We start from the raw sequence: 70,924 nt of genomic DNA on the forward strand, positions 1-70,924 counted from the left end.
CCCACTTGCGATGCTCATCTTGCGATATTCGTGTATAAACAATCGTTGGTGGAACTAGCTATCGCTATTGTAGCGTGTAGCTTTGTAAGGACCTTACTGAAATGGCATATTAACTCTATACTGGGGATGAATAAACCTATAGGTTTAAAATCCCATAAAAAAAAATCAAAAAAATTAACTCTATTCCACTATTCCATGCGATGAATTTTTCGTTTAAACATGTCGGCAATCCTTTGCAGCATTATGAGGGTTTTGTCCAGTGGGATGCCGTCAATCCTGTAGAGAGCCACTCTACTCCGCGGGTATTCCGCGCCAATTGAACAGGTACCCTTTCTTATCAACCTCCACTGAAAAGAAGGTTTTGTCTTACCCCACAGCTTCGATCGTTGTAAAAGGCTCTAGTCAAATACTTCTCCCGATGGTAAAGTTCTCGTCAAAGCTTCGACATCTACTAAGCAGAAGATAGTATCTTATCCTTGTAGCTTCAATCGTTAGATCGGACGCAAACTACTCGACAGTACCCGCTCAATGGGGTCAGTCCACGCAGTGTAAATTAGAAACTATAGTTGCCTTGGATTGGATTGGATGGATTCTGATTGCTATTTAGATAACAACAATTCCTGAAAACCTTCACATTACACTGTGAAATTCTATCATGATAAATAAGAACCGTATTGAAAAGTCATTAGCAACTTTTAAAACTAGTTTGCTCAAAAATGGGTGTCTGCATGCAAGCAAAAGTTTGTTTATATGCAATAAATTGGTTCGGATTAGTTTTTCCATCTTCGTAATGGTTAATTTTGATCTTGAAACTGGAAAGAAAATTCTGCATACTTGGTGCACTGAAAAGGGTGTTAATTTATTTATTTATTATAAAATCAACAGATCATCTAATGATCCAAATGATATTTTAAAATAAAGAGACTAACTACAAATACAAATCTACACTGAACTTAGAATTCTAAGAATTCTTCTTCGGAATACATCACCTGGAACGACAAAATTAAAAATCTCTGAGAAGCAGTTGAAAGTCTTAATGACGCCAATTATTGTAGAGTTGGACCCATAAGTGTTCAGTCTAAGAGGAACGAAGAGCTGAAGATCCCGATTCCTCAAACCTCGAGGTCGGACGCTAAGTGGAAGAACTTCCAAAAGTGCGGGAGAGTCGATGAAAGCAAATCAGCGACGAAAGACGCATGTTGATGTCGATCAGTCGACAGAGACTTTCGTAGCTGGGAAGTCGAAAACGGTCTTGCCAGTTTAAGTGTCAAAGGGCATACCTCAAAAAACGTCGTTGGATGGCTTCGATGCGATCAGAACCGTTTTAATAATATGGGCACCAAACCGCAGAAGCATATTAAAGCATCGATCGAACCAAAATACAGTAAAGACTCTTCAGACAGTAGATGTCCTTAAAGTCCTTCGTCATGCGGAAAGAAGACCCAGGCTTCTGGAGGCCTTGTCAACGATATAGTTGGTATGAGTCTTAAAACCCAGCTACACTTCAAGAATCACACCAAGATCTTTCACGTGTTGAGCTCGAGAGATTGCATCGTTTCGAATGAAATGAACGGCTGAGAACGGGAGTCGATTGCGGGAAAATGATATTACTGCGTATTTAATATGGTTTAAAGTTAGGCGATGGGTATCACACCAGAAGGCAAAGAGGTTAAACTGGTTCTGCAGGAAGTTCACATCTTCGGGGCCATTGATAGAGAGAACAGTTTCAAGTCATCGGCATACGCTAATTTTGGTCCATCGAGAAGTTACAGCGCGTCATTGAAGTAGATCAGAAACACTATTGGCCCTAGATGACTTCCCTGAGGCACGCCTGATGAAGCTGAGAACTGCCTGGAAAAACTGTTACTCATACGAACTGTCAATTTACGTCCAGTTAAGTAACTGCGGAACCAGCCAAGAAGAGATCCACAAAATCCTAAACGTTCGAGCTTTTCGATGGCAATGTCATGGTTCACCTTGTCGAATGCGGCAGACAGATCGGTATAGATGGCATCAGTTTGAGATTTCTATGCAAAACTTTCATGCACAAACGAGATAAATGACAGTAAGTTAGTTGTAGTTGAGCGTTGAGGCATAAATCCATGCTGGTCGTTGGACAAGTTATGCTTGCAGAACAGGAAAATGAGATCTAAAACCACCAATTCGAAATGTTTGGCTATAGCACACAAAGCTGAAATTCCATGGTAATTATTGACATCTTTCCTATCTCCCTTTTTATGTACCGGGAACATGTAAGCTTCTTTCCACAGTAAAGGGAAGGTGGCCTGGTTAAGCGAAGCTTGGAAGATAGGCCTGACAGGAGTCAGCAAAAAAGTCATAAAACGCTTCAGGATGGTAGCTGGTATCTGGGGCATGTGATATAGCTCAGTTGGCAAGTCAATTGCTTTCTGAGCCGATGTCCGTGAGTTCGAGCCCAAGAGAAAACAAAGATCACAGTAGTACCGGATAAGTTTTTCTGTCCGCCAACTAAAACTTTCTATAAAGTCGCGAATGTCATGGTAAGGATGGTAAGATTTTGATCCAAACTTGTCCGTCAACTTCATCGTTGATATAAGTCGCGAATGACATAAAGATGTTGAAACGACTATAATTGAAACAAAAAAAAAACGGATTGTGTTCCAGGTTCATTCCGCTGATTCTTGACGTGATTCCGGAAGGATTTTGGGTTAGTCTTGAGGTTTTGCTGAATCCGGCAAAGATGGTTTTGATAGCAACGTTGACTTAATTTTTGGGGATCATTTTTGAATTTCCCAAACCCTGGGGTCTGAAAAGCTTCGTTTTGGTTCAAACTTATTGATGATTTTTGCAGAGTTTTTAAATAACGTTTGGATGAGTAAATTTGAACTTTTAAATTTGTATGGAAAAATTAAATATTTTCTACTGAAAAATCATCATCATTTTTGTTTCTTCTGTGGAACCGAGCCTGCCTCTGATTTTTGTGCCAATTTATAAATTTTCTTAAGGAAATTTTCCGCTGACATCACTGCTTGTGCCCCGCGAAGTATTGCATGAAAAGTAGTCATCCAATACCTCGCTAGGCACCCAGCAGTAGTGTCATATGAATTTATTATTTTTCTATGCTAAAAGACATACCCCTGTTCAACAGCTAATAACATTTTTGTTTAATACGATACAAAGTTACGGCCTTCGACAAAGTTGTTCAGCGGAAAATTTTCTTTAGAGAATTTATAAATTGGCACATAAATCAGTGGCAGGCTCGGTTCCGCAGAAGAAACAAAAATGATGAGGATTTTTCAGTACAAAATATTCAATTTTCCCAAACAAACCTAAAAGTTCAAATTTACTCATGTAAACGTTACTTAAAAATTCTGAAAAAAAATCATGAATGAGTTTTGAACCTAAACGAAGCTTTTTAGACCCCAGAGTTTGAGAGATTTAAAAATGACCTCAAATCGGCTCAGTCTAATCTGCAGATTACGCTAAGCCTGTACCCTGTACTGCAGTGGCTTCCAGACAATAACATCCAATTCGTCGAGAAAAACATCAATTCACCAAATCGGGACAGTTTCTCAAAGCATGGAAGAATTCGGAAAAAAATTGGAAGGCAGCATCCAGGAAATGCACAAAAGCTACCCTGCAGAACCTGATGGAAGGCATTTCATCTAAAGTGCGATCATTCTTTAGAACATATTTTTTTAACTTATGTTAACCATGATCTCGTTTCTTCTGATCTTCAATAAACCGAATAGCAAAAATTAAAACAGCAAACTTATTTCATTTTTATTCACAGAAAGACGTTGCTAAAGAGTTTTCGATACAGTCCTCATAGCCAAATAGAGCATGAATTGAACATTGAACATTGATAAATCGACAGTTATGCACTATAAAGTATATTGCAACTGAAGCGAAAGAAAGTGTCATCCAAGAAGGATGTATTAATCTTCTTAAAGAAATTCTTTGTAACAATTGTGTCGCTGCAACGCAACTTTGAACTGCAACAAATCATTTCGATTTCCTGCCAGTCATTATAAGTAAGTAATTTTTAAGAGCACCCATAAATAATACTTTCCCAGATAGATCTCTTTCTCTGTCGCCGCTGCTGCAATGCATATTTAGTGGTTTTTCCTATGCCACCCCAACATAAACAGGGCCCTTGCCGCCATTCGTTTGTAACAGTTTTTGCTGCTGCAGTTATCTCTTCAGTTTCTGTTTCTGTTTATATGTGTGTCTGACTTCTGCTTCCCTTCACGGCCTATATTTCTTCATGGGATGGGAAACGAATGGTTGCGTTTCCAATGTCAGGCCACTTCATGGGAACGCGTGAGGACTCTCATGCAGCACTTTTTCAAATCGAGAGCAGAACATAAAATCATGCACAGCACAACCAAGGCTGGGTGAGTGTTCAATGGAATGGCGGGCTGCTGGCTGCTGGCTGAGGGTCGCCCGGTTGTGTCGAATTGTGGGTGCCCCGTTCACAACAATAATATCGGCAAGGGCACTACAACACAACTACGGCTCGAGTGAAGAGCCACCATCTTTGCTGCTGCTATCCCACCACTTGGGAGCGTTTTTTTTTTTAACTTCACTTCACTCTTCTCACACAAAACCGATCGAACCAGCCTTGCGTGGAATTATTGTCGGGAAAGTTCTGGCCCGGTTTTTACGATGGGTACGATTGCAGCTCAGACGTTTTTCAACCATTCGAAAGGGTCATCACTACTTACATCCTGCAACAGCGGCGCTCTTTGTATGCAGCTACAATTTGACATTGGCTGAAGTTAGGGGTGTTTCTCAGAAAATATTTCAGATATTTATGATTGATTTATGTCCCCTCTTGGTGTTTAATGTTAACCAAGTGCTGGGAACCAATTTGGAATGAAAAAAATGGCATGTGTTTCTTAAAAAGCAATGTTCTTAAAAAGTTCAAATAAAAATGTCATTTGTTATAAAGGAACTTATTCTTATAATATGATGATTCAATTTTCTACATTTTTTTGTAAATTCTTTATTTGAAACGGCTCATACCTTTAGGGAAGATCAGAGAGATAAATGATTTGAGCTGTTGACCTTTTTTTTTAAATCAACACAACACACAAAGGTAAGGAGCCAAATTCTAACGACAAGATGGACCTCGCACGACCAAAAAATATGCTCGATGTCGTGGTAAACTTGTTTTCTGCAATTTCTGAAGCTTTGAATTTTACAAGTTCAAATTATACCAAAGTCTACTACAAACTTGGGTCTGGTAAAGGTAGGCCACTAATTTCCACGGATTTGCTGGGTTCAGATACCCTAAGTAAGCAACTAAATATTTTTTTAGAAAATAAAGTCGCATCTCTTGGCAAAGACTTTGCCGAGTTTTTTTCAGTCTTATTATCTAACAAGAATTGCAAGAGGCGTTTTAAATTTGAGCAGAGGTCTAGCATGTTGAGGGTTTATATCTGAAAATTTTTCTATGCATACCAACTCACGAACATTTTTTCAATAGCAAACGCGGCAGAAAACATAGAATAGGTACGTTACTCGTCTTGCCAAAGCTTGTCTTAAATCCAGAATAATTAATAACCCACCGCAAAAGATTTTCTATTGCAAAGTTCAACAGCTTAATGAAATTATCTTTTTAATCTTTTTTTTTACAGTTGTTCCCAGTGTCGTATTTGAAAAATTTCGCTCAATGTAACGAAAAGCGTAAAGCAAAAATCGACATACCTCAAATTTGGCTCTCAATATGTAGAAATTTAGTACTTAAGTTGGTAACTCTATCAGTCCCTATATAAAGTTGCATAACCTTCCTGAAATCATAGTTATAAAATCATGGTCAAAAACTGTTTCAAAGTATACAAACTACCAACTGTGGTCTGTTAAACCAAAAAAAAAAGTTTGTTCTAATAAAAACGGCCGTTAATCTTTGTCTACTGCAAATGTGAGGCGGATGTGCAGAAAAGAAGTCCCGTGAAAGAGAAGAAAATCGCTCGACGAAAGACCGTCCAGTCACTACACCAATATGAGCTCCTAATCCATCTGAATTCAAATCAATCAAAAGTTTTCCAATAATACTTCTGCAAAATGAGTTGAAGTTGTTGCAAAACACACACTGTTTATAGAAATGTTGGCTTCGAAGGTTCGATTTCCGAAGACCATAAAAATCATAAGGGGTTTTTTATTATCTGGCAATTTGCAATTTATATATTCCCCAAAAATGAAAATTTGGTAAATTTTTACGGCTTAAAAACACATATTTTTATTCAGATTTCAAAAAAGTTTAATTTTTGTGTTTGATTCGGATAGATTTTTTGTACATAAAATTAAACCATGTTTCAAAGTTAAATAACTCTGTTGTTTTTCGTCAGATATCATAAAATAGCACATCAAAACGTATTGAAATTTTATTAAAACTGTTTTTCAATAAAAAAAAAACAAAATATTAAGGACCTTTTTTGACATTCCAACAATAAATAAAAAATTAAATAATGACCTTTAACATGAAATATTGCAAATTAGCTTTAAATGGTGTCAAAAACTACAGTCTGCATGACCGAATATTAGGCAAATACCATTGGACAGCCCAATTTATGTTGCAACATTCATCTAAAGACACCAAAGTGGGCCAACAACTTCTTTAAGAGTTATGATAGATTTTTTTTTTTTGTTTCGATTATAGTCGTTTTACCATCTTTATGGCATTCGCGACTTTATCAACGTTACAGTTGGCGGATCGTTATTGAAAAACTTATCCGGTACAACTGTGTTCGATGTTTACTCTTGGGCTCGAACTCGCGGACATCGGCTCAGGAGACAACAGACTTGCCAACTGAGCTATATCACAAGCCCAAGTTATGAAAGATATAACGACAATAACTTATGGAAACTCATGGAAAACAAACAATAGTCGAACAACTGCACTCACATATACATGTAGGGCGCGCTTTTAAGAACGTGGAACAAAAGTACTTATCAAAGCATGTAAAAAAAATACTATACTTCCGTGCTTTGTAGAGTGTTTGCAGCAAAACTGACTGAAGTTGTAAAACTAAATAAAATTTTTAATTTTGGGGAAGACTTGAAGACCCCTCGGCGAAAACCCGTCAGATGATAAAAAAAATAACCCTAACCAACATTTTTAAGAACCATATAGCAGACATTTGACCAATTTGAAAATGGTATAGTTTATGAAAATCGCTACAGTACCCCCCCCCATACAACCCTATCCGGTTAATAGTCCTTTGTTGAGTAACTCTGATTGCCCTATTCAGAAATTTTATAGCTTCTCATTTTAGAAGAAGGCAGAAAAATTTCTAGTAGCTTCAACCATCCCTCAGAAATCGCATCGAGGAGTAACAGTTCGGAGCATATAGACCCAAACCGGGAAGGAAAGCAAATTCACCTTGAGAAGTTCTGCTTAAAATGGAAATAAATTAAATTTTAAAAAAACATCACACTGAGTATTTCAGTTTCTATTGATATTATTAAGATAACCAATAAGGTTAAAATATTTAAAACATGATATTCATGAACCAAGTGTTTGCAGCCAAAGGTGAAGAGTACGAAAATCAACTATTCCGAAATAATCTTGCCAATGCCAAATTATTCTTCATATCTCTATATGATTTGTAAGTAGGTACCCAATTTATTTAAATTTCAATGGCTTTTCATCCGAGAGATTGAAATATGTTTTGCCTAGTGGACTTTTTCAAGTTAACATTGTATTTTTTTCGGTTATAGTCGCTTTATAACTTTATGGCATTCTCGACATTACATATATCAACGTTGCAGTTGGCGGACAGTTAATGCAAAACTTATCCGGTACAACTGTGTTCGATGTTTACCCTTCGGCTTGAACTCGCGGACATAGGCTAAGAGGAGACAATTAACTAGCCAAATAAGCTATGTCACAACCCCAGAAAAAGTTAACAATTTCACATAATTAATTCGCCTGTGGGTTGTTTATATACATTGAAAAAAAAAATGTTTTAATACTTCCGGCGGTCCTAAACTTTTAAAAATCATGTGGTGGCTTCATTTTAAATTCACTTTTTCTCTAGTTATGAAACATCTTAAAATTGATATGACAACCATAACGTATAACGCCCAGTAGTGAAAAAATGTTGAGGAGCTCTGAAAATCAAGTTATAGCCAGGTTAATTACAAAAACTATCTATAAGTTCACAGAGTTATGTGATTTTGCCTCTGCAGGTCTCAGCACAGAGTTTGTATACATGATTTGGATACTAATTTGGTTTTTTAAACTTTGATCTTCAATTTAATTTATTAAAGAATGAATTTTTTCAAGTTTTCATGATTAAACATCAAAGGTGAGGATTGATGCAATTTCTTTGGATGGAGTTTTGAGTTTTGTTTTGCTACAGTTGGTAGGTTATATAACTTACATAAGTGTTGGCTTTTTGGTCTTCTGTTAAGTTAATTATAACACTATTTATATGTGTTTCATTAGATCTTTTCAAATTATACTACAGTAAAATATCAAAAACTTATGGATTTTCAACGATCCCAATAAGCATTTTTTCTAAAGGTTTTTAAAAATTTTGCCCAGAGGGGCGTTGAGCTCGAAGGTTAAGCAAAAGGGGGCGGTGAGGAAAAAAAAATTGAAAACCACTGCTATAGAGAGTCATCTGATTCGATACAAAATTATATTACAGTCAATTGTAGGCCCGTGATCGAATTTTTTATCGAGGACGGCTCATTACCCGATCAGAAGATAAGAACAAAATTGTATCATGATGAGATATTTTGATATTCAATTTTTTCCTATCAAAAGGAGATATAAAAGGATGTTAAAATATCTCAAATTATAACAAAAAGTCCATGCAAGCATAACTAAATTATATCTCCCGTTGAAAGCGTTATATCAAAATTAGTATTCAATCAGATAAGATTTAGACCACCAAAATGCAAAAATATTGGCCTTGACAGGGCTGGTAGCGGTTTGACTATGAAAAAGTAGTGACTTTAGTGACCAAAACTTGAAAAAAAGTGACCAAATAGTGACTTTGTAGAACGAAAAACGTAACTTTGAAGTACAAAAAATGTGACCAAATCAGGCCCGAGCAAAGGATCCGTCCATGGGAGGGTGGGTTTCGAAATTCAAATTTAGATAAAAATAATAACAATACTAAAAATAAAAAATTGAAAAGGAAAGGGTTTTCTTACACCGTTTGTCACTCATGTTCAACACACAAACTAAAAAAATGACTGATAAACCAAATTTTGGAAACATATTACAATGAATGTTTCAAATTTTCGATAAGTCAAGAAAGTAAGAAATAAATTAGTTTCAAAAGAATTTCTTAGCAAATTTAAAATTTAAAAAATCTGAATTCTAAAATAAATGTCCATTCTTGTACAAAACTTACCATGAATAGATGTTAGGAAAATGATAATAATTGTTAATTTTTATTCATCTAAATTTGAAATTCTTTTCTTCATTTTCAACTGGAAGTTTAGAGAGGAATTCCGCTGTAATTTTTTAATTTGAACAAAAAATATTTAATCACGATTTAAAATGTGAATTACCGATTACTGAATAAAAAATGAATTTTGAACAGAATTTATTCAATGTTCGATGTTAAATTTAATTTGATAAAAAGAAGAATATATTTATAATTATTTTAAAAGTGCCAGTTATATAAGCCAGACATAGAACCTTTAATAAAGTAAAATCCTCCAGTTATCAAAATTTCATTTTTGAAGCTTAAATAATAACTTCATGTTCAACTACACTGACAAAGAAATGTTAGAAAATGAGTAATAACGTGAATGATAAAAAATGATGAAAAATTGTAAATAATGAGTTCAAAACTTTTGTTATTAATATTGAAAGCACAAATCAAATACAAAGTTTGTTAACACTGCTTATTAAAATTTATTTTTAAAGTTGCTACTTAGAATAATTTTTCAAACTATTTAGATTAATTTAAAAATCATGATCGATCCAAAATATATGATTTCATATAAAAAATATTAATAAAAAGTTTTTAAATTTTCAATCGCAGGTTTTTAAGCTTTAAATTACAATCTCTGAGTTTTTTGTCCTTTTGATTAAAATATTGGGTCCTAGAAAAAGAACAGAGGGTTGAAATTATGTTTTATTATTAAAAATTTGGAGTTAAAGGCTTATGGTTGAAGAACACGAAAATTCAGAATTTAAAAACAAGGAAACAATTTTAAAAAATATGTCTTAAAAATTTAAAAAGTTTGATTAAAAAAATCCGGCAAGTTGATAAGAAAATTGAAAAAAAAACTGTACAATAAAATTCGGTAAATTTATTTGAAAATTGAAAAAACAATATGGAAACAAAAAATATTAGTTTTTAAAAACATTTCAGGAAGAGTTTTTTCAATAAACATGTTTCACCATAACCATTTTAGTGCTTATTTTTTTTAAACTATTGATTTGGTAAATAGTGTCCTAAACAAGAAATTTTGTCAAATTCGGCTGAACACATTTAGTTTTGGTGATAAAGAGTTTATTACAAGTAAAATCAAGCATTGATAGATAACTGATTATGGAAAAATATCATTACAAGTATTTTTGACATCACAGCAGAAAGTGTAAAAAAACTTGATTCTATTTAAAGCTCATAAATTCATATAAAACTTTTATTTTTAAATAATATGTTTTTGATTTGAGTTTTTGTAAAAAAAAGTGCAGAAACTTCTCTAAAGATTTTCAATTATTTTCAAAAGTCATTTCAATAACAAAAGCTGATAGAAATATAAATATTGCATACATATTTAGATTCGGGGAACCCAAATTAGTTGAAATTACCGTTTAAATTCATTGCACCTAAGAAAAATGTAAATTTTGTGGCCTTGTATGAATTTTTAAAACCCTTTTTTTAAGTATTTAGAAGAACAAAAAACACGAAATAAAATTGAGTCTGAAATTGTTTTTTTAAGAATATTTCATATCAACATAACATTTGTTATGAAATAAAAGATTTTTTTAATAAAAAAAAATGGTTCGTTTCAATCTCAATCTTAGTTACACTTCTTAATAAAAACCCATTCTAAAGGCGAGATAGGGTTTTTGTATCATGCTTTGAGTTCCAATACAAAAGGTTGATTGAACTAAAAATTAAAATCTACAATCAAAGTTAGTTTCAATTCATGAACGTCAAATAATGTGGTAGATCGAAATGTCTCAAGCCAAGGGTGATTCTTGTCGAAATTCCGCCGGAGGCGAAAAAAATTTCTAACTTACTGATCAAGTAATTTACCGTTACTACCGTCAATATTAACATGCGCAATTCAAATTACTCTTTCATTGGTTTATTGTTGGTGAAAAAAGTGACTTTTGGTGATAAAAGTGACCATTTTTCAGAAAATAGTGACTTTAGTGACCAAATGATGAAAAAAGTGACTTTTTAGTGACTGACCCAAAAAAAGTGACCAAGTCACTAAAAAGTGACTCGCTACCAGCCCTGCCTTGAATACAAGCTTGTATGCAATATTCGTCATATACTCAGTCACTCGCATGAAATGTTGAACTCCCTCTTATCTTGAACTCTAATTTTCATGCATTGTTTCCAACTTGGACAATTCGAACCAAGACCTGCAAGTTGGGAGGCGCGGACGCTACCACAGAACCATGCCTGGTGCACTGGAATGACAGCTTCAAACTTCTAATAAAAGCTTTCGAAACAGGCAAATTGAGGCAAAGAAAATAACTGTTTTTATCAAAGATGATAGAATAATTTATTTTTGATACGTCCGAAAGGAAGATTTTTACATCAAAGCGATATCTGAATAAGATAATAATATCTCTTTGAGATGGGTTTGAGTAACACTTTTGATATGCTCTTCTGATCGGGTAGCTCCGGCACAGACTGATTTGCAATGATTTTGGCCACTTTTTCCAGCCTTTTGCGAAGTTTTCGATAGAATCTGCACAATTTGGTAAGGGTTTAAGAAGTTTTAATTAGTCTCGCTTGAGAACAATTTGGCGGATTAATCTTCTTCGGTATGATCTGGGACTTGTTGGATTTGTATTAAGCTATCGTGACTTTTGAGTAACGAACTGATGTCAAATCCGGCCGAAACATTACTGGGTGATCATGCTTGCGGAACATGGGGAGCAGGCGACTGTTCAGGCACTCTCGGACGTAAACAGCTGTATTCATTGTGTCAGTGGTCACGATCGGCTTGGAATGCATGCCATACTCACATATGACTTGCCAAACCATTGTCTTTTTACAGAATTTTTCAGAAAAAAATGATGTTTCCTTCTCGTCAATACTTTGGCCACCCCAAACAGTGTAATACTGGTCACCCGAAAGCATTTTGTGATCAAACTTGCCATAGATTTCGTCGTCGATGATAACGCACACCGATTTTCAACACAGAATATGATCATATACTTTACGAGCTCTTGGTTTGACGGGGGCAGACTTTGGCACGATGGACGGTGCTACGAGAAGATTCCACTTATTGGCCACATCCAGGACTGAGGCATTTTTCTTACTGGCGTAAGCACGCATGACTCTTCGGTCCAAAGTTTTGTCTACCGCACCCGTTTTTGGTCCAGATTTTTTTTTTGTCCACGAAGCTGATTTCCTTTCCATACATCCGAATCGCATTTCAGACCGCTTCAATGCTTATTTCGCCATTTTGGCCAACTGACTCAGCGAAATTTTTGCGTTTTTTTTTTCGGGGAAATGCTTTTCATTTTTACAATAATCATGCGATACACAGAGTTTTCAGTTGAACTGTAAACAACAACAAAACCCTAACAAGCTGAAATCAGCTTTTTGAACATCATCCGGAATGAGCAAGGTTGTATCGAAATTGTACTTAGACATAATGGGACACCCTATAAAGTACAATTATTTCTACTAAATGTTGTGTCTTATTAAAATGTTCGAAAACGAGTTTCTTATAGAACTTGAATTGTTACTTGGTTTTGTCTTTTAAAATATTGGAAATCAACATTTAAGCTGCGGAGGAAAAACATTCACACATATAGTATCTTTGTGAACTTTGTGTTCCCACGAAACGGTTTATTTACTCGAAATTAAGGCTTCAGGCCTTCCAAACATGCTCATTGCATGCAACAGATCAGTAAATTTTGATCAATACTTCTCCAATCCAAACAAATCCAATATTCAAGTTGAAAAGAAGATCACCTAGTTTCGAATTTAAAAATTAGATTCTGGGAATCAGGTTTCGAATTTTCGATGCACAGGATTTAACATTGTACTCAACGTTCCTTTGTCCGTTCTGAATGCAACAGTTCTACCCGAGCATAAATACAACCCTGCCCCTGGTCTTGGGTGGATGAGCAAAGGGAGATCTCCGAAGGTCACCAAAGTTATGGGTGCATGACGAAAATTTTTGCAATCACCACGGCTACAAAACGCTTTTCGCTCAGGCATCTCCCGTGTTCTCCTTCATCTTTTCGCTCGGATCGAACCATCCGAGCAAAGCAAATCCCATCGTTTGTGCTGATGCGATTCGAAAGTCCGCTCAGCCCTACTAAATGTACCTATAGTTTTTGCATTATTATGGTATAGGGCAGAGCATTCATATGCGGGAGGTTCAATTGCAGCGCTAATAGGAGGGCTCGATAGCTCTGGCCAGTTGTTCAGCACCCTGGGGAAGTGAAATGCACCTCTAGCCTTTCGGAAATCAACCGGTTCGGTCGGAATACAAAACGTTTCGAAGAGGGTCGTTGTTGTTGTTTTCTTTGCTCTTGGTGCTGGCAGTTTTTCACCAAGCGGGTCACACTTTTCCGCTACGGCTGAGCCATCTGGCTTTTGGGAAGGGCTAATTTCCATTCGGTATCCGCTATTTACTATCCGCTAGAGCCAGAGTTTAGCGTTTACGGACAAACGATGGATGGCTCAGAGATCGAAGATTCGGAACGGATGCCTCCAACAACTTGTAGAATCGACCGATTGCCTCCTCTGGTCAGTCTGGTCATCTTTTGTTGGTGGAGACGTTTTGATGGAAGAATATTGCTATGGGTTGCGAGGTTTAAGCCTATCGGGATCGAATGCTCCACCACATCACAGCTGCCATTCAAAAAAAGAACTCTCTGCGGTGTCTTATACTCGTCCCACATGTAGGTACCTATACGTACTGTATCGCGACTGTCTATCTGTTTGTCTGTTATTTTCGTTCATTTCATGCTGCTGCCTCACCACACCGCACCAGTTATATTTGGCTCGGTACTTTGACGGTAAATACCATATGTGCACCGATGGTGGCTTGAGCTTGTATAAATAATGAGTAAATAAAAAGCTGAGATAAATATCAAATGTTGATTTCCTTTTGCACCCATCGTCATTAACCAACAAACGACTGTGCCATGCCAGCCCGGGAGGAGAGATAACCTCTTCCATTCAGTCCTCCTTCAAATCGTTGGTGTTTTTTTTCCTTCTTTAGACAGGAAGGCCCCGACACTGCCTGCCTGAGTGGAATCGGCAACAACGTTTCATGAGTCAACATAAAACTAGGCAACATTTAACCTGAGTCGATGGATCGCCACCAGAAAGACTTCGGGCCATGTTGTCAAATTGTCCATCTACGATCGTAAAAACGTATTGCCTGACCTTACTTAGGAACATAAAATATACGATAATTGTTCTCGGAATCAAAATGTTCCTTATTTCTGAGAAATAGATCCGATAGAAGATAGTTGAACCACCCAAAACTATACATTGAATGTTATCTTCAATAGTTATTCTTTGCGATCAGTCATAGTTTTCAGTTTTGCAATTAAAGTTTTGCGTTATCTTAACTTGATTTTAATCCAAATCTCAACACATATCGGCGATATCCTGTAGAAGTGCACTAATATAGAAAAGTGCTTTTGTGTTCGAGACTTGTCAAATAATTATTTTAAAATCAAGTATGCATTTCAAATAAGGATTTGTCATATGGTTCGATTTATTCACGCTAACTTTGTGATTCCGCTTTAAAAATCAAATGAAACTATCGATAGAGGAAGCTCAACTGGAATCAATTACTCACTGCTGATCAGGATAGGGTAATCCAAAAAGCAACGATTTGACCCTAAAAACATTGATGGCTTAAACTGTAGATCATGCAAATTTTAAGCAGAATACTGTTCGCTCAGTTTTATATGAGATGCTACTCACATTTTTCATTGAAATTCTATGAATAATGAAAAAAAAGGACAGGTCCGGAATAAGCCTTCTGGGGGACCTGAGGCATTTTTTCTCTGGAGCCCCTATGATTCGATATTTCTGCCATCCCAGAGAATACTTAAAATTTTAAACGATTAAAGGAACTGGAGATGACTTCAGTATGCTGCTTTCAAGTAACCATTATGTCTACGTAGAAAATAGTTTCTGGTCCTATCTACAAATAAAAAAAAATTATTCATCAAGCTCAAACATTGCGAAAGAGTTTAGAAATTTATTAAAAATAAAAACTTTGATTTGAGCTGCTAAATGCCAAATTCAATTCTCAATTTTTTTCAATAGCTATATCACCAACTTAAATTCTCTCACTTACTTAATGTTCCCTCGCCGATCCTCATAGTGGATAGGACCGTGGTAAAAGATCTCCACTGTTGACGATCCGGAGCCAGCGTCTTCACTTGGTCCCAGTCAAGATTCTCGTCGGCAGTTCGGATTCCGGCGGCTGGGCTTCGCCGCTACGAATTTCTGGGTCTGCCTCTTCTCCGATGTCTTTCTGGATTCAATTCAAGCGCCTCTCTGCAAATCTCATTCTCATTTTTTCGCAACGTGTGCCCAATCCATCTCCACTTACGTTCCCGAATCTCGATTTCTAGCGGCCTTTGATGACACCGGCGATGTAGTTCCTCATTTGAGTTTCCTCAGTTGCCAGGCCACCAAGCGCGGATGATATTCCGAAGGCAGCGGTTTACAAATACTTTTCGCGTCGTTACCGCATATGTGCACCAAGTTTCGCACCCGTACAGCAATACAGATTTGAAGTTTAAGTTAAAGAGTCGAATTTTTGTCCGTAGAGATATCTGACGTGAGTGCCTGATGTTCCGGAGTCCGGAGACTCGCAAATGCAAATCGGGCTTTTTTGATCCGGGTTTCGATGTCTTTCTTGGTACCACCAACAGGCGTTATCTGGCTACCAAGATACTGGAAGCACTCCACTTTCTCAACCTGTTGCCCAGCTACCATGAAACTGGAGGGATTTCCTGTGTTGATCTCCATCGTCTTGATCTTTCCGACATTGATTTTGAGACCTGCTGCCTCGGAGCTTTCGGTTAGGTCGTTGAGTTTGCTCTGCATATCCGGTTGTTTTTGGGCGAACCAATCAATATCGTCTGCCAGGCCAAGGTCGTTCAGTTGCTCCATTGTTGAAGGATTCCACGGCTAACCTCGATTCGGTGCATAGTCTATCGAACCAATCAGAATCTTATCCATTACGATTAGAAAAAGTAGCGGTTATAAGATACATCCCTGTATCACTCCAACAATTACTGGGATTGGATCAGACACCGACACCAGACACCATCGTGCAAGACCTTGCACGAAAATGCCTCGTACTGTGCTTTGATGAGATGGACTAGTTTATCTGGGACTTCTCGTCATCTTAGAGCAGCCTAGATGTTTTCATGGTTAAGTCGGTCGAATGCTTTTTCGAAATCAATGAACACTAGCAGAAGAGAGTCCAAGAATTCGTTGATTTGTTCCAGTACGATTCGTAGCGTTGTGATGTGGTCCACACATGATCGTCCGGATCGGAATCCAGCTTGTAGCCGTCGGAGTGTAGCGTCAATTTTCTCCTGGATCCTGTTCAGGATCACTTTGCAAAGTACTTTGAGCGATGTACAGATCAACGTTATGCCTCCCAGTTAAAGCACTCTGTCAGGTCTCCTTTCTTCGGAACCTTTACGAGGATACCCTGCATCCAGTCGGCCGGAAATGTTGCAGTGTACCAAATGTCAGCGAAAAGACGATACAACATTTGTGCTGACAAGGCAGAGTCGGCTTTCAGCATTTCAGCAGGGATGCAATCGATTCCAGGTGGACTTCATGTCTTTGATTGCCGCTTCTATTTCAGCCAGCGAGGGGTGCTTCCGAGTTGAAGCCATTTATGCGACTTACTGTTGGTGCTTCGAGCTGCGGGTTCTGTTGGCCATCGCTATTCGTGACTCGGAAGAGTTGTTCGAAGTGCTCAGTCCATCGTTTGAGCTGAACTGTTTGATCGTTCAATAACTGACCTGTTCGGTCTTTTAGTGGCATTCTAGCATTAGTCCTTGCACCACTAAGGCGGCGAGAAATGTCATAAAGTAATCGGATATTTTTTTATGAAGGATTAATCACCGTAATTTATATTTGTAGATGTAATTTAACGGCCTAGCGGTGAAAAGTGATGTCCTTTTTAGTAGGGACATCTAAAGATTATGAAGTTTTTATATAGGTGGATAGAAGGTTAGATGAAAATGAAAGATGTTGAAAATGAGCGGGTAGAATTTATTTAGAAGCATATCATCACATATCAAATTTTTGTTCCTCACGGGCCTACTACTATGAAGCGGTAGATACAGATGGAGTTGCATCTACCAGTACCATAGTAGTAGGCCCGTGAGGAACAAAAAATTGATATGTGATGATATGCTTCTAAATAAATTCTACCCGCTCATTTTCAACATCTTTCATTTTCATCTAACCTTCTATCCACCTATATAAAAACTTCATAATCTTTAGATGTCCCTACTAAAAAGGACATCACTTTTCACCGCTAGGCCGTTAAATTACATCTACAAGTAATCGGATATTTCCATTGGCTGCATCTCTTACTCCCTCTTCGGCTAGGGAGTTTGTCCAGGCTCTCTTGTCTCGTCTACAAGCTCGTTTATCTGCCTTTTCCAGCTCCGCATATCGTAAGCGGGCGGCTGCTTTGGCTGACCCAGTACATGCCTGCTCAATTCCAACTTTCGCCTTTCTCCGATCATCGATCATCCTCCAAGTTTCATCCGACATCCATTCACTTCTTCTTCCACAAACTTTACCGAGAGTACCATGGCTCGTCGTGATAAAGGCATTCTTGATTCCACACCACTGTTCTTCGACTGTTCTGTCTGTCGGCAGCTCCGAGGCTCGGGATTCTAGTTGTTCAACGTATGCCCTTTTCACCTCTGGATTCTTCAACTGGCGGACGTCTCACCAAGGACGAGGTGATGGTCAGATGCAATGTCTGCACTTCGTTTGTTGCGGACATCAAGAAGACTCCTTCTCCATTTTCGGCTGATGCACCATGTTGATTAAATATGATCATTGACACGTGCGGCGAGATGAAATGCTAGGTAGAAGAATTTGTAATGGAATGAAGAACAGGCGGATAGGCAAGCATCAAATGAGCTTCGTAGGATAAAGTTTTGGATGTGTTGAAAACTGTAAGTCTAGGGCATAAAGCTTTCAACACATTCAACACACGACTTCCGCTGATAATTCGCCGCCGGATCTCACGGCTGGTGTCATTGTCGGTGGTCACCAGCATGGTTGGTCCGCACTTCTCAAATCCGACAGTGCGCTGTGTAAATCGCACCGTTATCTTCTACGATTTGTAGAGCACCACACTTCATTCCGAAATGCTCTACACTCGTTTCCGAGTACAGCCGAAGCCAAGTGCCGAGCAAAACCGGTGCCCCAATAGCAACACTACTGTGTGAGCAGGAGAAATCCCGAAACACACAACTGAAGTGCATTTTTTTTCCTTCTCTTCCTACCACAGAAGGCAAACAAACAGCACGAAACGATATTGCTTCTTCTTCTTCCTTTTCTTGTTGGGAAAGAACCAAGCCTACTGAGTTGCTTTAGCGCTGCTCCCCTACACTTAATGTGATGATTATTTTCTCTTGCTCTCACTCTGGCGAAGCGTTCTCTGCACTTTGATTCGGTGTACGCCCGGCGCCTAAACAGAGCGGGGCAAGTGTTTCAGAACGAAAAGTTCACTGAGTTGCATTTTTCAAGCCGCTCGGGGAGAAATTGACAACCATGGTCACCAGTGAGCCGGGATAGACAAAGTAGTCGACTATCTCCAGCTCGTCGCTGTCGATCGTAACCTTGTTATTACTGGACAAGCGGGTTCGGTCGATCTCGGATCCGCAGGCCAGCATTTACTTCCTCTTAGGCATATTTATCATCAACCCAATCCTTCCTGCTACGCGATATGCCGACTATATCAATGTAATCGGCAAAGCAGATAAGCTAACTGGATCTGTTGGAAATCGTGCCCCGCATTTCGCCCACAGCTCGTCGAATAACACCTTCTAGCGCCACGTTGAACATCATGCAGGATAGACCATCGCCTTGTCGAAGCCCCCAGCGCGATTCGAATGAACTCGGCAATTCACCCGAAATCCGCACACAGCACTGCGTTCCATCCACCGTCGCCTTGACCAGTCTGATCAGCTTCCCGGAAAAGCCGTTCTCGTCCATGATTTTCCATAGCTCGTTACGGTCGATCGTGTCGTATGCGGCTTTGAAGTCGATGAATAGATGGTGCGTAGGGACTTGGTGTTCCCGGCATTTTTAGAGGATTTGCCGTAATGTGAAGCTCCCTTCATGAAGCCGGCTTGATGACTTCCCACGAATATGATTGCTTGTGGCGTAAGGCAGCGGAACAGGATCTGGGACAACATTTTGTAGGCGGCATTGCTTTCGAGCCTCTTGATCCCGATTCCAGTACGGATCTTTATAATGATATAAATCCTGGTTCCAATTATGATCTCGATTCTTATACTGGTTCGGATCCAGATCCTGATCATGAATACCGATCCTCTGATACGGATCTTGGTTCCTGATTGTGAAATAGATCTAGATCTTGATCCATTATTCTGAATCCTGGATTCAGATTCTGAATTTGATCCGAATCTTGATCTGAATGCTGTATTCTGACCTTAGATCCTGGATCCAGAACTTTATTGAATCCGGATTCTGTTATTAGATTCTACTCTGACTCTATAATGAATGCTGGTGCCTGATCGCAGATCCTGATGTTTGTTCCTGCTCCTATTCATCGATATGATCACTTGAATGCTTGATAACAGGCTAGGCAATTCCGTAATATGTCATTCAATTAGGATGGATTTTGTAGTGGCACAATTTCATGAAGTCGAATGAAAATTTATTTTGGGTGACTATCACAAATAAAAGAAATAAGTCATCGAGTGACATGTCATGAATAAAAGATTACTGGGCATGTCATGTTAGATGCAAATTTTCTTTGATGGATTTGGGAACAATCCTGCATGTTTACTTGATCCGATTAAAACATCCTAGAATTTTAAAGAGCTTTTATGTATGGCTAATGTTTCTTTTCAGGTTAATTCTTTTGACTTCACTATTCTGTTGGGGAAATACCTTTCCAGGTCATTGGGTCAAAGATATTTTTACATAAAAACAATATTGAATTTAACAAGAAATGAATTTATGTTCTGTCATAATATATCAATTGCTGCGATTAATAAGCTTTTGCACCTAGTTAACTCTAGGTAAATAATAAATTTCTTGTCGTACGTTTCGTTAGATACCTGCTAGGGATTCATAGAAATGATCTGATTCATGGGCATTATCCTGAACCTGAGTATTTTTACAAATTATGATGAAATACTGCTCAACAGAGATATGATATGACTAGAAATCAAGTGAATTTCTTCGCCTTACGAAATCTCAAAACCCTCCCAGAATGAATCACTTCTGCAAGCCAACATTCGATTTCAAACGATTAGAGTTGCGTTCGCGCAGTTTGTTCCTAAATTGGACATTTGAAATTTACCCTGTTCGGTAGCCACCAAATTAAAGTAGAAAAAAAACCCTACCGCACATGGAGCCAATTTAAAGTGATTTAATTTCCCAATAAATGTAAGTTCCTAAGACATGTGTGTTGTTGAAGCTCTGAACATAAAGCTGACCTGGGCTGGTTTTAATTCAGTCATATGTACCTACAGTGTAGCAAAGCAAGTTCAGTTAGTTTCGATATGTTGTCATTCATTTGCGGTGTTGTCTGTGCGGCCGTTAGAATAAGTTAAGTTTGTCAGCCTTCCATCGTCGTCCGTTTGGTTTGGTTTGTTGTTGTCTTGGGTTTAGCCGTGTGATGTTTATATCGAATTTTGGGACCGACCGAAAGAGAACCCTACCTCGTATTTTGTTTTTGTTTTTTTTTCTGTTTGTCAGTTTCACACGGTGTCACCCGGTAGCCAAACGTGGCAACGTGGCCCTTCCTAATTGAAGGGTTTAATTGAATGTTTTTACGAAGAAATATGCAGTTTAGAAGAACGAACATAGATTCTAGGAGAATTTAAAGTTACTTAGAAAATAAACTGAACTCCTAGGAAACTGCTTTAAAAGATTAATTCAGCATCACAAAATCAAATTGTTGGACACTAAAGTTTGTTTTAAAGGTTTATCTAAATAGAATTAACAAACAAAATTGCGGAAAACCGTGTAAATAACGTGCTGATTCCGAAATCCGTTAAAAATTCTGAAAATTTGGACTGGGATCAGCTTGAAACTTGAGCCAATGAGATCTGAAACCTCAGACCTGATCCCGGAGTCTTAAAACCTGCAACCTGAAACCCGGGACATGGGACATTAGAACTTAGGCATGAGATCTGAGACATGAGACGTGGAATATTGACCATGAGAAATTTGACTGAAGATCTGAGATATGATACATGAGACGTGACATTAGAGAAGAGACGTGAGAAGTGTGACATGAGGCGTGAAAAATGAGACGAGAAACGTAAGAAGTGGTATGTGAGACCCGCATCGTGACACGTGAGAAGTTAGGTGTGAGAAGTGAGACACGAGACGTGAGAAGTAAGACAGGTTCGAAACAAGATGTAAGAAATGTGAGGAATGACACGTGAGAGGGGAGAAATGAAATGCGATGAGCTTCAAAGTGTTATTTTTGAAAAAGATACATTTGCTCTCAGATACTGTGAACAAAAATTTGGCAAAAAAACCGTTTGAAAATGGCCTAGATGTATATAGATTATAGAACCATGTATGGGTTTATTATGGTACCTAGTTAAAAAATTCTAAAAATTCGCATCCATAGCTGAAACTTCACTAAAATTTCTAGCAATAAAAACTTTAGCAATATATTTCATTACTGCGCTTGTTTGGTTTTTTATTGCGAATCCATTCTATCTCGAGTGACTCTCTCTCATTGTATATTCATTTGCTGGTGGATTTAAAAAAATAAACATTATCATACCTTATTAAGGTGTGAAATTCCATCGGAACCGATCGGTTAACGCAAAGCAGTGAAAATTCATTACCAACCTATATTTTCTCACCCCCATCTTTTAGAAGTGAGTTTTTGTTAGAATGTAGTTAACTTATGGTGTTTGTTAATTTCAAACAAGACTCGAATGATGGGTAGCCGCTCTTCATTTCGCGTTATTCATGTAGATATGTATGTAGGTATTTTCAGTTAGAACCTTGTCTATTTCTGGCACATACAAACTTGTAAATTCTTCAACTGCTAAAGACGGTTTTCGCTGAACCAAACACACACATATGCACGCACAAGTTTTATGACCATTTATATCTTTCCACTAGGTGGAAGTGTTTTGAGGGTTAAAAACAGCGAAACGTTTATCGCTTCATTAACATAAATTTACTCTCCCCGCGCGCAAGTTGCGAAACGAAACGAGAACTCGTTTGGCGTTTCCAGATCTGCTACTATTAGACGGTTGAAAAGTTGGGGGGACTTCTGAGAAACTTTCGATATAGTTTTGTGTAGGTACCACAATAATTATCCGCTGCCACCGTATTCCTCCTACTTTCTGCTATCGCGTATGAACCGAAGGAAAACAGAAAATGCGAAACAGGATGCCACAAATGGAGGGATGCAGGCAGGTGTTTTTCGCATCAGTTTCGGAATGCGAAAGAGGCAATGGAATTGTTTTTTTTTGCGAAGAAAATTAAACTACGAGTTTAACCACGTGACAGATGAAGTAGGTTTATTTTTTTGATATAATTCCACAAGTGTGATAATGTTTGCTCAAGTGTGATAATGTTTGCTCAATACTTTTCAAAAATAACAATCGAATTCAAAATTTACGTTTGAAAATCGATCCATACTCTAATAATACTTTATCTTCTACACCGTCGGCCTAAAGTTTGGGATCACCCCTTCAAAAACATGAAAATTTTGATCGGCCACATCCCAGCCATTTTATGACATATTGCAATTCTTTGATCTCATTCAAAAGATCGTGAGCAAAAACTTCTTTGTATGTTTTTGACAAAAAGTATATGTTAAGTATGTATATATAACCTAAACTTAGCTTAAACTTGGGACATTTTCCAAAATTTGCTGTTAAAATTTAAACCCGAATATGTCAGGGTGGGATGGACCAAATTTCAAAATTCGAGTTACATTCGAATCCATTTTTTTCATATTTATCAAAACAAATTTGTTAAATTTTGTGCAAAAAATTTGCAATGTACTTAAAATAAATCAAACAAGACTTCGATACCAAATTCATAAAAATATGACACAATTCAAAACATTTTGGGAAACTACTGATCCGATCAACGTGAAATATGGTGTGTATACTTATAAATCTCCCTGAATCCAAAAAAAAAGGGGCTCCCATACAAAACTGACAAAAATTTTACAAAATTCGAAAAATTTCCGGAAACTTATGAACCGATCAACATGAAATTTTGTATGTAACCGTTTTCAAGATCGGGAAAAGTTTTTATAATACTTACAAACCCATCCGAATCCAAAAAGCAAGGGGCGAGGGGGGGGCTCCCACACAAAATTTAAAAATTTTACACAATTCGAACAATTTTCGGAAACTACTAAACCGATCAATGCGAAATTTGGTGTGTAGCCGTTTCCAAGACCAGTAATGGTTTCTATAATATTTTTAAACCTCTTCAAATCCTAAAAGTGGGCTCCCATACAAAATAAACAAACATTTGACACATTCCGAACAATTTTCGGAAACTACTGAACCGAACAACGTAAAATTTGGTGTGTTGACGTTTTTAAAAACTGGGAATGGTTTCTATAATACTTTCGAACTTCTCCAAATCCCAAAAGGGGAGAGGGGCTCTCATAAAAAAGTGACAAATTTTTTACACAATTCAACGTGAAATTTTATACGTAGCCGTTTTCAATATCGAGAATAGATTCTATAATGCTCCGATCTTATAAAGGTGGGGGGGCTCTCATACAAAATTAACAATTTTTTTGCACAATTCGAACCATTTTCGGAAACTACTGAAGCAATCAACGTTAAATTTAGTGTGTTGATGTTTTCAAAATCGGAAATTGATTTTATAATACTTTCAAACCTCTCCGAATCCAAAAAGGGGGGAGGAACGCTCATACAAAATTGACAAAAATTTTACACAATTCAAACAATTTTCGGAAACTGCTGAACCGATCAACGTGAAATATGGTGTGTAGCCGTTTTTAAGACCGGGAATGATTTCTATAATACTTCAAACTTCTCCGAATCCAAAAAGGGGGAGCTCTCACACAAAATTGACAAAATTTTAACACAGTTCAAACAATTTTCGGAAATTACTGAACCGATCAACGTGACATTTGGTGTGTAGCCGTTTTCAAAACCGGGAATGGTTTCTATAATACTTTGAAACCCTTCTTAATACAAAAAGGGGGGCTCCCTTACAAAATAACAAAAATTGACCCAATTTTAAACAATCCTTGAAGGATCCTTGAAAGATTTTTGTTAAAATTTGATAAACGTAAGCATTTTGACATAATTAGATGATCTATTGGTTTGACAAACAAGTTTTAACAAAATTTGATGATATATTCTGTTGATAGACGCCTCCCATTTTCATGAATGAGACTCTTATATTCAATAAATGTAACATATATAACATTAACTTAACCAATGTCTTAGTGTTTTCATGATGTTGTGCAAATTTTTGATTATGTATAATTTGACATGAATTTGAATACCCCTCTCACTTCAAAAAGGAGATATTTTTGTTTTTAATTCAAATTTGTATTGAAGGTCCCTCCTTTGTGGCTCCTTCAACCTTCAAGCATTCAAGTTTCGTTTTTAATCGAGACAATTTGGCTCAGATGCCATGAAAAATAGTTCGCTTTTGAATAATGTTGAAATTTAATTTAATTAAAATATAACCTTGAAGACATCCGCTCTGTTTTGCCCGATTCAGAATTTTATCACAACGGAAAAAAAAACATAAAGTTGTAGGCTGCAAACAGCGTCCAGGGGTATGATTCCTCAATTTTAATTTTGTTCTAAATTTTGTATCTAAAAATTCACATAAATGTCACTTCAAAGTTCTCTGTTTACGGTATTGAGCCAATTTAAACACTCAAGATAATTCGTTAACAACTACTTTTGATATTCTTTGATCATTTGGAACTATTTAATCCTTGGTTTGAGAATGTTTACGTTAATGTTTACAGTTTAACTTAAAACTCTGTAAATCGAGAGCTCCAGTTTTCATAATTTTCTTGAAATTGAGTCTATTTCCCCGAAAAACTCCAAACATATCGTGCACGAATGGAATACTATCCACACTATTTCGCTGAGTCAGTTGGCAATAATGGAACAATTAGGCATTGGAGCGATCTGCAATTTGACTCAGAAATATATGGAGGGAAGTAGCTTCGCGGACTAAAAATCGAGACAGAAACCTTGTCCGGTGGACAAAACTTTAGACCGGAAAGTTACGCGTGCTTACGCCGGTAAGAAAACTGCCTCAGTTCAGGATATGGCCAAACGTGAATCCCTCTCAGCATAAGGTTCCCGAAATCACAGAAAAATCTATAATTTCATGGAATTTTGATCATATTTTCATCACAGAATCTGTGCCACAGAACTCAAAACTATGAAAATATTCACAGATTTCACAGACTTTTAGACATTCATGCGTAAAGCCAAAGCCTAGTCAAAAACAAGCTGCTGAATTATATGTATTAACATCTACTGTCGCATCATCGCAAATCAGTGTATGCTGAAGCTAATGAGCAGTCTTCGATCGAAAATTCGATTACTGACCTACGATTGATTGTGATCCAGTGCGGATTAAAATCAGTGATTTGTAAAAAAAAACGAAAAAATCGAATTTTTTTATTTGAATCAGATATTTTTTTATTTGAATAGGATTTGTTCTATAAATTACATTTAAGGAAAATATTTTAGCATCCGAAGGTTCTTTCATTATGTGATAAAGCTGAGTTGTTTAACATAGCTTTATAAAGGCTGTATAACTGTAACATTCATGATTCATGATTTTTAACATTCGTCAAACCACTTGAAATATTATAGTTTAAGTTTTTTTTAATTAAATTGGTTAATTTGTATTTGTATTTGTGACACTTTTTATAGACGAACTACGAGTTGGTATTTAGTTGTCAATCAGCTTTCTTCTTCTCTTGGTTCAGAGAAAAAAAATTAATCCATTACTTTTTAAAACGTTGTGCGTCGAAATTAAAGCAAAAACATGAAAAATCAGATGATTTTAGAAAACCAAAAAAAAATAAAAGAAAATTGACTTCAGTTTGCTTGACAGAAAAGAACAAAAATTATTTTGAGGAGACTTGAGCGGATATTGTTTGGGTAATGCCGATCTGCCAAATTTTCGATCAAAATATCTTCATAGAATTAAATTTGACTAATATTTATGAAGTACTAGCTGACCCGGTGTTCTTTGCTACACCTTCCAAAAATTATTGAAATTTGTGGTACCTGGGGTTATTTAACTTTTCATTTATTTGCACAAAATTTTCAATTCAATTTCAATATCATTACAATAGTTTTTTTTTATTTTAATACCTTAATTTTTTTTTAAGTTCCTCAAATAGCCTTTTTTTAGACATGTCCGCCATGATTTTTGAACATCACAAAAGGGCATATAATAAATAAATAATTTTTGGGAGCTTGGAAATTGTTGAAATGTATAATTTATATTGAACCTTCAACTCAGAACAGCTTAAAGCTAACTCTCAAATGATTGTTTTTGAAAAGAGTAAATATTTTGATTTTATAAAATTTCGTCCAACTGTATTTACTTACCACGAATTTATCACACATTGAAAGTCAGTTGAAGCAATTCATTAATTAAATATCAAGTAAACTCTAGAATTTGTATAATTTTTAGCTTAACAGTTAAAAACATGAAATTCCATTTTATTAAAACCGGTATTATTTTAACGAATGATTGATTTATACGCCGTTTCGTAATTTTCTTAGTCATAATTAACATGCGTCTTTGCTGCTGGCTGCTGGCTGTCCTTGCGGATATTCTAGGAAGCTTATAACCACTTCGAATTTTAGCTGCCGGCAAGGCAACATCTAGGCGTGGCGTCGTGGCAGCGTGTTTGGCTATCATCTCGGAGGATCGGGTTCAAATCTGGTACCAGGACTGATTTTTTTCATTAGGTTGTTTGATTGCTTGAGTAAGCAAATCAAATAATTGTGTAGCAGAATTGGCGTGCGTGCTGGCATGTGTCGAACAAAGTTAAAAACAAAGCAATTAAGTAAGATCAATTGAGGGAGGTGATGGGAGGAATAAAGATGGATGCCGAGAAACCGGCAGCACCACATGGGCTGGTGGTGACCAAAGTAAGAGAGGAGAGGAAAATTATTTTTTTGTTTCCGCTGATTAAACGTTTACTTGTGGGCTGAATAGAAGGCCGATCAAATCTGTAATGGAGCTTCAAAGTTTCAATAAGAACTTAAATTTTGGGTTGAATAAAACGAAATTCATTTTTATATATATAGATGTCCACAACTTGCGGAATATCCGCAAGGAGCAAGAAAGAAAACAAATTTAAATTCCCGAGGGGATGAATAAGCCTTCGGGGCTTAAAACATGGAAATATGAAAAAAACCATGCCGTATTCACTGAATTTCAGGTATTTTTTTTTCACTGAGAAACTTTGATTTAAATCCCTTATAAAAATTAAGTGATTGTAATTGTGATTCAAATCATGATTTAAATAACATTGATTTATATCAAATCCGCCCTGCTGCAATCTATTTTTTTAACTGTTTAAAAAGACTGTAGAGAACATAAAAGAGAAATAGAATTAATGTGCTCTTAAATTGTGTTCAAACTGTTCATTTTAAATCGTGCTTAGACATAATGGGACACCCTATGCATTAATTATTTTCCGAAATGTGCAAGTCAAGAATGATAAAGAATTCATCCACTGCCCCATGGTCGCTAGCAAGCTTCAAAACAAAACTTAGAAATATTTGAGAATGTAAAAAACTTGAATTATCTCACGTAATTTTTGCTAGGATAAATTTCAAATTCCCTAGAATAAAGATAATAGGTTTGTAGCTCCAACCACTGCAAGGCAAGGAAAGACGGTTGGGTTAAATCCAGTTTATTAAATTACATGCCATGTGCTGTTGATGTTACAAATTGAAAAAAAAAATAATGATACCACTTGACACTAAGCCGCACTCATTTTTATCAGGCTGCCAGACGTGTGACGTTATCTTGACAACCCAATTCCGCCGGAGGGAAACGTCAACCCGATAACACACAGAAAGATTTATTCGACCGATAACGAATATCAATTAGAAATTGATCGAAAATTTCCTGTATAAAAAATTTTGGTTCGATTTTGAAAAAAATTAGCAAAATTTGAGACAGTTTGTAACAAATCTAGAAACCTGAGCTGAGCATGGATTGAATGAGAAAAAAACTAAGTTTTTGCTAAAAATGCCCCTCGTGTCGCTTGTTCCAAAAATGGCAGCAACTAACGTGCGGCCAACCACTTGTGGCTCGGAACGTGACTGGAAAAATATTTGAAACCCCTGCCCTGGTCGGTCGGGAGTCGAGACGACGACGACCACTAACTACTAATCGCCAAATGTGTACAAATTATAGCCGAGTACTTACAACTGCAAGAAACTTTGGCTCGATTTTGTCATCCAACAACCCCGACTGTCGAACATGAAAATTGAAAATGTCATATTTGTTTGCGTAACGATGTCGGAAAACGTGTTGCTGAAAAAACCGTTCCTTTTTGTGTGGTCTGACTCTCAAAAGTCAGAAGTTGTCAGAACTTTGCTAGTTCTACCACCTACCCTGGTATAGAATGGAATCATTCGTTGGTCTCTATGGGTTTTTTCTTTTTCTTGTTTTGTTCCAAAGACACCTATAAGTTGCAATAATGAATGTCTTCTAACAGCAGAACGTGAGCGAAGGGAATTTCCACATTTTATGCACAGTTACAGAGGTGCTACAAATGGAAGAGCGATGTACGTATTTATAGGATTATTAAGCATATACAATTCCAAGAATTTAACTAATAAGCTACTTGGAAGACAGGAGCACGTTTTAGCAGTCAGAGTACGAGCCAGTGACTAAGGCTTAGTTATATCCAAAATTTAGAAAAAAAAAGTGTTGAAAAGTGTAACCAGGACATGGAGTTTTTGAGCTTCAACACTTTAAATCCGGAAATGAACCGAAAAGTAAAATGTTTTCAACAACGAAAAATTTATTTCAAGCTCAAAATAAACAATTCTTGCTTCTAAGTTAACTTTAAAAAAATGTAACTATTGAAATCCAGAATGGAAAATCTGAAATCCAAAACCCGAGATCAAAATTTTGAAATCTGAAATTAAAACCTCAAATCCTAACATTTAAATCTGCTATCAGAAATAAAAAATCTGAAATCCAAATTCAAAATTAAATTTAACAGCAGGTTTACGTAACCCGTCATTTTAGGGGTTTGGAGTTTCATTAGACAAATTTAAAAAAAAGCTCGAGTTTCTAGGAGAAATCTTTCTAACTGTAAATTAATATTTTAACAAGACAAGAATTCTCTAGTATTATTTTTTTTCTACAGCTTACTTATAAAGGATTTACATATGTGGTATACCTAGTAGGGTAGCAGCCAAATGGGTAATGTCGATTTTATAAACCGACTATATACATTTTGTAGATTTAACCTGAAAAACAGAACTGTGCAAAATTTCAACTCAATCGAACTTGATTTAGGGGTGCCTCAAAGCGTTCAAAGTTTCGGCTTTTTGACCGTAAGAAATCACCGGAAATAAAAAAAACCAAAATCCAAAAAGGAAATCGCAAAAATAGATTTTTTTAAATTTAATGCCAAATTTCTTAAAAATGCATAAAACGTCGAAATCTGGTGTTATCTCGAAAAACAAATGTTTCAAAAGTTGATTTCAAAATTTAAAAAATCATGTAAGGGGGAACATCGAAAATTTAATTTTTAAGCTAATTGACTTAAATATGAATGAAACGTCATGTTCTGGTGTTGTCTGCAAAAAAAATGTTTGGCCAAAACTCGAATTTCTGGAACTTAGCCGTTTTTCGGAAAACAGAAAAAAAGTCCCTGAAATTCGTTTTTTGGCAAAACCAATTTTTTCGATAAGACATCATATCTCGACGTTTAATGCATTTTTAAGTCATTTGTCAGCCTAATTCAAATTTCGATTTTCCCGATTTCCATTAGTCCACCCTTGCGTAATTTTTGAAATTACGAAGTTAATTTTTGTCAAATAAAAACAGTTTTCGACGTTTTAAGCATTTTTAAGTCATGCTGGTGATTTTTGAGGGCCAATCTACAAAATTTATATGGTTGGTTATTAAAAATTGACCCTGAATTTTTTTTTTCCATACATCCATTGCCACCCTAATACTAGCTTTACGGCAGCCCGCCATTTTGACGAGTTCGTCATATTTATTTGCCGTGGAGCAACGTTTCATCGTTTCTGAACTACGAAAAATGATTTTGAAGGAATACGAATATAGTGTAAGTTTTCATCTATGAGCTCATGTTTTGATGTAATAGCGATTTTGGGATGAAAAGTTCGTTAATTTGAAGGAAAATTAGCCACTCATAGCTAAGTACACAAAAATATAAATATGAAAAACAAAAACTTCTTTTTTAATAAGTATCTATATTGTTCTTGATATAAATCACGTTTTTGATTTGATGTTTTAATATCAGAGTTATAACGTTTTAAAATAAATTTTATTATGAAATTCAATAGATACCCTATGATAATTTCTGGCATCACTGAAGATCATTGTTCAGTTTTCAATATTCAAGACCTTAACTCATTCAGCAACTTTGTTGAAGACCGCGAAACGTTTGACTGAAAAATATTAAAGATTTTCTTTCGGTTTTTATACAATATTTTGCTTTGAAATTCCCATACTCAGAAAAACGGCAAAAAAAAAGTTTAAAAAAACCTTCTCTGAGCCAACATTACTTATGGTATTCAAAAAGTTCATTCTTGAAAAGAAATCGTGAATTTGAAATAGCACTATAATAATATTCTACAGTGTTGTTGTTTCCTACCCGTCAAATTGACGGGTTTTTGTATAGATGGGTATAGCTAAAAGTCCGTAAACCTAGTGTTAAAAGCTATAATTGGAAAGCAGAAATTCGGAATCTGAATTCTTATATAATAATACCCAAATAGCAATAAGAAAAATGCAATCAAAAATCTGGAATTAGAAATCTTAAATCCTAAATTAAAAAAATTAAAAATTAAGTCAGAAAATATATCGAAATCTGTAATTTAAAATCTTTATTTTAAAACTTGAAATTTCGTAAAATGGCAAAAAATTTTACTTCGGAAATCTTAACTTAGAAAAATAAAATATAAGATTTGAAATCTGAAAATTGACCCCAAACCTTAAGTCATAAATACAAAATCTATAATTTGAAAAAAAAAAACAAGAGAAATTACTTTAGAAGTTTGAAATGTCAAATCTTAAATCAGAAAAATAAATCTTGAATTTGAATCCTGAAAATTGTATTTGTTTTTGAATTTGTTGAACATAAAAAACATTACAATCTGGAAAATTAAACCTAAAATTTATATTCCAATTATGAGAGATGACATCAACTTAAAAATTCGAAATTTGTAACTATCAATGTGGAACCGAATATTAGAAATCTAACAACCTAATTCCTTTTTTCTAAATTCATAATCCATATTCTGAAATCAAATATCATATACCAAACCCGAAGATTTCAATTTTGGATTTCCAGACTCCAAATAGCTGATACCTTCAATCCTGAAATGCGGAATCCGAAATCCAAAAGCTTCGGGTTCGAAAAATTATAAAAAATCAAAAACAAAAATCTTAAATCCACATTCTGAAATCATAGTCAGGTATTGAATACTATCCCATTATTCAGAATCAAAAATCGCAAAACCCAAAATCCTGAATACCCCATAAAAAAAATTCAAACTAAAAATTTAAGATCCTAAAGGTCAAAATTGAATCTGGAACCTGCAATCTTAAATTCGAAATTCAAAATCAATATTAACAAATCCGATATCCAAATTCAGACTTTGGAAGACCCTTTATCCGAAAGCAAATTCAAGAGCTAGCTGAATATGTAATATCATACATTCAAATTACACATTTAAAATCTGAATCCCAGATCCGAAAAAATTAATAAAAAAATATTTAAAAAATAATTCAAAAAATTAAAATGAATAAAAATTAATAAAAAGAAATCCAGATTCAAGATATTGGAAGTGAATGAAATCCAAGATCTAGCCGAATATGCAATATCATAAATTCAAATTCAACATTTAGAAACAGAATCCAGGATCCAAAATATTAGTCCAAAATCCGAGAAACACAATACAGATCATAGAATTGAAAATCCAATATGCAACATTCAAAATCCGAAAACAAAAATTAGATGTGAGAAAAGAAACGTTGTTTAGCATCCATACTCAGGAAACTGGATCAGAAAGTTAATGTTCGTAATCATATGAATTTTTCGTCTCAAATGATAAAACAGCACCGGAAATTTTTGGAAAGAATTATGTTATATCTCATAATAATTGAGAAAAGACTCCAAAAAATGTCATCAAAAATTGAGATATCTGCAATCAAATACATGATATCAGAAATCTAAAAACAGAAATCTGGAATCTGAAATTGATGCTTTGAAATAAAAAAGAATTTGAAATAAAAACAAGAAACAAGAAAACAACAATTAAAAAAAAAAACAAGAAACCAGAAAACAAAAATTCAAAATTTAGATTCAATAATCGTTAAAGCAAAATTAAAAAAATTAATTTCGAAATCCAATTTTGGAGGAAAAAATAGAATTTGTAAATATGTTATTAGGAATCGGGATAAGGGATCTGGAATCCAAAATCCAATGTTTGAAATCCAAAATCAACTATCCAAATTCCAGAGTAAAAAGTCATATGCAGTATCCAAAATCAGGAACTCATTACCATATATGAAATAAAATAAATACGAAGTCAAGAATAGGATATCTGGAATCCAAATTTCAAAAAGCGTAATTCAGGTTAGAAAGTCTAAGTTCTTAAATCTCAATACGAAATACAGAATACTTATTCCAAAATACAAAATCAGTTATCCAAAATCCAAATTTCTTGGATTTTTAAATTCAAAATTCAAAAAAGGGAATTCTTAAATGTAGTCTCCAAAAACCAAATTCCAGAGTGGAAAAGTCGAAGATCCGAAATCAGATATTAAATTCCAGACAAAAAAACAACATAATATTATTTATTTATTTTTTTTTTAATAATATTATGTTGTTTTTATATCTGATTTCGGATCTTCGACTTTTCCACTCTGGAATTTGGTTTTTGGAGACTACATTTAAGAATTCCCTTTTTAGAATTTTGAATTTAAAAATCCAAGAAATTTGGATAACTGATTTTGTATTTCGGAATGAGTATTCTGTATTTCGTATTGAGATTTAAGAACATAGATTTTCTAACCTGAATTACGCTTTTTGAAATTTGGATTCCAGATATCCTTTTTTTTCTGAAAACAACATAATAATGAATCATAAATCAGTTAACAGTTATCAAAAAATGGGAAATATGAGAACAAGAAATTCAGAATGAGAATTTTTTAACATTAGAAATGAATCCACCAGCAAAGATTAGATTGACAGAGAAGTCAAAGAAAATGAAAAAAACTTTTTAAGTGGAAAATGTCGAGAAAATTACTGACTGCACTGTGCTGGACTTGAACCCGCAATCCCCGACTTTTGGGCCAACGCATTACCGACTATGCTACAGGAGTCTGTAGTATACCTAAGGTTGCCAGATTTTGTTTCAGCACGTATCCGGGCCGAATAAATCCGGGCAATTTTATATAGAAACCTGGAAAAATCCAGGCATTTGGTTTCCAAATTGACGACCAGAATCCGGGCTACATCCAGGCATTTTGTCAAAACTCAAAAATTACTCAACAAAAATTTAAAAAAAATCACCTCAAAATCCATCGACTGGTTTTAAATCGTATTTAAATCTTCCAAAAAACCTTTCATGATTATATTTATAAAACATTCTAAAAAAAATAGGGTTAGGAGGCATATATAAAATAAAATAAATAAATCCTAGTAAATTCCGGCAATTTTTTATAAAATCTGGGCAACCGAGCCCGGTCGGACTGTTCCCAAATTTTGTATTAAATATCTGAGCAAACCCGGATAAAACCGGGCGATTTGGCAACCTTAAGTTTACCCAGTGAATTCGGGGCAGAGCGTCAGGCAGAGAGATTTGTTTCATCACCGTCCAAGTTATTTTCATTTGTCTAGTCTCTCACTGCCGATCGTACTTCTCTGATAGAACTCATGCAGAGAGTTCAAGCGTGAGTTTTATCAGGAAAGCATTATCGGCAGAAAGAGACCAGAGAAATGAAAATGAAACAATTCTCCACGCCTGGGCAAGAAGTTCTCTGTCAATCTTATCTTTTCTGATGGATTAATTTCTCATATAAAAAATACTAGTACTCAAATTAAGGTCGTTAAAAAAAATTGAGCGTAACAAAGATTAAAATTGAACTAAAAATCATAAAATCTGAAGACCTTACATAAAGGGTGATACGGTAAAATTTGGTCAATATCAACTTGACGTATTTCTTTCAATTTTGCATTTAAAAAACCTGAACACCCCTCATTTTGAAGGTGTGTGTGTGTGTGTAGAATGTTGCTCCTATTTTGATTTTGGAATTCACTCTTCAGTTGTCAAAATGCCGTCCAAGGAAGAAGAGCAGCGTATCAAAATTTTGCTCGTGCATCGCGAAAATCCGAGCTACCCCCACGCAAAGCAGGCAAAATCGCTAAAAGTTCCCAAATCAACCGTTACAAATGTTATTAAAGTGTTTGGAGAACGTTTATCGACAGCCAGGAAGTCTGGATCAGGTGGAAATCGAAAACCGGAAGCCGCTGAGACGACAAAGTGAGTTGCCGGTAGTTTCAAGCGAAACCATAACCTCTCTCTCCGAGATGCCGCAAATAAGCTGGGTGTATCGTCTACAACCGTGCATCGAGCCAAAAAACGAGCCGGACTATCGACTTACAAGAAGGTAGTGACTCCAAATCGCGATGATAAACAAAATACGACGGCCAAAGCGCGATCCCGGAGGCTGTACACGACGATGCTGACGAAGTTTGACTGCGTGGTAATGGACGACGAAACCTACGTCAAAGCCGACTACAAGCAGCTTCCGGGACAGGAGTTTTATACGGAAAAAGGAAAAGGAAAGGTAGCAGATATTTTCAAGCACATGAAACTGTCAAAATTCGCGGTCAAAATATCTGGTTTGGCAAGCCATCTGTACCTGTGGCTTGAAAAGCAGCATTTTCATAGCTTCCGGGACTGTCAACCAAGAAATTTACGTGAAAGAGTGTTTGAATAAAAGTCTGCTGCCTTTCCTGAAGAAACACAATTTGCATCACAATCGATCTTACTTTTCTGGTATTTGTTACCTATTTCAACTTTTGTAAAGCTGGTGTTAAAACTTTTTTTAAAAGGAATATAACAGGAAATTGTCATTCTCTCAAAAAAAAAGGTGTTTAAACTTGTATGTCTTTCGGTTTCTTTTTTTTATATTCGGACTTTCGAACTTTCTGACCTTCGTACTTTCCTAAATGGCAAATAAAAGCTTCAGAGAAAAAAACATTTGAAAGTTGAGAGCTCAGAAGCTTGGAAAGCCCGAAAGTTGGATTATCAAAATGTGCGTAAAAAATTTCAAGAAGTAAAAAAGTGAGATAGTCAGAAAGTTAAAAGACAGATGAAACAATCATTAAGGACGAAATTAGTAAGTCTTAAACGGAGATATTCGGAAGCTCCGAAACTTATTGAGCCAGCAAAAAAACCGAAAAGGTACAACATTTAACAGTCAGAATTTAAAAAAAAATTAGAAAGTTGGAAAGTTAAAACGTATTAAAATCAGAGATGCGTAAACTCGCCTCGGAAAGAATCATTCGGCTGATTTCTTCCGAGTTTAACTTGCTATTTGCAGATTGATTTCATCTTCGTTTCAATCATCACATCAATGTGCACAGAACGAAGAAAACAGTTTTGCATTGATGTTTTCCATGCCTCGCAGGAATAAAATCACAACAACGAACAACAGAACGAAGCTGACCGTACACGAATGCACACGAGCGATCGTTGCCCGACGGACCGAGTTAACATTCCTCGCACCCTTCTCTCGGTCGTTTCCCGTTCCCTTGTATCTATCACTTTTAGCCACGCCCCCATGCGTTGTCCGATTGATGTGTTCGGCTGCCGAACGAAAACGATTTTTTCAGAACTGTACGTTCGTTTCGCTGATGTTTCCCCCGATTGATGTTTACTCCTGCCGAGTTTACCCGAAGCTTCCTTCCTGATGCTTTCCGAATTGAACTATCGATAGCATCATTGCAGTTTGAGTTTAACGAAATAAAATCGTTCTGCAAAGAAGGGCAAAGTGCGAGTATGAAGACTTGCGATTTGAACATCTCTGATTAAAATCAGAAAGTAAGGAAATAAGAGTGTTCAAAGTTAGAAAGCTGTAAAAATCAAAAGGTTAAACATTCAAAAAGTCCAAAAATTAAAAAAAAAAGTTTAAAATCCAACAGTAAACAAAAAAGAAGGTTTAAGAGAAAGAATATTGAAAAGTCAGAAGGTTAGAAATTAAAAAGAAAGGAATTTAGGAAATAAAAAACAGAAAGTTGACTAGTCAGAAAGTAAATATCTTGAAAGACTGAATATCAGAAAGTAAGAAAGCCACACCCAAAGAAGAGATTGAAAAATTTCAATCCCGATTGGAGCTAACTAGATACCGAAAATTAGCTAAAATATGTTTTGCGCCAAAGATGGCATGATTGCTTTCCCGTCACCTGGCATAAAGTCTCGAGTTCTCGGATAAAACGATGCACTATATACAAACATTCTAGCGAAACAAAAAAAAACATTTTATGGGATTTCCATCCTATTTTATCTTGTAATGGGATAGGGAGGGACATGATAAGGTTTTTATTTAATTTTCTTCAGTCTTACGCAATGCGGTTCCTTGGAAGGTTAATGCCCGCGGTCTCAAATCGAATCATCGCCGCTGGCGTTCACATCTTATGCCAATGACGTTGAAATGTTGAGAAGTACTGATTGGAGTAAAGGCTATAAAATCTTAAAATTCGAGTTTCAAAAAGACACAAAGTAAAAAAAAATTGCAGTGAAGGAGTCGGAAAATTTGAAAGTCGGAAAAATGAAGCTTTGAAAGTGAAACAAAAAATATTAAAAAAAAAATTCAAACAGACATACAGACTGTTGTAAAATTAGAAAGACGAAAAGCAAAAATAAGATAGCAAATCACAATATAAGAAGGTAGAAGAGTCAAAAAGTTCAAAGCATAGAAGATCCGAAATTTTTTAAGCCAAAAAATATGACAAAAAATAAGCAAAATAAATATGAGAAAAAAATTGAGCCAGAATTGCGGAAATTGAAAGTTTGGTAGTAAGTCAGAAAGTGGAAAGTTAAATAAATAAATTTGTTGAAGTTAAAAAATTTGAAAAATAAAAGTCGGACAGTCAGAAATTCGAAAAAAACATTAAGTCAGAGAACTCAAATGTAAAAAACATCACAGTTAGAAATTAACCAAAAACGGACAGCCCAAGTAAATTCTTATAAAATAAAACAAAGGGGGTCGAAAATAGTGAAAATGAAAATAAATTTAGCCCAGGGTAAATGTTCGGATACGTCTCAGCTAAGTCCACAAAGCATAGCAGGATTTAATTTTTTCATCAAATGTTTGCTGTTTTATTACTATCAATATATATACTTTTAATTATTTTCAAATGTTTTTCATCTTTTTTATCAATAATCTCTGTACAAGTAATTTTAATTTTATATCATTTATATATTCATATAGTTTTATATATAATATATTCAGTATGTAGTTGAATTTTTCCTCATTTTATTAAATTGTTACCAGTAAAAACTAAACCTAATAAAAAAAGAAGAAAAATTTAAAAAAAAATCTATTTCCACTTGCTGCAGTTCTTACACTTTAGCGTATGTGTTTGTTTGTTATTTTTTTTTTGTTTTTTTCTCTTCTTCTTTTTTTTTGCTTCATCATGTTTACTACTACACTGCGTTCGTCGTTAGGTTCGTCATCGTTTGTTTTTTTTTTTTGCTGTTTTCTGAATTTTCCCTTCTCTTTTTGTATGTGTGAGGACATGTATTGTGTGTTCTATTATGTTTGGGTGTATAAGAACAGAAAAAAATGCCATCGGGAAAGAAACTTATACTTTCCACCACCGGCCTTTTTCCGCATCGCCACAGGATTGCAAAAAATCCTGCGACATTTTCCTTTTGTTTACCTCAAACTAAAAAAAAATAGTTATGAACGGCAGGGAGGGAGCAGTGAAATAAAACGAATTATTTCAAATCAATTTTGCCTTTGAGACGAACTAATCAAAGTTTGTTTGTCACTAGTTTTTGAGTTTGTTTTTGTTTCAGTGTGACAGCGGATGTTAAATTTGTGTCTTGGTAGGGGTTTATAGATGCTTTTCATAAGATGCTCCCATTGTTTGTTTTTGTTTTGTGTGTGTGTTTGTGTGAATGTTGATTGTATTTTTTTCTGCTGTCAGAAATTATACACAAATACTTCTACTCAGCAATGGGAAAATAATTCATAATATTCATGAATGCATTTATGTTTTGTTAGCAATCTTTTTGTTTTTTCTTTTTAATATTTATATAATGATTCGCCTTTTTACATAGAAAAAGTCGAAATCGCTGGTTTAAATGGTTTGTGGTTTTTTTTTTCTTCTTTCGGGGAGCTGACTCCCCGCGGGGAAACCCGAAAAGACAGGTTTTTCTTCTATCCCCATTTATTATTTGACAATCGACAGAGTGTGACAAATATAAATCGCTAATAATATGGATGAACTTTAATTGTTTGACGGTTGCAGACAGTTTAGGGGGTGTTGTTTTGATATCGTTTTATTTTTAAGGGGAGCTATTATTTCTTTAAAAACTTTTGCACACTTTTTAGTAAACTTTCTCGATTGAAACTCGAAAAAATCAAAAAGGGAAAAGTACAGCCATGTTTTTTTTGTTTTGTGAAATTGATATTTTTGAAAAAGAAAATTATTGAGAAAAAGTCGTAGGAAAAGCAAAACAATTTAAAACAATCGTTGCACTCAAGAAGAAACTCAAACTAGAAAGCATCGAAACTGAGGGTACGAACGGGAAAAAGGTTTAATCTCTAGGAATAACATCGTTTATTTGTTTTGGTTTTGTGTCATTCAAGGTGGGTGCGAAACACTATTATTACACTACAAGGAACAAAGAGGACACTTTTCTACGGGCTGTTTCGGTCAAAATCTACAGAATTTTTCAGTTTTCTTTCTTTAAGAGGGGTTATGTTATTTAACTGTGAATATTTTTGCTTTGCTTATTCGTCTCACATATGTACAATACAAATGGTGGAGTATTCGCTCACACACTGTACGAGATATTGGGTGCTGAATCATGTTTTTTTTTCTTATGAGAAGGAGAGGAATTGGTGCAACTTTTTTTTTCTGTGAATTTGATTGAACAGTTGGATTTTGATAACAATTTACATTCGTGTTATCGAATGCTAGAAGTTGACCAGGAAGAAGGGCGTCAGGAGTAATAATAATGATTTTTTTTGCCACTTTTTGTCACTGGTCCATTCGCTTGGGAGCGAAGTAAACACTCGTTTTTATTAAACTATTTTTGGTTAAAAAATATTGCTATTTGAGAATCATAAATAGTTCATCAAAAACGAGCGTGTAGATCCGCGTGACGAAGGCTGCTAAAATTAGGATCATCGTTTGCTGCCTAATTCCCATGTTACGATCCTCAAAGCGGATCGGTTTGTCCCTGAAAGTCTGCCTCTAGCAAATGATTCCACTTGGAGTCGCGACCGTGAGCGTTGACGACCAGGCAGCCGCCAAATGACAACTGAGCTAGCCGTGCGCTAGATTAGTACGCGTACATGTTTGATAACCACCATCTGCTGAAATTGGGTTGAATCCGAATAAAATGGTTGATTTCTACGAACGGTGAATTTTTGAATTTTGTTTTTTTTTTATCAGTTACTCCGTTTGGTAAGATGGTGGCAGAAACGGTCAACTTCATTTGCATATACGTGAAAGTGCATCTGTAGGTGTATGAGTGACTGTATGTGGGCGGTTTGTTGAATGATTGTTAATGTACCCTTTTCTTGTGTTGATGTTTTATTTTATCTTGCTGCTGCCTCGAGTTTGGTGAATGAACGTTTTGTTACAGATTTGTGTTTGCCTTCTTCACTTTTGCGGCTCTCGCTTTGCAGAAAAGTGTTATCGACATCTCAATTGTACTTCAATTGAATTTTTGTTTTCTCAGTTTCGTTCACGGTCGAGATAGTGGTGTATTAGGAATAGAGTAGTACTTCACATCTAAACAATAGGCTATTGGGGGTATTAAATTTTCATTTTTACGATTGTTTCTTCTTTTTTTATCTCCCTCTCTTTTGTTAGTGTGTAGGTTACACTCGCAAATCGTTTTACATTTTTTTGTTTTGCATATTTTGTAACAAAGACCAGAGATGAATCCTCTCTAATGCTGCTGGCAAGCGACTACGATTGAATTGTATGGAATCTTTTGTTTTTCAGTTCGGTTTAATCGGTGCGTATGCATAATTATTTTTTCATTGTTAGCTTTTTTTAACGTGTTTTAAGTGTTTCCTCTCCCGACTAATGCGCCATCGACTCACTCGCTCGTTCAAAGCGATATGCGGTAAAGTAACTAGTAGACGATACCGATACTTTTTGCTTGTTGATGGTTATGAGTTTCATGATGGTTGCAAAAAAATGGACGCCCTCGGTTCACCATCAAAAGTTTTATTGGTGCCGAATGGACGAGCGAGTGAGTCATCTACTGTCTTGAACACATACTTTCGCATATATCGATGACGTTAATGACTGACTGCTGGCTGTTTGATGTTCCAAGTGGCGAATCAAGTACGGTAGTTTTTTTCTCAGTGTAGCACATTAGCAATCAAGCGAGCAAACACCAATCAATATGGCGTCGAATCTTTTGATTTTTTTTTTTGTTTCTGGTGGCTATCACTCCTTCCTACGTTACGATTATCGTTTAGGTTGTTTTTTCAAAAACAAGTTTTTGCTCTGCCTCTGTTGCCATGAAAAGTCATTTGCATTTCTCAATTACCGTTTCAGTTAAGCAATTTTGGTTCCAATCGAAATTAGGAAAATAAATTAGAAATCATAACGAAACAATCTACATGAGCCCCTTATCCGCACGAAATTTACATTATACATATACACAGAGTTTTTCTCTAGATTATTTTCCTCTTCTCCTCAGGTGTTCATTTACCGTTTGCTTGGTTCTCTTTTATATAGTTTTGTTTGTTTTTGTATCTTGCATTTTTATACACAGAAATAATTTCAGGTCGATCTCACCTGCTTTCTCTTTAGTACTTTTATTAAATAATAAAAACTATAGATTCTATAAATTTACATTACGTATATAAATGCTTCAACAACTTTTTTTGATAACTATTTTTTCTGGTGCGTTTTTCTTATAAAATTTTTTTCTCTCTTTTTGTACAATTTTTCAGTTCATTTTTTATTTTTCACTTTGCTTTTTTTATTACAAAAAAATACTGCAATTTTCTTTATGTTATTGTTTCCATTGTCATAGTTTTTTTTTTGTTACTTCTTCAACGTATTTGTTATCCTCAAAATCACTCACCTACGACTGGTTTCCGACCCCAAAATCCCAACTCAATCCCGAAACGCGCTCCAAACCCAAGTCTCAAACACACACGCACATGCCACCAGTAGTTTAGCGAATAGTTACTGGCCGTTAAAAACTAGTAAACGATTTAAGCGCGGGGTCTTTTTGTAAAAAAAAAATAGTACATCCTATTACATATAGCCTATTATTTTAAGGTGCCAAATTTCAAAACCTAGGGTAGCACTCATCCTCCTTCCAACAACACCCCTGCCCGATTGGAACCCCTTTTGAAATCGAAATTCCAGCGAAAACGTGGACACACTCAACTCGGGGCAAACCGGCCAGGGCTCGACGAAGGATTTCTTCTCCAACAAAAAAACGAACACTCACCGTGAGCACACACTCTCATGATTTGGGGAGAAATTCAACGGTAGGAAAGTTTTCGGGAGAGCTCTCCCGGAATTGAGTTGAAATATTTTTCCTCGGAAACGTTTACTCTCTTTTTGATGGTATTGTTTTCCGAAATTTAACATTTCGCGTCAGTAGGTAGATTTTTTTTTGTTTTATTTTACATTTCTATACACATATATAACATTTTTGTCGAACGTTAGAATATTTACACATGGTTGGTTGGTTGTTCGTGGGTTGTTTTTTCTTCTGCGTTCTTCACTAAACTTCATCTCCATTTTGCATTTCCCTCTCTCTCTCTTTCTCTTAAAAGCTACTCGTGATTTTTACCACATTTCTGTTAATGTTTGAATTTGTGTTTAAGCTGTTCCACACACACACATTTTAGCATTAACTCATGTTTAACATTTCGGTAATTTGTTGTGTTGCTTAATAAAATAAGTGTTTTCTCTTTTTCATCGAAAAAACCAATGCAGTGATTACTCTTTTTTGCGATTTGTGTCGCTCTCGTTCTCGCTCGGTCAGTAGTTTTTTTTCTTCAACTATCTGTTTTTGTTTTTGTTATAAATATTCGTCTGCTTTCTTTCTGGTTTGTTATTTCATTCTCTTACTAAATCACAGTTTGAATAGTTTCTCTTAATTAGTATTCAGTTTGTCAGTTTTTTTTTTTGTTATTTTTAGCTTTCGTGTATTTCATATGTTTCATAATTTGGATGAGAATCATTATTTCCGTTTGTTTTTTCAAAGGTTTTGTTTTGTGTTCTCACTTTATTCCGTTAAAATAGTAATAAAATTTGTACATTCAGAGTTTGCATTCTTTTCGTATTGTTTATTCTATCGCTAACGACATGAGAATTAAATGTGCCTTTGTTTTTTTTTTGTTTGTTTGTTTTTTCCTTTGTTTGTGTTTGCTGCACGGAAGTATCTGAAAAACTATCTAAAAAACTTACATATCGAGCAAAAACAAAAGCTGCTCACGAGCCTATCCTTATGCTGTCTTTATTGGCATTGCATTTTTTTTTATTAATTTTATTTTGTAAAAGAGTATTCCTAATCCAAAACGCGTTATCATAAGATGTCCTCTCCTAGGGTTGTACTTCACTCGATCTTTCAGAAAGATTCCAATGCTCTATGATACATATTCGAACATTTTCTCTCATTCTCTTTCTCTCTTATCGCGGAAAACAATTTTCATGAGGAAACGTGTGGAAGTGTTGCCAGAAAACCGGATTCTAAGTCACGCAACTTCTACTGAACTTTTTCTACCGAAGCGATGATTGTAAAAACATGAAAAGATTGTTTACTTTTTTTTGGTAGTATCTGAGTTGTTCATAAGATGAATTGAATGACTAATTTTAAAACTTTGCATGGCGACCGTGACAAAAAAAATCTGAATGTTTTGATTTCAAAACCAAAATGATCCGAAAGTTCACCGTAAGGTTTCAACTTCGAGAGATCGATTCGGTCACAGGTATCATTAAAATGGTCGCCCTCGTTTCATGCCCGGGGATTGTAGGCACTCCCTTTCGCCAGCTACTACCACGAACGATGGGTTGTCTCACCCGATGTTGTGTTGTAAACCAGCAGCGTAGCAAAAAAAAACAAGTCTCCAAGAAGAGCAGAAACCAGTTCTGGTTGGGAAAAAACAACAAAACAACTCACAAGCGAGGCAACGATCGCCCACAGCCCTCGATGCTGATGATGGAGGGCTCGTTTCGAATGGAAAAAAAGCAGAAAAAAAAGTTGACCGAAAAAGTTGTCGAACCTGTTTTGGCTCAACCCGCGAGGGGTTTCCTCATCCTTTTCCAGCTTGGTCAGGCCAATGAGCAGATGCTGGTTTCTAGCAGTCGCAAATGCGGGCACCAAAACAACACAAAAACCTTACCCGTGTAGTGTATCACGAGTTTTCTCCCAGGGGGCTCTTATCTTTCCCATGTTCAACGAGATCGACAGACCCAAATGGTTTGAAATGTTTCGGGCAAACATTCGTGACATCTCCAGAAAACGCTCATGTCTCTAAAACCTTCCAGGGAATGATCGAATTTAGGATGAAATTAGAAATTTTAGAAAAAAGACCTCAACGAGCTTTGAGAAGTCCAATTTTTTAAATTGAAATCGGAAGAAAAATATTGTAAAACAGGACATATAAAGTTGGCCACTGATCCAAATTTTAACTCTCTGTCCGAGTGTCAGAATTTGCATCAGTAACCATCTCTAAATGACTTCTGTCAGAATATTTTTCTTCTGATTTCAAACGTTTGTAAAACATTCATTAGTTTGATGTTTTTTTTTGTTTTTTTTTTTCAAAATGAATAAAACTGTGCTTACCTTAAAACGATTACACAAGCTGATGACAATATAATTTTATTTATTTTTTATAAATTGAAATCGGAAGAAAATAACAGGACATATAGAGTTGGTCACTGATTCAAATTTCAACTCTCTGCCCGAGTGTCAAAATTTGGATCAGTAACCATCTCTAAATGGCTTCTGTTAGAATTTTTTTTTTCAGATTTTAAATTTTTGTAAAAATTTCATCATTTTGAGGAATTTTTTTTTGTTTTAATTTCAAAATTCAAAAAAAAATTGTGGTTAGCTTAAAACGATTGCTCGTCGCTTTTCGCACCACAAACTTCCAAGGAACCATCGTTTCGTAATCGAATTCAATGGAATCGGTAGGTACCAACTTCCATAATGCGTGATCGAGCTCGATCGAGCTTCTTTGCGCGCAATAATAAAAAAATAAGCGGAAACCCGGATAAGTAAGTAACTAGTTGCGTGACTTAAACCTTCCCAACATTTGTTCTGTTTTCTGTTCGGTTGTTGCGCTGTTGTCTGTTTTCCTCCTCCGACTCGATTTCTGTGTAATCAAATCAGTACCTCTTGGCTTATATATGATGGTGTCTATATAAAAACGAGTTACTAGTAGTAATTTGTACGTTTTATCATGTTAAAGTCTTATGATTTTTCGCCTACCGTTCGTTTGCAACCTATTCATCTGGGTGCTTTGCCAATCGAATCTAAATCTTGTTTTTTCCATTGTTTTACTTTTGTTTTTTTTTTTTTTTGGTTTTACGAATTAGATCACGTTTATGGTAATTTTTTGATTACTTTTAGCTTCAGCATTCACAGTTGGCAGATTTTTTTTCTTTTGTTTCAAATCTTGATTCTCGCTGCCCAAACGGTTGGGGTTTTTTTCAGCATCACATCCGTGTAAATATTTATTCCAAAATCTTACACTACCACCTATATTCACTCACGCGTCCTGATTCTGCTGCTTCAAGTAGAAATACATCCTAGAGTAGTGCGGTTCGAGGTAAAAAATATCTAAAACAATATTTTCCACCCCTCAACTATCATCAGTCATGTTTTTGTTTGCTTTGCTCTAACGCTATCCATCACTCGAAAAGCCTTTTCACACTGCCATGGAAAGGCCTTTCGCCGAAGCTCGGTTTTGGATTGTGAATAGACTTTTTATTTTTTCGATTTGTTTTTTTCAACTCAATGCAGTTCGAATTTGCACGAGGTTTCTCAACAAAAAAGAGCAAGTATCACTACAGTTTTTGATCCTTTTTGGGGGCACCACTGGGTTGACTTTTCGGTGCCTGAAATTGATCTACTAAGCCGGAAATGGACTGTTGGATTTGCTTTTACCCCCGATCCCTTTCCCGAACTGAGAGGGGAAACAGGTGTCACTTTTCAAAAGGTTATTGGAAGTATTGTCGTTAAAAATTATCACAGAACTGAATTTTAAGTATAAATCTAAATTGACTAGTCCTTTCACGAACATAGGCCGTCGGATTTACTGGTAAGCCTATGTATTTTTTTTACAATCATAGCACAAAATTTTAACGGTTTTCTCTTAGAAATATTAATAGTTTAAATTGCAATTTTTCAATGAGTAAATTGAAACAAGCTCGACGTAGAAGTCGGCTATGGTAAGTTGGAACAAATTTCTTCAACAATCCCAACTTCAAGTGGGGAAAAAGCAGTACAGTGACACCGATTTCGTCCGTCTCACGCGAGACAGCGCTACACGTTAAATTGCAACGTGACGAATCGGTGATTAAATCTAGGTAAAAAGCGAGCCCTTTCGCTTGACGTGATTGACACTGATCCGCACGTCGAACATGAAACGTAAACGAGCTCAGCGCGACCATTAAAGGGAATATTATGCTTTGAACGTTAGCTTCGGCAGCTTCAAGAAAATAGGAGAAAGACGCTGAAAAAAGAAAAATCTATAGCAAATTTTCGCCAACACACTAGAGAGTAAATCGTTTTTAGCGTGCAGGAGAATGAAGGGGGGAGGAACGTCACAATTCATTTATCTCCTCCGCCGACAGCGAACCGAGAAATCACGACTACGAGACGAAACCGTCACGATTAACTCCGATTTCCATTCGCCAAGTTGAGAAAACTACGACGCGACACGAGTAAAAGAAAAACCAGCCAGGCAGGGGTAAAAGCAAATGATCCGTGATCCATGTCGACTTTGGTTCGGTTGTTTGTTTACTGCATTACACTTCAATAATTCACGATGCTTTGGTTTTTTGTTCTTGTGGATCTTATTTTTAAAATGATAACTAGTAAAATATCAATGAATGTGATAGTATTTTTTTATAAATATGTTAAGGTTGTTTCTCTTAATTCTCTCTCGCTTTTTTTCTCTTTCGATGATATATAAAAAGGTAGCTCTAGTACACATTCGCATTTTGTTTGTTTAACGATCACAATCAGGTTTACATCCTTTCGGCGAACCAAAAAAATAGCGGATAATGATGCTTTCTAAGGGGAGTCCCCGGGGTCTCTTCTTAGTCCAGGTGTTTTTTGTGTGTTAGATATTATTTTTCTTAGAGTGTTCTCAGGTTCTCTTGTTGTTTTTTTTTATCATCTAATGGATAATAACCTCTCTATGCGTAAATGCTTCACTGCCTAACGATGTATTGTTTAATGTTGGTGGTGGTTAAAGGAATCTTGATTTGATGACTTAAAATTAAGCAATGAAGTTGTTTGAAGTTTTGTTCGACACTCTTTCTGTTTTGAAATTTGTCGTTTCAGATTTCTTCCGGTTTCATGGTTATTTTGCTCGCATTTGTGTGTTTCCAAATGTATAAAAATATATATTATCACATTCAATTGTATTCATTAAGCGTTCTTGTGGGTCATCATTTTGTTCTATCTCTACTAATCAGTTATTTTATTAATCACAACAAATTTGCCTTCTTCTAGCTCATCCCTTAAGCGCTCTGCCTCTCGCATTTTTGCGTTCTTCTCAATGACTCTTTTCCTATCGTGAAAGGGTAATGTAAACGAAATAACTAAACTTTCTCAGACTTTTCAGGGTTTATTGTTGCCATCGTAGTAAATTTCCATTTTTTTTTCTCACTTTTATACATAGGTGGTGGTTGGCGTTGTTAAATCAACTCGATTGACTTTTGTTTATGATACAAATAGTATATAGATGTATACGTGGGTTTTTTGTTTGTTTGTTATTTAAAACGAGATCTCTTCCCTCCTTCCCAACTCTTCTTCTCTCCTAATGCTGCTTTACGCATGGATTGCAAAAAACGACCTTAAATTAATAAGTATGACTTTAAAATATCACGATTTCGATATACCGCTTTCTGCTTCCTTCTCTCTCGATCTTCGCTTACTGCTCTCCTAATAATTAACGCCTGCGCTTTCTCTCTCTCTCTCTTCAAATAGCAGCTAAATCACTTTCACGCATAGCCCAGGTACCGGAAAATAATCAATCTCCCGCGCCTTATGATTTACCTCTAAAAAATTTGTATCATTTCGTAACCCTATGAACTACCATCTCGTATGTTTTGTTGTTGCACCCTTTTTGAAAAAGTTCACTTACAGTGTCAGTTCGTCCGGTTAACTCTCTCTTTTTCTTCCCTAATTAGGTGTGGTTGTTTGTCGTCGGAAAAAACGTCCTTTTTTTCATTAAAAACGTATTCATAACTACTACGGAAAATATATTGGCGGTTGCCAGTTGCGATTTAAAGTGCAATTATCTGGGTGTTTTGTTGTTGTGTTGTTAAATCACAGATTAAAGCTTGCCGGCGGCGGCAAGTTTCGTATGGTTTCGATCGGAAAGGGACCGAACGTCCCTTGCCAAAGCAAAAATGTAGATCGTGACGATTGGTTGTAACTTTTTTTTTACATTAGTGGAAAAATTATCTGTTAAAATCCTAACAGGATTAAAACTTTGATAAGTTTTTTTTCTAATTGTAAATAGATTGTTGAATTAAAATCCTTACAAACTGAGTGTCGTTCAATGCCCCTTAAGCAGGAATTAGAAATTTCAAATAAAATCGTCCTAATGACACGTTTTACTTTTACAATTTATGGAGTAGCATTTGAAGAAAAAAAACTAGAACTGACTTTCATTCCAAAGGAAGTTATAAAAGAGGCAGCCATAAAAATGAACGGTGATAAAATTTTGAAAGGTAAAACACCTTGTCAGGTGAACAACATTCAGATGCTAGATTTGCTTCCCCATTTTAAATGTTATCATTTTAATGGCCGAATGACGACTTCCTGAACCGAAAGAAAGAGCCCATTTTTTGTCGGTTCCGAGAAAACCTCATAAAATCCGTGTACCCCGAAAAAGGTGAGTCAGTTTGAATCATTTTAATTTTGATTGCGTGATTAGAAATTTACAAAATTTGACTAAAAGTTGCTGAGAGTGTATTTTTTACACTCCAAAAAATGTAAATAAATGTTAAAAAAAAGGAATATAAATTTTGAAATTAATTAAAAATTTTAAAAAAATGTTTAGAGGCTTATTTTTGTTGCGCTTTTAAATTTGAATTAACTTAGATTTTACTCTGGAAAAATGTCAACAATTTAGATGAAAAATCCAAACGTTCATCTTTCAAAAAAAAAATTGTAAGAGACTACTCAGTTGTTGATTTTTTTGGCAAAGCTCGTCACGATCACAGATCACAGTTTGAATCCTAGTTTGTTAGTTTGATTTGTTCCATAGAGTTTTGTGCATCTCTAGCAAATCTATGACTGTTTAAAAACGAAAAAAAAACTTAATCAAAAAAAAAGTTAACCCGTCGAACCGGGTACGAATCTCGGTGGAAGAGAATCAAGCTTTACGGAACGTTTGACATTTCGTTGATAGCGTTTGAAATGGAAGTTTGAAGAATTTCTTTTTACTAAGGGAAGAATTTAATTAAGAAAATCTTATCGAAGATTAAAATCTGCTTTAATTGGATCGAGGGAAATTTTGAAGGAAATATTATATTACTTGATTTTTATGATTTGTTAAAAAACTAGTACCAAATTCAAAATTAGTTTGGTTCGTTAAAAATGTTTACGGTCGCCAAATACTCTCCAATCCAAATTTTTCAAGGCGAAATTGAGTTTGATTCAGCTACAAATTTAACGGTCGCCAAACATTTTTTTTTTAAATAAAACTTAATTTTTGATCGTCAAAATTTTTCACGGTCGCCAAACAGATTCCAATCGAAATATTTTTTTTTGTTAAAAACTAGTATCAAATTTAAAATTTGTTTGATTCGGAAAATTTTTTTACGGTCGCCAAATACTTTCCAATCCAAATTTTTCGAGGCGAAATTGATTTAGACTCAGTTACAAATTTAACGGTCGCCAAACATATATTTTGTAATCTAAATATTTTATAATCAAAATTAATTTTTGATCGTCAAAATTTTTCACGGTCGCCAAACAGTTTCCAATCGAAATATTTTCAAAGTGAAAATGATTGAGATCGTCGAAATTTCTCACGGTCGCCAAGCATTTTCCAACCGAAATATTTTCGAAGCTGAATCGTATTTGATTAGAGGAAATTTTTCACGGTCGCCAAATAATTTGAAATCATTTATTTAAAAAAATTTAGACAAACGTTCCGAAAGGTTGTTTAAAAAATCTCCGCTCCGGATTCGCACCGCCACACGAGGTTCCGAAAATTTTTCCGATAAATGGGCGAGCCGGCTAAGGGCTGATGTTGATGTTCTGTCGTCTTTTGGGATGGTGGGGGTGTTGAAGCACCTCGTCGAAATGACTCGTGTTGGTATTGATTCTTCTCGATCGAGGGTCCACCCGCAAAATGGTTGATGATTGATTCAAATTTGTTCGTTCGTTCTCTTATGTTTGTTGTTGTATGTATCTATATGTGTGAGTTTCTTTGTTTGTTTGTGTCAGTTTGTTATTACCATCTCGTAAAAATGTCAATATGTATGTACAAAAACGTAAAACAAAAGGTTAAAATTCGTTCCCTTCTTTCCGTGTTATTTTGGGTACTTTTTTTTTTCTATGTATAACTCACGCCCACCTCATCCAGTATGGGCTAGGGTGGGCTAAATAGTTTGTTTTTCACTATGCTTAAAATGGCAGTCGTTAGTAAATTAACGAATTTCTATAATCTGGTATCTCTCCGGTTGTTTTTCGTACCTTTCGCCTTCTTTTTTCCACTGTTCTCAGTTTTGTTTGTTTGTTTTGTTTTGAAAACATTTACATACCTAATATAAACTTATCAAAAACCTAAAGCCTACAGGGTGTTACAATTTGATCAACTAAACAAAGGTCGCTATTCTTTCGCGCCACGGTCGTCGTACTCTGTTTTTTTTTTTGCTCTCGAAAAGACACGCATCCACTCATTGAGCCGGGTTAAAACTCATCACAATCTCTCACGCACAACACCAATCGGTCTCGAAAACACGCGCGCTCGGGCACAAAGTCTGGAATTTATGATATATATTTTGCAATGATAAATGTACACTTTAGACACGCCTTGGAAAAGATAGTGCCAATCGAAATCACACCTTTCGAAAAAGGGGCGCAGCAATTTTGAATTTTGTTCATCAATTTTTATTCTAATCTTTCAAAGAAGCAGCCAAATTTTAAGTAGTTTTTTTTTGCGTTATCTAATGACTATGATGGATCAGTTGAAATTGTCTATCTTTTCCCGAGCCCGCTAGGAGGAAGATTTGCTATTTACAAAGAGAGTGGTACAAAAGTAAACCTAAGTTTATTTAACGTATCGTTTCTACGTAGAGTAGCGTAAAAACGTAAAAATAAAGAAAGTCATCACAGGTTCTAGAATATTATACAAGTTGGTGTAATTTGTTTGTTTTGAAGCAGCGCGAGACGACGAACGAGAACGAGCGCCTGGCATGAATCGATGGCAGCAGCAAAAAAGTCGGGAAACGCTAAGTAAAGTAAAACACAGGGCGAACGATCGCTGACTTTGAGCTGACTTTGGGCTGGGATTTGATTACGACGCCGTTTCTCGGTTTTAGCTTTCTGGCTGGCTACATACTTGGAAACCTCTCCCCGGTAAGGCGATTATCCATCCACATCGCAGGTTTCTCCAGTTCTATTGCGCATCGGGAAGGTTCCCGAAAAAGCCATTTTTGTTTTTTTTTTTTTTTTTGAGATGATGTACGTTTTTCAGAATTCAAGATGGCGCTTTTGACGGTTGTTTTTCTTCCAACTTTCAGACATGAAGAGCCTTCTCTCTAATCTGTTGAAGGGTTTGATAGTGATCTTACTACGCAGTCACGCGAACGTTCTGTTACGTATGGATGGGCGACTTTGTGTTTGTGTTCTCTCAGCGTCATTATCGGTCGAACTCAACGTTTCTCACGCTCGGTTTCATCGAGGCTCAAATTCGTAGTCGATTGACGTCACGTAGCCCTACACATTTGTACGACTACAAGCGGAAATCTGCTCTAACTTATCAATCGACTCATTTCAATGTACATCCCCACTAATTTAATTATCAATAACAAAAATTAGAAGTCGATTACCAAATTATTTTTTTAAATATTTTTCCGACAGCTTGGAAACAATCCGTCTGCTGATGGCTGCTGACGACATCGCGCGAAAGCAAACTTCGCGAACGAACAAACAGACAAACAAACAACGTGGTGCTCAGAGCGTTGTAACAACAGATAGCGCAGACCTTTTTGAGACAGCAACGAAAACATACTGATAACATTCGCACAACACTCAACGTTGCTGTTTGTGAAAGCAACAAGCAGAAAACAACGAGTAAATTTCCACTGGGAGTTGACGCGAAACAATCGACGAGACCCATCTAAAGTGGGTTCTCGATCGAATAAAATTGTTCGCTCCATTAGTGGAAACGCCTCGATTTTTTTTTCTTTCATTTACTGAATGATAACAAAATGCAAATTTCATCCAATCTTTAATGCGTTTAAACGCATCACCCGAGAAAAAAAAAACAGCAGAAAAAGTTGACGACGGTGATGATGATGGCAGCTGCAAAATTCGCCATTTTCATTTTCATTTTTTTGTTGCTGACTGTCTGCAACAGTTGAAACTCTCTTTTGGGCAATCGAAAACCGTGGAAAAAGCGATAGCAATTTATGATTTTTTTTTCTTGTTTCATTTCGCAAAATTGTGCGTGCCACGCTTTTCCACCTTAAAAGAGAACCAACAAAAAAATGGTTGGAAACGTAGGTAATTTGAAAGTCTAATTCTCTTGTTTTCGAAAGAGTCGCCGTCTCTCAAGGATGAGACAAATATGGTCTCATGGTCGAATTGGAAGCTGGCTGGCTGGTTAAACGTCAAGTTTTCGGGGAGTAGCAGCAGCTGTTACAGTAGCTGGATCAATTTGGGAAAACATCATTTAGTCAGCCAACTCCTGTCACGAATTTAAATTTGTTTAATTTGATACTACGCAGTTTTTCACGGTCGCCAAATAATGTTTATATTAATTTACAATTCTCAACAATTTTTAATATCGTTTTTTATCCGAATTCAGGCAGTTCGACAAAAAAATTCACGGTCGCCATACAAATTTCAATGAAAGAGATTGGCTTAAACTTAATTTTTGTTCATTTTTTATGACTTGACGAACGTTTTTCACGGTCGCCATATACCTACTTTTCAATAAACAAAAATTTTGAACAACTTTTTGGTTTGCTTCGTCGAAATTTTTCACGGTCGCCTAATAAATTTCAATGTAAATAATTACAACCGTTATGCTATTGCTTAACGAAATTTTTCAATTCGACGAAGGTGTGTGACGATCGCCATACATGTTTCAAAAAAAATTTAAAATTAATCTTTTTTCACTAAATTTTTCACGGTCGCCATATAATTTTGAATATTTTTTTTTTTAATTTTAAATTGATATTCATTTTGTTTACCAAAGTTTCTCATCATTATTTCACAGATATATTTTCAAAATTTGACGAATGTTTATCACGGTCGCCAAATAATTATCGAAAAAAAATTGTTTTGATAAAATTTAACATGACTGCCTTTAAAATTAATTTGGTTTGTCGAAATTTTTACGGTCGCCAAATATATTTCAATGAAAAAATCCCTTTTTTTTTTGTTCGGCGAAATTTCTCACGGTCGCCAAATATTTTTCCAAATTTTATTTTATTCGAATTGAATTTGGTTCGTCGAAAGTTTTGTCCGTCTCCAAACATTTTTCAATCGAAAGTTTTTCGAATCGAAATTTTCACGGTCGCCATATATTTTGAACCAAGAAATTGGAAAAAATCTTTCAGAAAGCTTCCCAAAGAGCCTAAATTTAGTAACGGTGAGTTAAAAACCCTAGAAAGTCATCGGAACATAAGTTGGTACGGAAAACCAGTACCAAAATTCGTCCGCACTGTGGTCTGTGGTTATCAACGATCGCACAGTCAGTTTCTGGCTTCCGCTCCAAATAAGGCGTCACAACAACTTTTCACAATCACCGCCACCGCCGACGACCGAGCTCGACCAGCAGCAGGAGAAATCGATAATTCAACGAGCCTAGCCAGGTAGGTTTTGGTACCTAGTTTCGGTGTCGGCGAGCGCTTTTCCCAGTGTAATCAGTGAAAAGCGGTGCACGATTTCCGTAGATTTCCTTGTTAATTAAAGCAAACAGCTACAGTCCGACTACAGCTGCACTGCAGTTGGTGAAAGATTAGTGTTGCCTTTCGTAGGGACAAACCAGTTTTTGCAAGCGGCCGACTTCCAACCAATATGGCTATCGCGGTGCGGAGCTGCGGTGAGCTCATTGTCTGCTGGGGTACCACCGACATGTTCCGACATGTTTCCTAACATTTTTCCTACAGCCCAGAGCGAGCGAAGGTAGAGCTGGGGCACCCCCAATTTGAGAGCACCAACCAACGAACGAACGACGGCTGTGAAGTGAAAAGTTTGCCAATCTGCTTGTTGGTTAGAGATTCGCTACCAAGCTCTCCATTTCGCTAAAAAAAAGTTAGATTGCTAGCTACCGCACATCGAGCTGAACTGAGCTGTCGGTTAGCAACTAGGAAATCACGCTCGCGTAGCTCTGTATCATTCAAATTAATCACTACCTCTTCCCTGTTTCACTACTAGCGTTTCTCGTTTCGACGCTGCCGCCATGATGCTTTGATGATGCCAAGCCGTCGACCAAGTCGTCGCCGTCGTCGTCGTAACTATTCGCTTTTGCTTTCAACAAAGTGAGATCGTCGTACAGTTGGATTTTTTTTATAGTTTTAGCTTGTTTTCGCGCATACACCTCATCTAATACACATCTGCCTCGATGTGGTGCTGCTGCTGCGTTTGCCGCAAACGCGGAAGAAATATGATTTCTCCAACGTGTGCGCGCAACCGCTGCTGGATCAATTAAGAGCTATATATTTTTTTAAAAATTGACACAATATAGATGACTTTGTACCGTTTCGCCATTCATAACCTCAATCGTCACAACGCAAAAAACACGCAATCGCTCAGTCCCATCGATACGCTCTCAAGCACACTCGATTACACTGTCGCCAAAAACATCTCAAAAACTGCTCATCAGTTAGCCCACTTTCTAACACACTCACACAAACAAAGTTGTCGCGACAAAAGCTATTGGTTTCATTCAAGCACACACACATACACGGAAAAATAATTTCGGGAAGTTGAACCTAATCCTTACTCTTCTTCCTCAGTTGTTGGTTGTTGTTGATTGGTTTCTGTACTAGTAAAAGGGGAGATTATCAACGATTCTTGATGTGTTGTTTTCCTTAAAATTCGAAACGAACACGGAAAAAAAAACTATCGAGTATACATATAATGTATATTGTTTGTTCCACGCCGCACGTTAGGTTCCTAGCTTTCTTGGTTCTTCTTCTTCTTCTTTGCGTTCGGTTTTTCCTAAACTGTGCAAGTCTATACACAAATGTATAGTTTTTCTTTTGGACGGTGGGTCTTTGTGTTTTGTTTATATGATTCCTAACTGCCTCAATCCGATCGATTGAAGTTGGTTTTCTATTTACTGAATTTCGACTAAACGGGATGTTTTGTCTTCGTTAAGTTTTTGTTTTTCTCGGGAAAAGGGCAGTCCCTCGGTAGAGAATGGTTCTGAAAAGCAAAGCCTGCTGAGAGATATGAATGTTCCGCAACCATTTTTTTCATCTGACGTTTTTCGATGCAGGGGGCTGTCTGGTGTTCTTTTGTTTTTTTTTTAAGTTTTCGGCAAATGACTCATGCTCGCGAATCGTTTATCATCTAACCGTGAGCCAGATGACGAGGCTTACAGAGCATGGTAGCAGCCGATTCGTGAAGTTGTCTACTGAACATAGGAAACGCTAACCAGTCATTATTTGCAACGTTGCCGTTTTGCTGTTTTTCGTTGGTTCGTCTGGCTTATACAACAACCCACTTGGCTACTGACTGACGGTTACCAACTTCGGTGTGTTGCAAATTTCGCTTTACGACGACGACCCCGAACGCTGCTGTTGTTGGTGTATTGTGCGTCACGGGGTTCAGTTTCTACGCAAATGTTGGATGGAAAAACAATCGTAAAAACCGACCGTACGCTGAATGTAGGCGGATTAGAGTAGCCATTAGACCATTTTTCATGTCTGTTGACTGCTTGAGTAACTATTGAAACACCTACACAAATGCGTACGCGGTCACGTAGGCACCAACCGTAGTAGGCAAGCAAAGCTGGTCTACGAAACAACCGAATCGAGAAAAACCCGTTTCGGTAGACACCAGCCAGCTTAAGGATGAAGAAACAATAAGGGGGTAGAAAAAAACCAATGAAGCAAAACTACCAGCAAGAAAACACCGAACATCGAAAGAAGACGACGAACAAAAACAAATGTTCGGTTGGATTTTATTCTGCTCACGTACAGACAGCGTACATCGGTTCAAGATGGACGTAAACACCAATGCACGAGCAGCTGCTCACTCGTACTGAATGCAGACACACAGCACGACTACACGACACCATCAACGAGACCTCACCAACACCAGCGCGAAACGAAGAAAACTAGTTTCTTTTTTGTTACGCTGCTGCTGATGGATTGATGGTCGTCCGTCTCCCGAGCGTGTCTGCCTTCGTACTCTTGGTTGTTCATAGCTGCTGCTTGATTGTGCTGGCTGCCAATATTTTCGATAGTTTCGTTGATCATTATCGTCGTTGACCCCGCTCTCCACACTACCACACATCTAGTAGCAGCACTACGTGTGTCCTCTTTTTTTTATTGCCAGACTAGCCACCCAGGTTTCGAAACACACATCTCTCTACTCCATCGGAAGGTTGCTTTCTATCCCACTTTTCCTGCTTTTACTGCTCTGCCCTACACCGAGTGTTCGCGATTGACCTTTTCCTTGCTGCTGCGTGTCCCTATTCAACCTATGTACGAGCCTTTCGCCGTGACGAAAGCTGCTGCAGTTGCTGCAGCAGTAGTTCTTCATCGTCGTTCGGCCCTTTCTTTGCATCTGTGCATCCTTTGTTAACGACGATTTTGTTTTCCAGTGTCGTTCGCCAAAGGCAAAAGGAGCAGGAGACAGAAAAAACTCTAAAAATAGGAACAACAGGTGATCCAAGGTTCTTCTTTGCGAATGTTACCATTCATTGGAAAAGGGAAACGTTTTCTCCGAATTTTGGAAAGGAAAAGTAGGCTTTTTTTGTTGAAAAGTAGTAATAAAGGGAAAACTTTGCACTGTCGAATATCGGCTAAATTTTAAGATAGAAAGAATTTAGTTCATTTGTTCTGTCTCCCCCTCCCCTTTTTTCGCGAGTTTTTCAATCTGCGATCATTTAAAGAATGCTTCCGCGCTGTTTTCGTTCCACGCGAATTCTATGCAAATTATTAGACTTCTAGACTGCTACAGCTCTCGATATCATAGTTAATCGGACAAGCTCAATGCCACCAAAAAAACACCACTCACCATATTTTAGATGTTTTCTCTTTTCATCTCACTTGTTGTATTGTTTTCTTACTATTTGGCAACCAGGGGGGAATTTACCCTAACGCTATCTATGACTTGTCCACGCGCTTTTGGCTCACAGAAACAACAAAGGAGGCATTTTTTTTCTAATCACCTACAGCACTGACGAAATGTCTTCCTTGAACGCACTCTTAAACACACACGTCAAATGCTACACGGTTCTGATGTTTGCCTCCTCATTAGCTCCGATCGACCTCGATTGACAATTGTTTTTTAACAATATAATACCATAATGATGTGACGATGACGATAATGATGCGTGTTCCTGCTTAAAAAAAGGGTTTTGTTTTTAGTCTAGCACTCGATTCTCTAACTTCTTCGGGAAACATCTTTCTTCCCTTCGTTCGTTCGTCCGTTCGTTTTTTCCAATCGAATGACGTCGTCCCTCCCGCACAAAACAATAACTTGCAGAGCTGTTTAAAGCTATAATTCTATCATAATTATAAAGATATAGATTCCTGTTTCAGTTTTCCATTTTTTCGTTTTGCCATTGTTCATTTTCATGTGATTCGTATGCATTGGTTTATCCGTTGTGGTTGTCCAAATATATGTTTAGGTTTTTTCTTGTTTTTACCTTTTTCTTATAATTTAAGTGTGTGGTTTTGAAGGTTGAAAAATTTAGCAACACTCTCTCGTCTTTTGCTTCGACTCGATTGCTCTATACTTGCTAGCTAGCTCTCATTTGCATGCAAAATGTGGGAGATGTTACAAATGTTAAAATGCGTCCCTTTCGAGCCTTACACTTACTAGATAAACGGATGGGTTTGGGTTCAGTTGGTCTGAACCTGGATACATTCAGGAGCTGTCCTTACTGCGTCATTTCTCTCGTTCTCTCGCGCGTTCATCCACCCTCGCCGCTCGTGACGTCGTCCGTCGACGTACTTCGATTATGATGATGGGTCCTCTCGAAGTGTTGCTGCCGTTTTTTTTCTTCTTCTTTTACTTTGTTGAATAGATGAATTGTTGAAAACGTTCGTGGCAACCCGCGCTCCCCTCACTAGTACTAATGCGATCTGCTAACGACTTGGGAAACCTTACCTCAGCAGATGGTACAATGGTTTGATATGAATAATTTTTGGTGGTTAATTTAACCATTTTTTAAGGACTGTTTTGCTTTTTAGGAAAGAAACGGGGAGCACGGAAAGCCGAACGGGAACGACTGGTTTCAGTAGTTTAACACTGAGTACGCACTTTGTTGTTGACAAACTGGTTGTCCCAGGGGAAGTATTGCTGCTGCTGGTGCAGAGATGGCGAGTAATAGTTGTTATGTTGGTTGTTATGTTGATATCTAGTGTTGTTGAAGTTGTTATAACCGTTAAACGGTGGACTAAGTGGTGGACTAGTCTGTCCACTAGACGACGAGCTAATGCTGTTGTTCTGACGCTTAGCGTGATGATGATTATTATGATGATTGTTGTACTTGTTGTGCTTACTCTGCGTCACAAGTGGATTAGATGGATTGGTATCCACGTAATCTACCATACCACTATTACCGCTATCGGACGAATTGGACAGATCCAGTCGGCCAACTCGTTCCATAATGAATTCATCACAGCTACTGCTACCCGTCGAATCGAGATCCGACGATGGACTGGCACGGCTTTTGTGCTGATCGTACAGCACACAGATGGTACCGTTTTCGCCAATACGGTACGACACCTCCTCCGGATCGATCCAGATCGTCAACTCCATTGGGAGCATCTTCCGCAGGATCACCGCATTCAATCCCACCGCAACACCCGCCTTCTCGATGATTGGATCCATCTTGCCGTTGATTCGCAAACACCGGAATCCCGAACCCTTGGTCGGAACATCAGGGTACCAGTGACGTTGAAAGTGACGGGTTAGAATCTGCTCCAACGATCCCTTGAAATGCTGCAGCTGGCTCTCGGATAGTTGATTTGCTTTTTTTACCCTCAGCAAATTCATTAAAAAATCCGCAGCCGAATGGACTTCTATTCTCATTTTCCTAGGGTTCGGTTTGTACGAACGATCACTAAACCTCGCAGTGTGCAATACGCGATTTCGAGACTTTTCAACATCAAACTGTGAACGACTTGGTTCACCAAATAAGCGACACTCGCTTCTACCAAATATTTTCAATTTTCACTTTTGATGATGACGATATATGTACCCTTCAACGCAACGACCGCGTACGAAGAAATCACAATGCGCACTTAAATGGTTCAAGTTTTCACTACTTTTAAGGACTGCCGTGTAGTGTTGACTCGAACGTTTGCACCGATAATCGTTGAACAGATTTTCGTTCCAAATTTGCACTTTCCACGTCAAACCGCAAGCAAAAAAATTGCTATTCGATTCACTTTGTCTCGGGTTTCAAAGATGGTGGACTCTTGAACTGGTTTTTTTCTTCCTCTAACTGCGTTTCGAAATGAGCTCTTACACACGCGAACGGATACGGCACAGCTTGAAAACTTAACTTAGGACCTTATATTACTTCCAAATCACAACGGGTTCGCGTTTTCAACGACGTAGAATCACAAATCAATGCAAAAATTGATGCCTATTTCAAGCACAGAATATCAAATTTCAACTTTTCCAAGATGGCTGGTCTGGTTCACACACTTGTCCTTCTCTTTTACACTCGCAGATGGAATTGGTTACAAAACTCAAAGTCTCTCACTCGCTCAATTATACTTGCAATCACCCGGTACGCTCGCTTTCAATAGCTCATCACTTCGCAGAGGTTCAACTCCGAATGAAACTGTACGGCTTGGCCAGCAGCTCCCTAGCCTCGGTGATAATTTTTCAGAAGTAGCTACGTGCAGCGGTGTAGCTGTATGCGTGTCATGGCAATCTTCTTCTTGGTTTGATTGTGTGTCCGACCGAAACGAGGGGCTCGAACCAGAGATGCCAATATGCCTGATTTTTCAGGGATTGCCTGATTTTTCGAGGCTCTGCCTGACAACCTGAAAAGCCATTGAATTTCCCTGATTTTTCAAAAAATGCCTGATTTTGCCTGATTTTTGCGAATGTGGTGAAAAATGGGTAGTAAGGAACTAAATTAGGTACCATTGCTGAAGTTAAAAAGCGAAAATGTGGCTGAATGAAACCAATCGAAAGATTCCCATTAATTCATATCTTAAAAAGGGAATGAAAAGGAATCTTTCGGCTTTGATTCAGTAGAATGATGCAACCAAGTAGGCCCACAACACATTAAAAATGTAGAGTGATGACCAAAAAAAAAAAAAAAGGTCATCACTTTTAGAGGAATTTCCGTTACTTATGTAGCCGGATTTTGCCTGATTTTTATTTCACCAGTTCCCTGATTTTTGAAAATATATGTTGGCAACCCTGGCTCGAACCTTCACGCTCGCACTACTACGACTACCAGCAGCCACGACCAGTGGTTAGAAAGGGTAAGATTGTCTGGTGAGCAAGCGAGAAGCCAACCGATCTAGATCAACCTCCCAAGAATAAGAGCCAGGGACAAACCGTATCATCCATTCCGTACACACTTGTCGTCTTAAAATCATTATGGGTTGAAAAGATAAAACAATATGTTGGACCCGGAATTTTTTGTAAACGCGCCCAGTTTTTAAAATTAAAACACAAAAATCACATTTCATAGCTAGGATTTGCAGCTTATTCATATCAAACACAGAAATTAAAAAGAGGAATTAAAAAGTGACAAGTGTTAAAAGAATCAATGAACAACTCTGTCCCTAATATATTTAAAATTTTATCAACATGCAAATCAAAATATTATTTTTGGATGAATTTTCACGATTATAAAGGTTAAAAATGTGAAATAAAAATGAATATCTGTTTGAAATCTCGTCTGATAAAAATCAAATTTACACAATTTTTATAAATAAATTATTAATTTGAACTTAAAAAAATTATATTCAGCCAAATGGGTTTTTCAAACGACAGGTAAATTTTTATATGTATGGTTGAATGTTTAATGACCAGTATTCAGTTTCGATATACCTGTGAAATTGGGTTCCTAATTGAGTTGAAGAAGAATCATATTTCAGGCAGATCTGGAAAATATGAGTTTGCCCGTTATTTACAGGGAAAAGCGAAAATATTATCGAAATTGCTCCCTGATGCTCAATGGAATTCGGCAGTGTTCCTAAAATAAATGTACAATTTTGTAATATGTACAGTGCCAGTGTATGAAAATAAAAATTTCGGTTTTCACTTTTCAGAGTACAACAAAACGATAGCTATTAAACATTTTGATCTTTTTGAAGACAACTAAATTGGATTTTAAGTTCGTGCGTTTCATTTTATTTCTCCCTTTATTCATTAGACACTAGAGTGATGTTTGTCGCGAATTAAAAAAATCCTCAACTCACTGTTAAATTTGATAACTCAAATCACATAAAACCAACGGAATAAGAGAAAAAAAAAGTATTTATCGTATTTTTTATATGCTTTTACGAATTAAATTAAATTGAATTGAAAACTCCTACCGGATATAAATAAAAGATCGATTGTTTCGTTTTTTCAAATACAGACCCCGTTCGTTTTTGGCAACATCCGATTTTGGCAACATCCGATTTTGGCAACATTCGATTTTGGCAACATCCGATTCATTTTGGCACATGTGCCAAAATCGAACGGTTTTTAAAAACAACATTACCTTTTATGTTTTCGTTATAACAGGACCAAGTTAATTTAGATAAACACCATAAATACGGTTTAATGTTCTGAAATGGTGATAAAATGCAAAAATGAGAACAAAAGTTTTCAAAAAAAAATTATTAAGTACTCAAAAATGACAAAAAGATGAAAAATTCAAAAAGTAAAACAAATTCGAACAAAAGACTGAAAATGATAAAAAAACAACTGAAAAATGATGAAGAATGACAAAAACAGCAAATATAACAAATGAAAACAAACATTCTAAACAAAATAAGAAAAGTGCAAAATGATAATTGATAATAATTTTCGCTAATTTGTTAAAAAACTGAAAAAAAAAGTTGAGAAAAAAACCGTTCGATTTTGGCAACATTCGATTTTGGCAAAACAAAATGTACGGGCGTGTTGCCAAAATCGAACGGGGTCTGTAATACAATTTTAAGCAACAAATAATAATGTTTCATTCTGGCGTATATCAGGGCCGTAGGAAAAATCGGCTCATAGGGGGTTGATTGGTGACAAAAATTTTCATATACATAACATAAGGCAAAAATGCCTTAACAAGGCATACATAACGAATAGTAAAAAAAATATTGAAGATTCTTTATAATTATTCAGGTTTGAGTTTTTTTACATTAATAGTAAGGTATTTATTTTCATTTATAACTTTTGAAAATAATTATAGCAGTTGCCAATTTTTTTCCAAGAAGTTTAAAAAAATAAATTAGGGATTTGAAGATTTTTTTTTAAAGGAAAAAAAATTACATTTACTTAAATTAGAAAGTCATAAACTTATTCTTTTTTACCACAAGCATGACAATTTGAAGCATTGGTAAAAATTCATCCAATATTGAGAAATAAAAGTAAGAAAATAAATTTGTGGTTCAAATCAGATTTATTTTCTACTCTTGTAAAATCGAATAAAATTAAATATTTCATTTTGAAGCTTTGTTTAAGAAGGATCTGCAATTTAAATAATGTTCTTAGTTGAATTTAATCTTGAAAATAAAGTACAAGTTCTTTGGTCGCAAAAAATATTATTAAAAATTAATTTCATGATTTATTGGTGATGTGATGTGATGTGATTTTTTTTGGTTTGTGTTCCAAACTGACACTTATTGATAATATAACATAAATATAATAATATAAAATTTTAATTTTAAATCCAGATTCAAAACTATGACACTGCGATTGCTTGTAATTTGAATCTTTACTAAAATTCTCACATAGATATTTTAAACTTGATAATAAAACTTAACTTCAAGCTGAATTTTTAATTTAGATTCCGAATCTGAGTACTGCCTTTTGAACCTGAGTTCGAAATATGAATTCCGAATTTGAAAGCGATTTTTGAATCTAAGTTCCAGATAATAATTCTTACCAATTATAAGCCAAACATCGAAATTTGGACCAGAATTTTAACCAACCATTGACAAATATCTTATTTCAATTCCGAATTTTTGGCGTCCAATGTGAATTTTTTCTTCAGTTATTTATTCGAAGTTCAACTTGTGAATCTGAATGAAAATTGCGAATGATGAAAATGTTTAAGATTTTACAATTTTGGATCACCATTATGAAACTTTCTTTAGTTCCAATCTGCATAAGAGTTAAACGTAAAAATTTCAAATCTCCAAAATGGTTTGAAATTTTGTATATTTCTTTCGATTTTCCGAAATGAGGACTTTCGAATATAGAAGTTTGAAATGCAAAACCGAGATTCGAATAAGGATTTTTTTTACAATGATGATCCAAACTGAAGTTCAGTCACAATTTACTAGGTACAGAATCCGAATTTTTATCAAAGACATCGAATTTTAATGTTAATAAGTAAATTTGGAACCACCAAATCCAGAATTCTTCCAACCTAACTTAGATTACCTAAGCTTTCCGTGCAAATCTTTGGCCAATATCAAAATTAGAATAGAATCATGGAGAAAAACACTTGACTTTTGTTTATCGAAATACATCATTGGATTTTAAATACATTTCAAAAAATAATTCACATTAATTTTGATGAAACTAAATAAAAAATTTAGATTGAAAAAAAACATTTAAATTAGATTTAAAAAAAACATAATTCCAGATCACCAATACAAGGTTTTCCAAGCTTTGGTGGTCCGATTTTGTCGAAGTATAGCAAAATTTTCAACTTGATATGGTTTTTTCATAACATTCATTTCATTGCACATTAAGACGAAATCGTTCCTATTTAAAAAATGGTTAAAATCATCCTACATAACATCCTTATGGGTACAGAAAACCTGGATTAGAGAACACTATAATGCATTTAAAACATATATTTGATGGATGAATACACAAAAATTAAAAATGGGGTGCTAAACAATGTATTGCAATGTTGTCAATTAATCAGTTATCATCATGGCCATAGTAAGTACCAAAAAAATTAAATGAATCAATCGTGATGTTCTATCGTTTTTTGATAAGTTACAGATACCAAATTTATGTTTTTGGAAATTTAAAATTGTTCTGAAATGTGTTCAATCTTTTAACCCGCTTGTTATAGTAAATTAAATTCAAAATGTAGATTTCAACTATTTTACATTCAATAATAGATGTAATTTTATGTTTAATAAATTTTGGCTAATTAGAAGATTTTTCATAAATGCATAATATTTTTTCTAAATACGGGGTAGTTATGAATCCATGTTTTTAAACATTGTTTGATTGTTTAAACTTACCTTTTATGATTAAAATACCAATAACCATCAAAATCTTACTAATAAGCCGATATACATACATAACATATGATAAGTCAAAACGAGAATACCCCTTGAATAATCAGTGTTAATTTTTGAATGATCACAAATCTTATCTAGATGCAGTGTTCAGTTTAGAATCTGCTAGAAATATTATAAAGTCATTACCTAACAAGAAATCGGAGTAATTTTAAAATTTACAGTTTTAGGGATCATTCAACAGGATATCAAAGTTAGAGATATAAGAAAAAGAATGATACATTTGTTTCAATTTAGATTCACCAACTATATTTTTTTAGCCAAGGAATTTCAATTTCGAAATTAATATTTAAAAAAAATATGGAAAAGGTATTCCAAGTTCATAAAATTTATGACAATGAAATCTAAGTTCTTATACCAATTTACATTGTAAAACATTTAGATATTGTTTAATATTATATAGCGTATTAAAATTGTTATTTACAATTTTGCTGTTCAAATTGATTGAATTGATTGATTTTCATTTTATGAGCTTTTTCAAAATATGAAAAAATCTCTATTGAATTGTAAAGAAAATATTTTTCGTTTTAAAACTGGGATTCAAAACAGAAGTCAAATATGTTCGAAAATGGTAAGGTCGACTAAGATCAAAATTATTTCGATATCCCCTCCAAGGTGGGTTTATATAGGAGGTGTAACGATATGAGAAATTCCCGATTCAGCCATTTTGATTCGGCTACTATGGAGTTCGTGGAGTTTGTTTACTAACAAAGCTTTCCGCTCGAACAAATTTTCCGATGTTTACAAACAAACTTACTGAACCTCACCGCGATATCCTCGCCTACTTACTGACAAAGTCAGAGAACCTTGTGATCTAGTAACCTTGATCCCCTCAATGATTTTTGAAATAAGCTAAAATAATCTCTAACATAGGCTTGCCAGATACTTTCAGAAAAAAGCGGGATATTTCACGAAAAAAAGCGGGACATAGCCGAAAAAAGCGGGACATTTGATAAATTCTTGAAATAAGCTTAGTTGTATAGCCAAACCTATACGTATGATGTCAATGAAGTTAAAATTCAAAGTTTTGGCGTTGGTGAATGACAACTTTGTCAACCAGCTACGATGAAAAATGTCATATCAATTCAGCAAACATCTCGGCAACCCTTTTTTTTGTTTGGTTCCGACACTTGAAAGATGTTTGATAGATGTCTGGTCAACATAAAATTTCGCCAGTAAATGTCGCCAGTGCACAGTGGTCTGATTCTCTAAAACCTGGCAAAAAGAATGATTTCAACATTTTTGGCTCTGAAACTTGATACAATTGTTCAATTATCATAACTTCCTTGAAAATAACTTATGATTTTGATATTTACTTAAAAAATTCCTGAGAAATGTTTCATATCCTAGAAAGTATAATTTAAGCTAAAATCAATTCAAACTTAACACAAATAAAATGTTATCAAATCAAATTGACATAAATTTCAGATCTAGTGCTGAACACCTCATCAATTTTCTAATTGGCTGTATTCTTTTCTACTAGTTAATATTGAAATTTTATGTAAGATTAGAATTTTAAATTAAATTCGCAAATGTTTATCAAAATTTTGAAATAACTATATAAAGGCGATTTTTATCTAAAATTTTTAATTATTCAATAAATTTTTGTTTTTGACACCAAAAACTTCATTTCATTACAAAATGAGAAAAGACGCTGCAATGAATATATTTTATTGGATTTCACAAACTTATTATTTTTCCGTATTTCGCATGCTTAAAAAATTGCTATTAAAGTTTGTAAGTATTTTTAAAGTTTCTATAAGTTTTCGTAATTTTTGACCAGCCAATAGGTTCTATGATTTATCATCGATCATGATCATGATCAATAATCAGAAGAATATTTGGGGGACCGTGATTTTACCGTGTTTTAAAAGCTATAAGCGACAGTTCCTGATAAATTATAACTGAGACTACAAAGAAATTTATTTTGACATTGCTTCAAATATTATACGGATATTTTTGAATGAATTTTTGAGAAAACTGAATTTGAAGACCTAATTATAAATCAATTTAGTTCGTGTTCCGAAAGTTTTCTTGCTAAGAACTCTAATTTGAAGAAAAAATTACTTCTACTGTTTAAACCGTTCTCCGAAAATGAAAAAAAGGCAATCCAATTTGCAATATGTTGTAGTCCAGAAATGTGAGAATCTATTTATTTATTTACATAGTATTCCGTCTCACGACATAACTTGACGAACATAATTCCTAAAATTCACTCGGTTCATAGCAACCGTTCTCCAATTTCTCGGGCACCCCACGTTCGCCAGATCACGCTCCACTTGGTCTAACCACCTTGCTCGTTGCGCCCCCGCTCGTCTTGTTCCTACCGGATTCGTAGCGAACACCTGTTTTGCAGGACAGTCGTCCGGCATTCTCGCAACATGTCCCGCCCAGCGTATCCGGCCAGCCTTCACCACCTTCTGGATACTGGGTTCGCCGTAGAGTCGCGCGAGCTCGTGGTTCATCCTTCGCCTCCACACTCCGTTCTCCTGTACGCCGCCAAAGATGGTTCTTAACACTCGTCGCTCGAATACTCCGAGTGTACGCAGGTCCTCCTCGAGCAATATCCATGTCTCGTGCCCGTAGAGAACAACCGGTCTAATGAGCGTCATATACAGGTTACACTTCGTGCGAGGGCTAAGTCCGCAGTTGCTTGTGGAGTCCATAGTAGGCACGACTTCCGCTGATAATTCGCCTCCGGATCTCACGGCTGGTGTCATTGTCTGCGGTCACCAGTGAGCCGAGATAGACAAAGTCTTCGACTATCTCCAGCTCGTCGCCGTCGATCGTGACCTTGTTATTACTGGACAAGCGGGTTCGGTCGGTCTCGGATCCGCAGGCCAGCATGTACTTCGTCTTGGACGTATTAATCATCAACCCAATCCTTCCTGCTTCGCGTTTCAGTTTGCGGTAGATCTCCTCCACCGCCGCAGATGATCTGCCGACTATATCAATGTCATCGGCAAAGCAGATAAGTTAACTGGATCTGTTGAAAATCGTGCCCCGCATTTCGCCCACCGCTCGTCGAATAACACCTTCTAGCGCCACGTTGAACATCATGCAGGATAGACCATCACCTTGTCGAAGCCCCCTGCGCGATTCGAATGAACTCGACAATTCACCCGAAATCCGCACACAGCACTGCGTTCCATCCATCGTCGCCTTGATCAGTCTGATCAGCTTCCCGGAAAAGCCGTTCTCGTCCATAATTTTCCATAGCTCGTTACGGTCGATCGTGTCGTATGCGGCTTTGAAGTCGATGAATAGATGATGCGTAGGGACTTGGTGTTCACGGCATTTTTGGAGGATTTGCCGCAATGTGAATATCTGGTCCGTCGTAGACCGTCCCTCCATGAAGCCGGCCTGATGACTTCCCACGAATCTGTTTGCTTGTGGCGTTAGGCGGCGGAGTAGGATTCGGGACAACACTTTGTAGGCGGCATTGAGGACAGTGATCGCTCGGTAGTTCTCACAGTCCAATTTGTCGCCCTTCTTGTAGATGGGGCATATTACCCCCTCCTTCCACTCCTCCGGTAGCTGTTCTATGTCCCAGATCCGGACTATCAACCGGTGTAGGCAATCGGCCAACCTGTCCGGGCCCATTTTGATGAGTTCAGCTGCGATGCCATCCTTCCCAGCCGACTTGTTTCTATTCAGCTGGCGAATGGCTTCCTTAACTTCACTCATCGTTGGGAGTGGCTCGTCTTCGTCGTTGGCTACGCCGGCGATGTACCTTCCCCCACCGTCTTGATCTCCTGCATGTGCGCCGTTCAGGTGTTCATCGAAGTGCTGCTTCCACCTTTTGATCACCTCACGATTGTCCGTCAGGATACCCCCGTCTTTATCCCGGCACATTTCGGCTTGCGGCACGAAGCCTTTGCGGGATGCGTTGAGTTTCTGATAGAACTTTCGTGTTTCTTGGGAACGATGCAGCTGCTCCAGCTCCTGGAGCTCCTCCTCCTCCAGGCGGCGCTTTTTCTCCTGGAAAAGCCGGACTCGCTGCCTCTTCCGCTGTCGGTGATTTTCCACATTTCGACGGGTGCCTCTTTGCACTACTGCCGCCCGCGCGGCATTTTCTTCGTCCATCACCCTCCTACACTCCTCGTCGAACCAGTCGTTCCGTCGAGATCGCTCCACATAACCGATGACGTTCTCCGCCGCACTGTTGATGGCTGTTTTGATGGTATCCCAACAGTCCTCGAGAGGGGCTTCGTCAAGCTCGCCCTCTGCCGGCAGCGCTGCTTCGACCGATTGCGCGTAGTCTGCCGCGACCTCAGGTTGCTTCAGTCGCGCGATGTTTAACCGAGGCGGGCGCCGGTTTCGCTTGTTGTTCACTACGGAGAGTTTTGGGCGCATCTTCACCATCACCAGATAATGGTCCGACTCGATGTTGGCGCCCCGACAGGATCTGACGTCGATGATGTCCGAAAAGTGCCGGCTGTCGATCAAAACGTGGTCGATCTGTGATTGCGTTTGGTACGGTGATCTCCAGGTGTACTTGTGTGGGAGGCGGTGCTGAAAAAGGTACTACGTACGGCCATTCGTTTGGAGGCGGCGAAATCAATAAGTCTGAGGCCGTTTTCATTGGTCAGCTGGTGCGCGCTGAACCTTCCAATTGTCGGTTTAAATTCCTCCTCCTGGCCGACCTGAGCATTGAAATCCCCGATGACGATCTTGATATCATGTTTTGGGCAACGGTCGTATTCACGCTCCAGCTGCGCGTAGAATTCGTCTTGTCGTCACCGGTACTTCCGAGGTGAGGGCTGTGCACGTTGATGATGCTGATGTTGAAGAAACCGGCCCTTGATTCTCAACCGGCACATTCGTGAGTTGATCGGCCACCACCCGATCACGCGCTTTTGCATCTTTCCCATCACTATAAAAGCTGTTCCAAGCTCGTGTGTGTTGCCGCAGCTCTGGTAGATGGCACGACCATCTGGATACGTTCGTACCGTGGAGCCCTTCCAGCATACCTCCTGCAGCGCTACGATGTCGAATTTGCGGCTCTTCAATTCGTTGGAGAGCACGTGGGTACTGCCCACAAAATTTAGAGATCGGCAGTTCCATGTTCCAAGTTTCCAATCGCTAGTCCCTTTTCGTCGCGTGGGTCTTTGCCGATTTCCATCCGAAATTTGTTGTTCGTTATTCGTTGCTTATGTTTTTTTAGTAGTCACAGGCTCGCAAGGCCCGCAGCTAACCCCACTATCTCGCAGGAGGACCGTCGTGATGTTGCTGTTTTGGGTCCCGAACGGACGTTGTTGCACTCCGCACGCCGCCCCTAACATGGAGAACAGACGCGTACGAAGCCCCCCTAACTCATTCTGCATGCGACCAAAGCATCCACCGGGGTTGGGTACCCGATCTCCGCTAAGGTTGCTCGCACCCCAGCTAGTACCCACGGGGAGGTAGAGAATCGGAGTTGCAGACAAGAGGTGATATGACCACTACCCGAGGGTTGGGTGTATGGGGTCTCGAGTTGCACATTGTCTACTTCACTAGCCAATGTGAGAATCTATCCAACATAAAACTACATTGGAGTTATGTGGAGTTTGAAAATTAAGGTTATTTGCTATTGTCTTTTCTTTAAATAGACTGTTAAAAACGCTGTTTATATTGAAGAAAAGGCGTATTTGGAAGATTTGCTGTGTTAAACCAATGATTTTAAATAATAAATTGAAGTTAAAGTTTGATTTTTAATAGTGTAAGTCAGTAAGACTTTGTAAGAAAAGTTTTCCATGAAAAAAGCGGGACATTTTGAGGAAAAAGCGGGACGGCGGGACATTCAACAAAAAAGCGGGACATGTCCCGCTTTTGCGGGACGGATGGCAACCCTACTCTAACAGATCTTGAGTTTGACACTCCTCACTTAAAACCGCTATATCCCTCTTGTTTCTCAACCGATTTTAAAAGCACATTTTTATTTTTCATATTTTGGGACTATTTGAAGATCTGATCACTGAAT

The 70,924-nt window shown here is 36.7% G+C and overlaps 1 protein-coding gene across 1 annotated transcript; it reads right to left on the minus strand.

The window, feature by feature from the left end:
- Window positions 1-38,284: 38,284 nt before the first annotated feature.
- On the minus strand, window positions 38,285-60,296 carry LOC129749126 (protein BTG1-like). The gene has a single exon (XM_055744012.1). It carries the CDS (start codon window positions 59,555-59,557, stop codon window positions 58,766-58,768), a length of 792 nt encoding a protein of 263 aa, XP_055599987.1. The 5' UTR covers window positions 59,558-60,296; the 3' UTR covers window positions 38,285-58,765.
- Window positions 60,297-70,924: the final 10,628 nt, after the last annotated feature.

This window comes from Uranotaenia lowii, chromosome 2 (assembly GCF_029784155.1).
Source record: "Uranotaenia lowii strain MFRU-FL chromosome 2, ASM2978415v1, whole genome shotgun sequence".
Classification (NCBI taxonomy): domain Eukaryota; kingdom Metazoa; phylum Arthropoda; class Insecta; order Diptera; family Culicidae; genus Uranotaenia; species Uranotaenia lowii.

What these genes read in the sequence shown, in the direction of transcription:
- LOC129749126 (XM_055744012.1), bottom strand. Translation starts at nt 59,557, where the DNA reads ATGAGAATAGAAGTCCATTCGGCTGCGGATTTTTTAATGAATTTGCTG.